The sequence below is a fragment of the Pongo abelii genome, chromosome Y, assembly GCF_028885655.2.
Source record: "Pongo abelii isolate AG06213 chromosome Y, NHGRI_mPonAbe1-v2.0_pri, whole genome shotgun sequence".
Classification (NCBI taxonomy): Eukaryota; Metazoa; Chordata; class Mammalia; order Primates; family Hominidae; genus Pongo; species Pongo abelii.
Genome location: NC_072009.2, coordinates 37261687 through 37333775, shown reverse-complemented (window position 1 = coordinate 37333775; position 72089 = coordinate 37261687). Strand labels below are relative to the sequence as shown.

At 42.0% G+C, this 72089-nt stretch overlaps 1 protein-coding gene and 2 pseudogenes across 1 annotated transcript; all 3 read right to left on the bottom strand.

Moving 5' to 3' along the window:
• Nucleotides 1–45455: 45455 nt before the first annotated feature.
• On the bottom strand, nucleotides 45456–45761 carry LOC129053226 (heat shock transcription factor, Y-linked-like). The gene has a single exon (XM_063721472.1). It carries the CDS (start codon nucleotides 45759–45761, stop codon nucleotides 45456–45458), a length of 306 nt encoding a protein of 101 aa, XP_063577542.1.
• A 405-nt stretch (nucleotides 45762–46166) lies between these two features.
• Nucleotides 46167–46764, bottom strand: LOC134759360 (heat shock transcription factor, Y-linked-like; annotated as a pseudogene).
• A 2480-nt stretch (nucleotides 46765–49244) lies between these two features.
• On the bottom strand, nucleotides 49245–50900 carry LOC129053443 (glutamate dehydrogenase 1, mitochondrial-like; annotated as a pseudogene).
• Between the last annotated feature and the right edge of the window lie 21189 nt (nucleotides 50901–72089).

The window sequence follows — 72089 nt, the reverse complement described above, 5'->3', positions numbered from 1 at the left end:
CTCTACTAAAAATACAAAATTAGCCAGGCGTGGTGGCACATGCCTGGTGGCTACTTGAGAGGCCAACGCAGGAGAATAGCTTCAACCTAGGAGGCAGAAATTTCAGTGAGCTGAGATCGGGCCATTGCTCCGCATTTTGGGCAACAAGAGTGAAACTCTTACTCAAAAGAAAAAAAAAGATCTACTTTTTTTACTGTTACAATGAAAATAATAGAGGCTTTTCTCTCGAGGAGCTCTATACACATAGGCTGGGTGTGGTGGCTCACGCCTGTAATCCCAAAACTTGGGACGCTAAGGCAGGCAGATCGCTTGAGGTCAGGAGTTCAAAACCAGCCTGGCCAACATGGTGAAGCCCCGTTTCTACTAAAAATACAAAAATTAGCCCAGCGTGGTGGCATGTGCTCTTGCTGGGTTCAAGCGATTTTCCCACTTAAGCCTCCTGGGTAACTGGGATTACAGGCACCTGCCATCATGCCCGGCTAATTTTTGTATTTTTATAGAGACGGTTTCACTATGTTGGCCAAGCTGATCTTGAACTCCTGATCTCAGATGATCGGCCCTCCTCAACCTCTCAAATTGCTGGGATTACAGGCATGAGCCACCGCCCCTGGAGAGTTCTCTTTTCTTTGCGAAGGGCAAGACAAACTGGAATGGATTCATCGCAGAGACGTGCGCATGCCCTGGAAAGCATTATAGTTAGACCCATGGGAGACAGGTTAGTTTTACTGTCTGTGTTCCCCATGTGTTGTTGCCCATGTGTTGCTCCCATGGTAATCCTGCTCAGTAGGAGAGAAATCACAGGTTCGGACATTTGGTGTATGTCCTTGCCTGAGGAGCCAATCGGGTAAAGCTACCATACGCGGGATTAGTACTGAAGGACTCTAAGTCAGAATCCCACCCAGGAGGACCGATACGGCAGCACCTCGGAACCTTTGTTGGCCTCTGGTAGGCGGTCTTCTGCAGTCCCCTCCAGGGGGCTGCTCCGCCCCGTGCTGGGCAAGTCCTGCAGTGCTCTAGGAACCGGAATCCGGTGCAGAGAGCCCCTCATCCTGGGAAACAGGCTGCTGCCAGAAAAGCGGTCACCCCGTGACCCATCACATAACGTGTTTGTGGGGAACCTGACGCTAAACTATTTGTAGACGTCTTGCTTCTGGGTCAGGGTTTTCTATAGAGCAGAGCAGCTCCCTGGATGCTATCTATTGTAAGTCAGACCTCCACACAAGGTCCTGAGCACCCGTGTGCGGGGGAACTGGTGATGTGGCGTGTCCTGTGTAATTCAGCCCTTGACATATGCCTTCCTTCCTTTCTCCTGTTCCCGAGAACCTCCTTCCCTGGCGCGCTCATGCTCAGCCACCCCGGAGCCCTGGAGCACGCAGTGGGTGTCTCTCGCGAGAGCTCATCGGCTCCCGCAGTACATTCGGGAGGCGCCCGTCCCCACCCTCGGGCTTTCCAAGGTGCCGCACCAGGGGTTGCTGAGGTAGGGGTGGCGCCCCTGCTCGTCTTTCCAACTCTCCGATTCCACCTCCTCCCCGCACCCCGCTGGGAACTCCTCCAGGGCCTGAGACTGGATTCATTGAGCCTGGTGAGAATGACTGAGGAGTGGTTGTCGGAGGGTGTGCCCCTGCGGTTCCTGTCCCACTAGTGTTCACGCGTGCCCAGTGGTGGACGTTGGGGTCACGGCCTCTCTCTCTACCCCAGGAGCTCGGGGATGGGATATGAACCAGTCACTCTTGTGCTTTCCTCCTCTCTCCACTCTCCTGGTCAACCAGCGGACAGTGGGGAACTGCAGGCAGGTCGGCGGAGTTAAATGGCATCAAAGGTGGGCCGCTTGCTGTGATAAGGTTCCAACTGGGTCCCTCCGCGAGCCCTGGGTCCGTAAGATGTCGTCGGGGAGCGTTGGACTTGACCATCAACTTGGGATTTCTAAGGTAGAACGGATAACTCTGGTCAGCAGCACTACCACCTGCATCTACTAGATGTCGCTCTTTCACTACGTCATTTCTTCCTCTTCAATTGTTTCCACAGTATTTTCAGTTGTTCTTCAGTTTGTTTTCTTTTTCCTTTTACTTTTCTTACTCCTTTTTCTACACACTGAAGTTGCTGTGGTTTTACATTTACTTCTTCTTTTTTTTTTTTTTTTTTGAAAAGTTGGAGTGTGAGAATGCAATCTCGGCTCATCACAGCCTCAATGTTCCTAGTCTCCCTCAAGTGATCGTTCCATCTCAGCCTTCCAAGTGGCTGAGATTGCAGGAATAGCTTGATTCTGGGACGTCGAATCTGCAGTGAGCCATGATCACGCCACTGACCTGCAGCCTGAGTGACAGAGAAAGACCCTGTTTCAGAAAGTAAGAGAGACAGGTTAAAGAAATAACTTCTTGAAATCACTACAATTAATTGTGATCTAAATTACCTTTTACATTTTTATATTTTTCACTCTCTCACTAGTTTGTTTATTATTATTGCTGTTCTTATTATTTCTTTGTATTATTGTTTGTTATTATTGTTATTGTTTTTATTATTTAGTTATTTAGAGATGGAGTCTTGCTCTATCACCCAGACTGCAGTTCAGTGGCATGACCTTGGCTCACTGTAGCCTCAAATTCCCGGGTTCAAGTTCAAGACCAACCTGGGTAATATGGCATAACATCCATGTCTACTAAAATCTGTCACTGATATCCCCAGGGCCATTGAATATGGCAAGTGAAATTTCAGAGGCTGAGGCAGGCACTTGGCTAGAGTTCGGGAGTTCGAGCCCAGCCTGGACAACAGGCTGCAGTGCATTTGACTGACCAAGGCCCAACACAGCCTCCACCTCCGGAGCCCAGGTGATGCTCCCACCTCAGGCTCCAAAGGAGATGAAACTACATGCTCCTGCCATCACACCCTGCTAACATTTTATTATTTTTTTTAAAGTAGAGACATGGTCTCACTGTATGGCCAGGGCTGGTCTCAAACTGCTGGGCTCAAACAATTCTTCCACCTCAATCTCCCAAAGGGTTGGGATTTTTGTTGTTAAGCCGTGATGCACTTCCCTCTTTCTTATTTCCTTCATTTTTCTTTTTTCTTCCTCTTTCTTTCTTTCCTTTTCTTTCTTTTCTTTTTCTTTCTTCTCTCTCTTTTTCTTCCTCCCTTCTTTCTATCATTTCTTATTCTCTTTTTCGGTTTCTCTGTCTTTCCATTTTCTTTATCTTTCTTCCCTTTACATCTGTCTGTTTTTCTTTACATTTATTTTTCTTCATCTTTTTTGCTGTCTCTCTTTTCTCAATTCGTTTCCTGCCATCCCTCCATCTGTCTGTCTTTGTTTGGATTCTGGAAGGGTCTCCTAATTCTGTATCCCCCTGTGTATCACAAGCCTCTGAGACTTTCGCTTTGTGTTTTTCCTCCTTGTTCCATAAAATGCATTCACTCTTCTTTTATTTACGTACTCTATGGATGGTCAAGGGCTGGAAAGAAAGAGATGGACCATAAATATGATTGGTTTCACAAGAGACATGGGAGACTGAAGAATGCACGATGAGTACTTTTCTAAATACCCTGTTTATTCTCCCAACTGGGCTCATAAAAATCTGGATGCATTCAGTGGGTTGAGGGATCTCTGTGTAGTCATGACCCTGCAATTTTACTTGACAAGAGTGGCGTTGACAGACGGGTGCCACAGAAAGCTACCCTTCTTTGGCACCAATTGAGCATGGTGACAACAGATTCAAAATGGCCTGTGTATGAACTTGATGGTCCTGTTTTTCTGCTCTGGTCTTTTGGAATGAGTGGAGCCTTCCTGTGTCCCACCATTTCCTTGCATTTTTTTTTTTTTTACATACATTCATTCACTTATTTATTTATTTATTTATTTATTTATTTATTTATTTTAAATATAGTCGTGTTCTCTAGCCCAGGCTGTGGTGTTTTATTGGCTAGCTGCAATCACCGCCTCCCTGGTTCCAGCGATTCCCCTGCCTCAGCCTCCTGAGTAGCTGGGATTACAGGCATATGCCAACCTACTCACCTAAATTTTGATTTTTATTAGAGACTGTGTTTCACCATGTGACCCAGGCTGGTCTTGAACTCCTGACCTTCAGAGATCTGCCTGCCTCAGCCTCCCAAAGTGGTGGGATAAAAGGTGTGAGTCACTGAACCCAGCCTAAATTGCAATTTTTCAAAATTAATTTGTGTTTTGTTTTGTTTTTCAAATAAATAGGTCGTCATCTAATGGCCACTGTTATTGAAAGGCCACTGTTATTGAAAGTGGCCACTGTTATTGAAAGGTGGCCGTGAGGGAGGCCTGGCCAGCTTCACAGAGCCTCAGGCAACTGCTTTCTCTCCTTCTCTTCTGGAGGCCCCTCCTTCTCTCCCTCACTGCCTAGGGAAACTCCATCCTTGTGGGGACCCTGTTGTTCTTTTCTCCCTGTAGGTAAATTGTGTCTTGTTCTCTTGCCAAGGTGGTGGCATAGTATCAGCTGGCTGCAGTCTCCATCTCCTTGCTTCCAGTGATTCTCCTGCCTCAGCCTCCCAAGTAGCAGAAGTTACAGGTGCATGCCACCGTATCCAGCTAATTTTTGTTTTTTTAGTAGAGACAGGGTTTCACCATATTGACCAGGCTGATCTCACAATCCTGAATTTGTGCTCCACCAGCGTTGGCCTCCCAAAGTGCTGGGATGACAGTCATGAGCCACTGGGTCTGGCCACCATCACTGGTTTTAACTGGAGATTCAAGACTCAAGGCATATCTCATTCTATGCCACAGAATGACTTCTTTATCCTGCCAACCCAAGAAAGCTGGGCCCCTTGTGATTCATTTCAAATGGAGAGTCACTTCATGTTTGGAAAACAGATCTGCTCCCAAGTTCAGTGGGTGGATGTGGCATGTAGGAGGACGGACTGTTCCTTCTGACTTAGTCTGCACAGTGTGGCCTAGTGCTGGAGCTCAGTGCAGATAGATGGCTCCCTCTACCTTGGGTTCCATTGTCCCCACCCTGGAACACCAGCCTTGGCAGATCCTGGCGTTTCCTGGCCATTAAGATCTGTCAGAAACCACATCCCAAGCTTGGATGCCCCGAATGACTGTGGCTCACACCTCTCTGGAAACATTTGAAATCTATCCTCTATGCATGGCCACCTAAAACCACAGGAGCACAGGACACTCGACTACCATCCACTTCACTGGTTTGTGGAGAGAATGCTGAAAGTCTCTTGCTGACTCTCTCTTAACTCGAGTTCTTCAAGGGCATGTGGTCAGGACATAGTGAGACCAGATATATTAAGTCAGGCTGGGTGTGGTGACTCATGCCTGCAAACCCAACACTTTGGGAGGCTGAGGTGGCAGGATTGCTTGAGCCCAGGATCTTGAGACCAGCCTTGGACAACACAGCCAAAACCCGATGTGCATGCCTGTGGTCTCAGCTACTCAGGAGGCTGAAGTGGGAGAATCACCTAACCCTAGGGTGGCTGAGGCTGCAGTGATCCATGATGGTGTCACTGCACTCCAACCTGGGCTACAGACACAGAGAGACCCTGTCACAAATGGAAAGACAGACAGACAACACCTATATTATGTCCTTCTCAGGGTAGGCTGAAAAACTAACAGAATACAACACTTACGAATTTTTTACATTTTAAATTTAAAACTATTTATTTATTCATTTGTGAAGATTGTGAAGCCAGCTAATTTTTGTAATTTTGTAGAGATGAGGTTTCACCATGTTGCCAAGGCTAGTCGTGATTGCCTGGAATCAAGGAATCCACCCTCTCTCCGGCTCCCAAAGTGCAGGGATTAAAGGTGTGAGCTACTGCTCCTGACAACATTGGTTTTTTTTTTTTTTTCTTTTTTTTTCTTTCTTTTCTTAATTGTTTGTCTTTCCAGGAGTTTTATGGCAGGGTGTTTAGCTGGCTTGTTTAAATTAATTCTAAATAAGAACTGAGGATGTCAGCTTCTGGCCTCATGGACTCTGGGCTGAGAAGTCCCCAGGTCTGTCTATCATGGTACTGTACACGTAAGAAGCAAACAACTCATAATGTTTAAAATAAATAATTTTGTTGTACAGAAATATACGGATGCACCCCAAACACAGAAATGATTCTTTAAAAAGTTGTCTTAGTCCTGGTGAGTGTGGAAATTATTATTTTAGGTTTGGAGCTTGACTGAGAGAATTTCCAGTCGGTCTCTGGACGGAAGTTCCACATGATCCAATAGGTGTGGACTTAGGCTGTGTCCCCCCAGGGACCCTGGTTGATTAGTTATGGGGACTGCCTTCGAGGGTTTCGTGACCCACTGTACTGTGGGGGCCTCCATCCTTCCCTTCCTTTACCCCCTCCGGGTGATGACAATTCATTGAGGGCTGACACTCTCATTGGCAGAAGTTGGGCATCACCTGGCAGCCATTGTTACTCTGAAAATGGAGGCCTCAACGAGGAAGAAATCTCGTGGCTCCCAGGCACACCCCAGGGCAACTGTGTCTTCTCCAATGCCCCCACCCCCACCTCTAAGTTTCTCCCTCTCTTGTTGCCTAGGGAATTACCACCCTGATGAGTGGGTCTGATTGTTCTTTGATCAGTTAAAAAAATAGATAAACATGCCGGGCATGGTGGCTTACACCTGTAATCCCAGCACTTTGGGAGGCAGAGGCAGGTGGATCACCAGGTCAGGAGTTCAAGTCCAACCTGGCCAGTATGGTGAAAACTTGTCTCTACTAAAAACACACAAAAAAAATAGCCAGGCATGGTGGTGTGTGCCTGTAATCCCAGCTACTCGGGAGACTGAGGAAGGAGAATTGCTTGAACCTGGGAGGTGAAGGTTGCAGTGAGCCGAGATAGCACCACTGCACTCCAGCCTGGGCAACAGAGTGAGAGTCCATCTCAAAAAAAAAAAAAAAAAGAAAGAAAAATAAAGAGTCCAGGCACAGTGGCTGACGCCTGTAACTCTAGCATTTTCAGAGGCTGATGCGGGTGAATCACCTGAAATTGGGAGTTTGAGACCAGCCTGACCAACATGGAGAAACTCTGTCTCTACTAAAAATATCAAGTTAGCTGGGCTTCGTGGCACTTGCCTGTAATCTCAGCCACCTGGGAGGCTAAGGAAAGAGAATTACTTGAACTGGGGAGACAGAAGTTGCAGTGAGCAAAGATTGTACCATTACTCTCCAGGCTGGACAACAAGTGCGAAACTCCATATCCAAAATAATATTAATAATAATAATATAAAAATAAGTGTGTTACCAGGAAAAAAAGAAAAAAAAAAAACAGTGACATAAACAAACTCCTCTGTCCTTTCAAGGCAGCAATGATGCTATAAAGTGATCCATCTCTCTCAGCTTCCCAAAGTGCTGAGATTACATGTGTAAGACACTGCACTCAGCTATGTGTAATTTCTATGTGTACTTTGTTTTTTTAATTTAATTTAATTTAATTTAATTTTTGTTTGTTTTGAGACAAAGTCTCACTGTGTCATCCAGGCTGGAGCACAGTGGTGCACCCGTGACTTGCTGCAACAGCCACCTACCAGGTTCAAGCAGTTTTCCTGCTTTAGCCTCCTGAGTTGCTGAGACTATTGGAAGGTGCCACTGCACCTGACTAATTTTTGTATTTTTCATAGAGACAGGGTTTTGCCATGGTCGCCAGCTGGTCTCGAACTCTTGGTCTCAAGTGATCCACCCATCTCAGCCTCTCAAAGTGTGAGAAAGAGTTTCTGGGGTGCCAGATGGGTTAGTCTCCCTTGTGTGAGGCATTCATTTGGAGCCATGGGTGCCTCTGAGGAGAAATGTCTCCTTATTGCCTTCATGTCTTTATGCCCTGAAAGCATAGCAGCTCAGAGGCATTCCACAGGTTCATAAGGGAGATACCACTCCCTTGAAGCAGTGGCGTATAGTCAAACATATTGGCTCCTCCTGAAACCCACTCCCACCCATTTCGGTCCTGATAAGTTAAAGATCTTGAGTAGTTACACACACGCCTTTGCTCAAGGAAATTCACAAAAATCTCTGCTGCTATACATCTTATTGAATGACACTGATTAATCCTTTTCCTCATCCCTTTCTACCCCTCCCATCTGCTTAAGAACAAACGGCTTGTAAATCAACGAATTCAGCAGAGCTCCAGAGCTCTGGGCTGTGAGCAAGCCTCCGGAGCTCCGGTCCCCTGGACCCGCCATTTAAACATTTATTTTGTCTCTTTCCAATTCCGCTGTCTCTGCCGGACTCGGGGTACCCACCAGCTGTTGTGGGGCTGGTTTCCCCAACACAAAGTGCTGACGTTACAGGCATGAGCCACTGTGTCCGGCTATGCGTAATATCTTAACTCAGCTCATTTCTTGACTGGGTACCATGGGCATTTCGGCCACTTTCTCATGGAACTTACTTGTGCCTCAGGATCTGTTCGCACCCAGTCAGGTCCACAACACTTCCGTGTCATGCTGGAGTTCTGCTGTGCACACCCACTTACGCCCAGTGTGTGATGAGCGGCTCAGATCACTAACTTTGTGGCTCCATGGTTGGGCATTTGGTTTCTACTAAAAGCCAGAGGCTAGCTGAGAGAGCCTGTAGCTAGAAAGAATGGTTATCTGCAGATAATGGCAGGGCCTTGCTCCGAAATCCTCAAGAACTCCATTGTGATTTGGAATAGCCTCTGTCTCAAATGGTTGGTCCTGTTTTTCTGCTCTAGTCTTTATGAATGAGTGGAGCCTTCCCGTGCTCTGCCATCTCCTTGCATTTTTTTACATTCGTCTATTCATTTATTCATGTATTTTTCAGAAACGTGGCCTTCCTGTGTCTCTGAGGCTGGAGTGCAGTGGTAGGATCATAGCTCACTGTGACCTTGAGCTGCTGGGCTCAAAGTGATCTTCCTCTGCCTCAGCCTCTGGAGCACCTGGGCCTACAGGCATGGAGCGAGCCATAACACAGCACAATACCCCGCTAATTATCTTCAATTTTTTTTTAAATTGTTTTCTTCTTTTCTGAGACAAAGTCTCCCTCTGTCACCCGGGCTGGAGTGCAATTGTTCCCGGACCAAACTGAAGGTGGGGCTGCTTATTCTCACGACCTGATAATAAGATACGGATGAACTAAAAAACAGGGAGTTTTCATTTCTGTTACCACTTACAGGGAGAAAGCCTGGAAATATCACCAGACCGACTCAAAATTACAAAGGTGTATAAAGCTTATATACCTTCTAAGCTATCTGCGTAATCTTAAGAGTGCATGCATCCAAAGGTGGAATCAATTTATTTTATTTTATTTATTTATTTATTTATTTATTTATTTATTTATTTATTTTGAGACGGAGTCTTCCTCTGTTGCCCTGGCTGGAGTGCAGTTGTGAGATCTCAGCTCACTGCAACCTCCACTTCCCGAGTTCAAGTGATTATCTTGCCTCAGCCTCCTGAGGAGCTGGGATTACAGGTGCCCACCACCATGCTGAGCTAATTTTTGCATTTTTTTTAATGACGGGGTTTCGCCATGTTGACCAGGCGGGTTTGGAACTCCTGACCTCAGGTGGTCTGCGGGCCTCGGCTTCCCGAAGTGCTGCGGTGACTGGCTTGGGCCATCACGCCCAGCCTGCCTGTTTTGCACTAGAAATGGGCTCTCTCCTTATCACGGTATAAACGCGTCTATATTGTGGAATATGGCGTGCGTGTGTACGTGCGTAGGCGCATGTGTTTCTCCATGTTTTCCAGAGCCATGGTGATTCTTCCCCCGCAGGGGCTCTGGTCGATTAGTTGTTGGGAGCTCCTGGGAGGGCACCGGGCTGATACTTCCATCTGTTGTCATCTGGCGTCATCTAGATGTCACCGTTTTTGAAGTCTAGGAGGCGCACAGGACGCTGTGGCCGCCCGCCCATGGTAAGGAGACAGTGTGGCTTCTCTCAGCTCCTTCCAGTCCTACCCTGACCCTCCGAGGCCCGCCCTACCCCCGTCCCTTCATCCCCTCCCTCCTTGCCCAGAAAACCTGTGGAGATTCTGGCTGGACCAGATTGTTGATCTTTTTCATCAGTTGCTTCCTTTTCTTTCTTTGTGTGTTTGACCCTCGTGGACTCTTCTGCCTGAGTTTTACAGACGGCAGCTCCACCCTAGGCATTTTCATTAGTGGGGACTTTTCTGATTCTCCCCAGATGTTGTGAAAGCAGGTAGATGTCAAGCATGTTGTACTGAATGACATTTCTCAGAAATAACCGAATGAGTGTGGAGGAAGAAGCATACACTGCATAACTTTCAAATCAGCGATGGCAGCACTATGAATTCGGTGTCTTTTCTGGAATCAGCTTGTTTCCTGGGTTGCTCTCCGCGTCCCCCCACCCACCCCAGGCTAGGAAATTTTCCAGAGTGAACTACTGTGCCTCCTTCCCTTCCCCCTCCTGTTTTGTCCCCTCCCCCTCACCTTGGTTCCTCTCCTTGGAGACTGGCAGCTTTCCTCTTCCTCTCTCCCTCCCTCCTTAGGGAAACTCAACCACCTTGGCTTAGTCACTTGGCTTAGTCACTTGGCTAAGTCACTTTTTGCCGTTACGTTATGTTTAATATTTTTTTTCCCCAGCCAGCATATTGATAAAGTGGAAAGTGCATCATAGCCCCTCTCTGGGCCTTACTATTTTTTTAGAGTTTCTTTTTCTTTTCATCTTTCTTTCTCCTTTCATTTCTGTCTTAAAATTTATTTCTCCATTTCTTTCTTTCTTTTTCTTTCTTTCTCTTTCTTTTTTTCTTCTTTCTTTCTTCTTTCTTCCTTCCTTCCCTTTCTTTCTTTCTTTTTTCCTTTGTATTTCATTCTCTCTTCCCATATTTCTCTCTTTCTGCTTCTTTTTTCATTTTCTGTCTTTTTTGACTTTTCTGAGATGGAGTCTCGCTCTGTCACACAGGCTGGAGTGCAGTAGCGCTATCTCAACTCACGGCAACCTCCACCTCCGGGTTCAAGCGATTCTTCTGCCTCCCCCGCCCCCCTCCCTTGGGTAGCTGGGACTACAGGCGCGCACCATCATGGCTGGCTAATTTTTGTATTTTCAGTAGAGACAGGGTTTCGCCATATTGGCCATGCTGGTCTCGAACACCACAGACTCCCACATTGCTGGGATTACAGCCAAGAGCCACTGCACTCCCTCATTGTTTCTTTTAAAGGTATTGTTCCTTTCGAAATGTGACCTCCTTCTGGGTTTCCTTTATATCTTTTTCTTGCAGGACTCGCAATCTTTATTCGTTCAAGTTTTTCAGATGGAGTCTTGGTCTGTTACCGGAGCAACAGTGCATTGGCCTGACCACGGCTCACCACACAGCCTTGACCTCTCAATCCCAAGAGATGGTCTTATTTCAGCCTTTCGAGGAGTTGTGACTACAGACGCATGTCCTTGTGTCCTGCAAACTTCCCCCCCCTTCCCCCTTTTCTTTCTCTTTAAGTAGAGACAGGGTCTTGCTATGTTGCCAGAGCTGGTATCAAACTCCCAGGCTCAGGCGATTCTCCCACCTAACCTCACAAAGTGTTGGGGTTATAGAATTGAGTCACCATGCCCTGCCCTTTTTGTTACTTTCTCTTTTTTTCTTTCTTTCTTTTTTTCTTTCTTTCTTCTCTGTCTTTTATTCTTTCACATTTTCTCTTCCTTTTTTCTTTCCTCTCTTTTTTTCCTCCCAGCTTTCCATCATTTATTTCCTCATTCTTTATCTATTTCATTTTTGTTCCCTTTCTATGTCTCTTTCTCTCTCTCTGTTTCTTTTTTTTTTTTTTTTTTTTTTTGACAGATTCTCTCTCTGTTATCCAGGCTGGAGTGCAGTGGCACGCGTGGCACCATCTCCACTCACTGCAAGCTCCGCCTCCAGGGTTCACACCATTCTCCTGCCTCAGCCTCACGGGTAGCTGGGAATACAGGCGCCTGACACCGCGCCCCGCTAATTTTTTGTATTTTTAGTAGAGACGGGGTTTCACCGTGTTAGCCAGGATGGTCTCGATCTCCTGACCTCGTGATCCACCCGCGTCCACCTCCCAAAGTGCTGAGATTACAGGCTTGAGCCACCGCGCCTGGCCTCTCTATTTCTTTATATTTCTTTGTCTAGATTTTAAAAATTCTGTCTCTCTCTGTTTCTCATTTCCTTCTTCCCTCCCTCACTCGCTGTTCCCTTCCCTCCCTCCTTGTTTTCCTCCCTCTGTCTCTTTTCTCCATTCCCTTTCTCCCTCTCTCCCTCCCTTCCTCTGACTGTCTTTGTCTGGATTGTAGAAGACTCTCCTCATTCTGTATCTTCCTGTGTCCTAACCGATCTGTAACCAAGTTCCGTTTCTTCTTTCTCATTCCAAGATGCATCTTCATAGTCCCATGCACCACGGGTTGTCTTTTGACTCTGTCGTAGTCTATGCAGAGACATGTTTGGGGAAAGGTTTCTGTGAAGTTGAGGAGGAGGGGCTGTGTTTTCCGCCTCTTTGAAAAGACTTTGACTCATGGTTTGGGTTTCCCAGTCATGGGCTTCCTTGCCATCTGGAGCTCACTTGTGAGTCAGAGCTTGGGCGTTGCAGGGCTTTGTTGGGGGAGACTGTCGCCGTGCTTCCATGCCCAAGGGCAGTGTGGGGCTGCCCTCGCTGGTAGAACAGCATGCCACAACTCCTGAGTCTTGGCCCGAGATCCACGCGGACGTATTGGGCATGGCACTGGTGGCTGTGGACACCCTTCCCAGCCCGGTGGCCGGCCAGCGCAGGTCCTGACCGTCTGCTGCTCCTGCTCGGCCCTAGTCCCTCTGCCCTGATCTTTTTTTGAAGTCTCCGTGTACAGTCAGAGAGCAGTCCCTGAGCATGCATGTTGTCTGAGAGGTGGCACCTGGCTGAGCTTTGGTCCCTCATGTGATCAGTCATGCTAGGTGCCAGCTGAAAATGACTCCGTCTTGCTCTGGAAAAATGGGCCAGCCCTTGCATTGCACGGGTGACTGGGAGGGTGTCCCTGGCCCTCTGCTTCTCCTGTGTGTGTCCTGGGGTTGACCAGAGGGCCCTGAGTGTTCTGTGTCACGCTGCCATGGTGGCAGTTTTTGGGAAAGATGTCCAGGTCATGCTTTTCTGGGCTGGTGGTGTGGTCGCTGACTCGACACCCCGCCACCAGGCAAGGTATATCTTTCACTCCGAATTGGCATTTTGGGCCACCAGGTTGTTGCTGACATGCAGTCTGGCAATTAGATTGGGCCTCTAGAGGCCTGTGAAGCTCTGGTATACCGGTAACCCAGCTAACCGGCCCTGTTCCAGTTTTAGCTGATTGCTGTGACCTGTGTGCCTGCCCTCACGCATCCTAGTGTCACAAATGTCCGTGGCACCCCAGGTCTCTGGGCCTTTGACCCTGGCAGGGAAGGCAGCTTGAGCTCCCCTGACCCGTGTGCTCCCCGCTGTGGGCACACGGTGGTCAGAACAACCCCGTCCTATTGGCTCTGTGCTGTGCATGTCACGCATTCCCCTCCTTAAATTATCTGCTGTCTCCATCCCGGAGTGAGGCTGGCTGGGCTGTTATGCTCATCAGTTTCCTCAAGACTGACCCCAGCTCAACCACCGCCTGCTATGGGGCTTTTCACGATTGATGTGGTGACTTCACGCTCTCCCAGGCTGTCCAGGAAAAGACTTCCCACGGAGGACACAGCCTTCCCAGCAGCCTCTGTGCCAGAACCAGGGAAGTCGTGGAGTCCCTGGCTTGCACTCAGCGTGTGTTTCTCATCCACGGGGGTGACCGCCAAGCGGCAAGAAGGCCATAGGAGGAAGGAAACAAGACGCCAAGCTTGAAAGAGGACGTTCAGACAGCATGAGGAAAAAAGCGGCGAGCCGGTGACGTCACATGGATGGCAGTGCCTTTCTGGCAGCCCCTGCACCGGGACGGTGTGTGGAGCGGGGGGGGTCGTGGAGTCCCTGGCTTGCACCCAGGGTGCGTGTCTCGCCTATGGGTAGCACCGCAAAGCTGCAAGAAGGCCCTCGGGGAAGGGGACAGCACATCAGACATGAAGGGGGAGGTTGAGGCAGCTCGGCGGAAAAAAGCAGCGAGGCTGGGGTTGTCCCACAGATGACAGTGCCTTCCCGGAAGCCCCTGTTGCGCGCCTGCGTTTGTCGCGGAGTCCCTGGCTTCGCCGCTTTTTTCCCCGTTGATCTCTCCTTACAAGCCTGGCATCCGACTTCCTTCCCCCGGAGGCCTTCTTAGCCGCTTTGGGGTACCCCCAGTTGGCGCGACACGCACTCTGGATGCAAGCCAGGGACTCCACGACTTCCCTGGGTGCAGCGTAGAGGCTGGAGTCTTCCCATGGACAACAACGCCTTCCGGGCAGCGCCTGTACCGGGACCAGGAAAATAGTGGTGTCCCTGGCTTGCACCCAGGGCGCGTGTCTTGCTCACCTGGGGCTCCCTAAAGCGGCAAGAAGGCTCCCTGGAGGGGGGACAGGAGGGACACCACGTGAAGCTTGAAGGGGTACGTTGAGTTAGCCCGAGGAAAGAAGCGGCGAGGCTGGGGTCTTACCATGAAAGATAGTGCCCTAACATTAGCCCCTGAGCCGGGACCAGGTGGTCGTGGAGCCCCTGGCTTGCACCCAGGGTGGGTGTCTCGCCGACGAGGGACACCCCAAAATGGCAAGAAGGCCCACAGGGGAAGGAAACAGGACGCCAGGCTTGTAAGGCGACGTTGAGGCACGCCGGAGAAAAACTTCCCGCCCACGACAATGCCTTCTCAGCAGCCCCTCCACCGCACCCGGGGAAGTCTTGAAGTCCCTGGCTTTCACCCAGGGTGCGTGTCGCATCTAGTGGGGACAAGCCAAAGCGGCAAGTAGGGCTGCGGGAAAACGAAACAGTACGCCAGGCTTGAAAGGAGACGTTGAGTAGGAAAAAAGCAGCAGGACTGCTTACTCCCACAGACAACTGTGCGTTCCCCCAGCCCATGTGCCTGGCCCGGGACGGTCGTGGAGTCCCCAGCTTGCACCCAGGATGCGTGTCGCACCCACAGGGGAATCCCAAAGTGGCAAGAATTATTCTGGGGGAAAGGAACATGATGCCAGGCTTGAAAGGGAACATTGAGATAACACAGGGAACAAAGCGGTGGGCCGTAGTCCTCCCACGGACGACAGTGCCTTCCCAGCAGACCCTGCGCGGTTCTTAGGGTGGTCGTGGAGTCCCTGGCTTGCACCTAGTGTGCGTGTTGCGCCCCCGCGGGGCACCCCAAAGCGGCAAGAAAGCCTCCGGGGTAAGGAGAGGGGATGTTGAGGCAGTACTGGGAAAAATTTTCCACGGAGGGCTGTGCCTTCACGGCAGCCTCTGCATCATTCCCAGAGAAGTCGTGTAGTCCCTGGCTTGCACCCAGAGTGTGTGTCGTGCCCACGGGGTGTGGGGGCACCCAAAGGGGCAAGAAAACCTCCAAAGGAAGGGAACAGGATGCCAGGCTTGAAACGGGACGTCGAGGCAGCACGGGGAAAAAACCGGCGGGTCAGAGTCACAGCACGGGTGACACTGCCTTCCCGGTCTCCACTATGCCGAAACGTGGGGGTGGTAGTGGAGTCCCTAGGTCGCACCCAGGTTGCGCGTCGCGCCCACGGGGGGCACCTTAAAGCGGCAAGAAGGCCCCCGAGGGAAGCGGACAGCATGTCAGGTTTGAAGGGGTACGTTCACGCAGCCTGGGGAAAACAGCGGCGAGGCTACGGTGGTCCGGCGGACAAAAGCGTCTTCCGAGCAGCCCCTGGGCCGAACTCGTGTGTTTTGCTGAGTCCCTGGCTTTCACCTAGGGTGAATTTCTCTTCCACGGGAGGCACCCCAAAGAGGCAAGAAGACCTTTAGGGGAAGGAAACATGACGCCAGGTTTGAAATGGAAAGTTGAGGCAGCACCGAGAAAAACGCGGGTGGTCGGGGTCCTCCCACGGACGACAGTGCCTTCCCGACAGCCCCTACGCCGGGCCTGGGGGAGTCGTGGACTCCCTGTCTTGTACACAGGGTACACTTCTCGCCCATGGGGGGCACCCCAAAGCGGAAAGAAGGCCCCTGGGGAAAGGGAACAGGAAGCTAGGTTTTAAATGAGACATTGAGGCTGCCCCAGGGGAAAAGCAGCCGGCCGGGGTCATCCCATGGATGATATTGCCTTCCCGGCAGCCCCTGCGCCTGGCCCTGGGGAATCGTGGATCGCTCGCTTGCACCCAGCGTGCGTGTCGCACTTAGACATGGGGTGCCCCCAGGGATGCGACCAGCACCCTCGGTGCAAGCCACGGACTCCACGACCACCCCGGGGCCGACTCACGGGCTGCCGGCAAGGCACTGTAGTCCATGGGACGACCCTAGTCGGTGGCGTTTTTCCCCAGACTGCCTCAATTATCCCTTTCAACCCTGGCGTCCCATACCCTTCCCTCGGTGGCCTTCTTGCCACTTTGTGGTGCCCCCCTGTGGGCGAGACATGCACCTTGCCTGCAAGCCGAGGACTCCACGATGTTCCCAGACCCACCGCAGAGGTTGCCTGGAAGACGGCGTTATCCATAGCAGAACCCCAGCATCCCCTGTTTATTCCCAGGGCTGCCTCAACGTCCCTGTTCAAGCCTGACGTTCTGCCTCCTTCCCCTGGGAACCTACTTGCTGCTTTGGGGTGCAACCGTGTGCCCCTCGGTGTAATCCTGGGACTCAACAACCCCTCCGTGTCCGGCAAAGCGGTTGCACCCCAAAGTGGCAGGAAGGCCTCCAGAGGAACGGAACAGGAGGCCAGGCTTTAATGAGGACGCTGAGGGAGCACGGAGAGAAAAGAGGCCAGCCGGGTTCCTCCTGTGGATGACAGTGCCTTCCCGGCAGCCCCTGCGCGGGGCCCGGGGGGATCGTGGAGTCCCGGTCTTGCACCCAGGATGCGTGTGTTACCCACAGGAGGCACTCCAAAGCTTCAAATAGGCCCCCGGGTGAAGAGGACAGCACTTCAGACTTGAAGGGGGACGTTGAGGTAGCCTGGGATAAAAAACGGCGACGCTGGGTTCTCCCACGGACGGCAGTCCCTTCCTGGCAGCCCATTCGCTGGGCCGGGGTGGTCCTGGCGTCCCTGGCTTGCACCCAGGATGCGTGTCTCGCCCACAGGTGGCACCACAAAGCATCAAGAAGGCCCCGGGGGAAAAGTACAAGACGCCAGGGTTGAAAAGTATAGTTGAGGCAGTCCGAGAAAAAAGCGCCGGGCCTGTGTCCTCCCAAGGACAACAGTGTCTTCCCAGCAGCCCCTGCGCCGGGCCTGCGGTGGTCGTGGAGTCCCTGGCTTGCACCTAAGGTGCGTGTCGCGCCCACAATGAGCACCCCAAAGCGGTAAAAGTTCCCCGGTAGAAGGGAACAGGACGCCGGGCTTGAAAGGGGACATTGAGGCAGTCCCAGGAAAAAATTCCCATTGAGAACACTGCCTTCCCGGCAGCCTTTGCGCAGTACCCGAGTGGATGGTGGAGTCCCTGGCTTGCACCCAGGGTGCGTGTCTTGCTCACGGGGTGCACATGAAAGCAGCAACAAGGTCCCCTGGGGAAGAGGAAAGCACCTCAAGCTTGAAGGGGGAAGGGGGACATTGGGGCAGCCCCGGGAAAAAAGCGGCGAGGCTGCTGTCATCGCACAGACAACAGTTCCTTCCCGGCAGCCCCTGCGCTGGGCCCCGGCGTCGTTGTTTCTGGCTTGCACCCAGGGTGCATGTCTCCCTATGGTGTGCACCCCAAAGCGGCGAGAAAGCCTCCGGGGGAAGGGAACAGGACGCCAGGCTTGAAAGGGGGCGCTGAGGCAGCGCGGGGTAAAAAGCAGTGGGCAGGAATCCTCCCACAGACGACAGTGCCTTCCCTTCAGCACCAGCGCTGGTCCCGTGGGGTGTCGTGAAGTCCCTGTCTTGCACCCAGGTGCGTGTCTCGCCCCAGGGGACACCCCAAAGCGGCAAGAAGGCGCCTGGGAAAAGGAGCGGGAGGCGAGGCTTGAAAGTGGACTTTGAGGCAGCCCAGGAAAAAAAGCTGTGAGCCTGGGATCCTCCCAGGGACGACAATGCCTTCCCTGCAGCCCCGGGGCCAGGCCTGTGGGCCTGGGGGAGTTCCTTCCTCTGGCCCGGGGCGGGGGGGTGTCGTGGAATTCCTGTCTTGCACACAGAGTGCGTGTCTCACTTAAGGGCGTACCCCAAAGCGGCAACAAGGGCCTGGGGGAAGGGGACAGGACGCCAGGCTTGAAAGGAGACTTTGAGGCAGTCCAGGGAAAAACTTTCCACGGAGGACAGTGACTTCCCGGCAGCCCCTGCGCCAGACCCCGGGCGTTTTGGAGTCCCTGGCTTGCACCCCGGGTGGGTGCCTTGCCAACGGGGTGACACCCTAAGCGGTAAGGGAGCCCTCGGTAGAAAAGAACAGGATGCCAGACTTGAAAGGGGACATTGAGGCAGCCCCGGAAAAAATGGGACGAGGCTGGGGTCCTTTCACGGGTGACAGTGCCTTCCCTGCAGCCCCTATGCCAGGCCCTGGAGGGGCGTGGAGTCCCTGTCTTGCACACAGTGTGAGTGTCTCGCCTAAGTGGGGCACCCAAAAGCGGCAAGAAGGCCACCGTGGGAAGGCAACAGGACGCCAGGCTTGAACGGGGACGTTTAGGTAGCCCAGAGAAAAAAGCAGCGAGGCTGGGGTGATCCCAGGGATGACAGTGCCTTCCCTGCAGCCCAGCGCTAGTCCCGGCGGCATCATAGAGTCCCTGGCTTGTACTCAGAGTGTGTGTCTCGCCCACAGGAGGCACCCTAAAGCGGCAAGAAGGTCCCCGGGAGAAGGGGACAGGATGTTAGGCTTAAAAGGGGACCTTGAGGCAATCCGGGGAAAAAAGCAGTGAGCCGGGGTCCTTCGAAGGACAGTGCCTTTGCGGCAGCCTCTCGCCCTGCCCGATGAGGTTGCGGAGTCTCTGGCTTGCACCCTGGTTGTGTGTCACTTCCACGGGGAGCACGCCAAAGCACCAGGAAGGCCTCCGTTGGAAGGGAAGGGGACGCCAGGCCTGAAACGGGACGTTGAAGTAGCACGAGGAAGAAAGCAGCAGGCGCAGACGTCCCACAGACTGCAATGCCTTTCCGGCAGTCCCTGCGCCAGGCCTGGGGTTGTCGTGGAGTCTCTGGCTTGCACCCAGGGTGCATGTCGCACTCACGGGTGTCACCTCAAAGCGTCAAGAAGGCCTCCGGGGGAAGGAAACAGGACCCCAGGCTTGAAAGGCGACGTTGGGGCAGTCCGGGGAAAAAAATTTCCCGTGGATGACAGTGCCCTTCCGGCAGCCCCGTTGCAGTGAATGGGAGTGGTTGTTGATTCCCTGGCTTGCACCCAGGATGAATGTCTCCCCTATGAGGGGCACCCCACAGCGGCAAGAATGTTCCCGGGGGAAGGGGACAGCACGTCAAGCTGGAAGGGGGACGTTCAGGCAGCCCCAGAGAAAAAAAGCGGGAATACTGAGGTCCTCTCATGGACGACACTGCCTTCCCGGCAGCCTCTGCGGTGGGCCCGGGAGCTTCATGGAGTCCCTGGCTTGCACCCAGCGTGCATGTCTCGCCCACGGGGGGCACCACAAAGATGCAAGAAGGCAACCAGGGGAAGGATACAGAACATCAGGGTTGAAAGGGATAGTTGAGGCAGTACGGAAAAAAAAGCGGAGGGACGGTGTCTTCCCATGGAAGACAGTGCCTACCCGGCAACCCCTGCTCCAGGACCGAAGTGATCGTGGAGTCCCTGGCTTGCACCCATGGTGCGTGTCGTGCCCACAAGGGCACCCCAAAGTGGGAAGAAGGCCTCCAAGGGAAGGGAACAGGACGCCAGCCTTTAAAGGGGATGCTGAGGCAGCACGGCGAAAAAAGCGGCGAGCAGGTTTCCTCCCGTGATGACAGTGCCTTCCCGGCAGCCCCTGTGCTATGCCCGGGGCGACGTGGATTTCCTGGCTTGCTCCCAGGGTGCGTGTGTCTCCCATGAGGTGTACCCAAGAGCGGCAAGTAGGTTCCTAGGGGAAGGGGAGAGCACCTCAGGCTTGAAGGGGGACATTGAGGCAGCCCGGGGAAAACAACCTGCAGGCTGGGGTTCTCCCATGGACGACAGTGCCTTTCTGGCAGCCCCTGCGCCGGGTCGAGGGTTTCATGGAGTCCCTGGCTTGCACCAGGGTGCAAGTCTCACCCACGGGGGCCACCCCAAAGCGGCATGAATACCTCCGGGGGAAGGGAACAGGACATCAGGCTTGAAAGGAGACGTTGAGACAGTCCGGGGAAAATACCCCATGGAGAACAGTGCCTTCCTGGCAGTCTCTGTGCCGGGCTTGGGGTGGTCGTAGAGGATCCCGACCACGGGATATCAAGCGGGGTATCACATTACTTTTCCCCGGGGGAATTATTGTTGCCGTGTGGTGCCCCCGAGGGCGAGACACACAACCTGTGTGCAAAACAGGGACTCCAGGAGACCCCCAGCACGCCGCAGGGGCTGCCCAGAAGGCACTGTCTTCCCTGGGAAGTTCTTCCACGGACTGCCTCAACGTCCCCTTTAAAGCCAGTTCCCATCCCCCAGTGCCTTCTTGGCGCTTTGGTGTGCCCCTGTGGGCGAGACACGCACCCTGGGTGCAAGCCAGGGAATCCTCGCCTGAGGCCTGGGTCTCTCTCCTGTCCTCGCGACGGGAGTTTACACGAAGTCGGTGGCCATGGGAATCCGGGTTCACAAGGACGTTTTCCTGGTAGCTGGCAAAGGCAATATCCTTCCCTGGAAAAAGCAGCAAGTGCGTTCTGGAGGAGGTCTTGGCTGGCGTCTGTGGGACACTCTGACCCTGCCCTCCCCTTCCCCAGGCTTGGACGTTTGTGGTGGCACCAGATGAGTAAATTAAATTATCTCTGCCTTCCTGGAGCATGAAGACAACCAAGAGGGCAGGGAACCTGGGCCTGCGCCTTTGAGGTCTGGAGATGTCCTGCCTTGCCCTGCCTAGGGCTGGGGACCTGGTGGAGCTGCAGCAAGGCAGAAGAGGTGGGATACTGCTGCCTGGCGGTGCACGAGGAGGTTCTGAGGTGAGGTGGGGATGCAGGCAGCTGGAAAAGGGGTAGCAAAGTCGGGGGGTGTTTTGGAAGCAGTGCGACAAAAGGGAGAAAGAGGGAGCTGGAAGCCAAAAGCCTGCAGCAGCTGGTATACCCAGGCGGCCTCATTTCCAAGTACTGAATCAGGCCGCACTCTGCTTAGCTGCACAAGCCAGAGGAGATCAGGTGTCTTCAGGGCGGGAAGGCCTTAGACACCCGCAGTGATACCTGGCTGACACAAGAGCCTGGCCCACCATGCCCGCCCGACTCCAGGCGTCACCTCCACTCCAAGGCAGGTGCTTGCTTTTTTTTTTTTTTTTTTTTTTTTTTTTTTTTTTTTTTTTTTTTTTTTTTTGAGATGGAGTCTTGCTCTCTTGCCCAGGCTGGAGTGCAATGGCGTGATCTCCGCTCACTGCAAGCTCCGCCTCCCAGGTTCACACCATTCTCCTGCCTCAGCCTCCCGAGTAGCGGGGACTACAGGCTCCCGCCACCACACCCGTCTAATTTTTTGTATTTTTAGTAAAAATGGGGTTTCATCTTGTTAGCCAGGACGGTCTCGATCGCCTGACTTCGTGATCTGCCCGCCTCGGCCTCCCAAAGTGCTGGGATTACAGGCATAAGCCACCGCGCCCGGCCGAAACTTTCTTGTATTTATTACTTTTGTTTGGTTTATTATTTAGTCTTCCTACTTAGAATGAGTAGTTTACACACCACAGCTATAGTGTTATAATATTCTGTTTTGTTTTGTACAGTTACTATTATCAATGAGGATTTTTTTTTTTTTTTTTTACTTGAAGGTTGATTATTTCTTTCTCATCAATGTCCTTTTCTTCCTGACTGAAGTACTCCCTTTAGCATTCCTTGGAGGATAGGCATGGTATTGATGAAATCCTTCAACTTTTGTCTGGAAAAGGCAGTATTTCATCTTTTTATTTGAAGGACATTTTTCACTGTGTATGCTATTCTAAGGTAAAGTTCTCTTCGTTTAGCGCTTTAAATATTTATTGCTTCTTTCTGCTGGCCGGTAGGCTTTCCTCTGTAAAGTCTGCTGCCAGACGTGTTGGAGCTCCCCTCTATATTATTTGTTTCTTTTGTCTTTCTTTTGTAGAACTTTTCTTTTTCTTTGACATTTTGAAGACTGGTTATTGAATGTTTTGAAGTAGTCTTTTTTAATCTGTTTAGTGTTCTATAACATTTTTGTAGTTGCACTTGGATATCTTTCTCTAGGTTTGGAAAGTTTTCTGTTATCATCCCTTTGAATAAATTTTCCTATCCCTGTCTCTTTCTATACATCTTTAAAACCAATAACTCTTAGGCCTGTCTTTGTAAGGCTATTTTCCAGATCCTGTAGGTATTATTTGTTGTTTTCATTCTTTTTCTTTTGTCTCTTCTAACTATATATTTTCAAATAGCCTGTCTTCAAGATCACCATTTCTTCTGCTTGATCCATTCTGCTATTAAATGGTTCGAATGCATTCTCCAGCATGCCAATCGCATTTTCCAGCTCCTGAATTTTTGTTTAATTTGTTGTAACTATTTCAATCTCTTTGTTGAGTTTAGCTGATAACATTTGGAATTTCTATACTTTGTTATCTTAAATTTCTGTGAGTTTTTAAAATACAGCTATTTTGAATTCTCTGTCTGAATGATTGCATATCACTTCTTCCCCAGGATTTGTCCCTGGTGACTTATTTAGTTCACTTTGTGAGATCACGTTTTCCTGGATGATGTTGATGTTAGCAGATGTTCTTCGGTGTCTGGACATTAAAACTTTGGCATGCAGCACCATAGAAGAGGTTAAAAAAAGAATTTTTTTTTTTTTTTAAAAGGTGAGAATTTATTGTAGTCTTCACTGTCTGGGGTTATTCATAGCCATCTTTCTTGGGAAGGATTTCCACATATTTGAAAAGGCTGGTGTTGTGATCTAAGGCATATCTGCTTTAGGGGACACCGTATACCCAAGAGTGCTGTAATTTTTGCTGACTCATAGATGTACCACTTTGACAGTCTTGGACAAGATCCAGGAGAATTTTCTAGATTAGTAGCCAGAGACTCTTGTTCTCTAACCTTATTTCCCACAAAGATACAGAGTCTTTCTCTCTATTCTAAGCCACCTAAAGTTGGGAGTAGAATGACACAAGCACCCCTGGCCATCACCACTATGACTATCCTGGGTCAGACCTGAAGCTAGCATAGCACCGGGTCTTGCTCAAGTCCTGATGCCTGCACTTCCTAACAACTGCCTATGTTCACTCAAGCCCTTTGATCTTTACAATTAGCAGGTGTCAAAGCCAGCCATATCTGTGTTCTTTCCTTCAGGACAGCGAGTTTCCTCAGTCCCTGGCTGGTTCCAGAAGTGCCATTCAGAAGTCAGGGAGTAAAACCAAAAATTTCAGAAGTCCACCAGACATTCTATTGAATTCCAGCTGAGCTGGCATTCAAACTGCAAGAAACAGTCCTTCCTATTCCTCCTTTCCTTTTCCAAAGGCAGAGTAGCCCCCAGCACCCCAGGCCACAAGGAGTACCATCTTTGTTCCTTTAAGGCCCAAATCCTCTTTTCAGGTTGTGATGAATGTGGCCTGGACTAGGACTTGCCATTTTCATGTCGGTGGGCTCCCCACTGGCCCTGGGCAGGTCCATACTTGCCAACCAAAAATCAAGTCCCAGAATCAGGGATCCCAAAAAGCTTTCTTGGTGCTCTACCCACCGCTGGCCTTGCTGGTACTTAAGTGGCAAGAAAAAGTCCCTTTTACTTTTTCTTCTGCTTTTCCCAAGCAAAAGGAGTTTTGCCCTTTAGCCACCAGAGCTTGTAATGTGCTGAGTCTCACCTAAATGTAGTAAGTCTATGAGGCTCATGCCTGGTTCTTGATGTAGTATCTGGGTATGGCTGCTGGTTATTCATGGCCCAACGGTTGTTAAGTTTGCAGATGATAAATGCCGCCAGCACTGGTTTCTTTCCTTCAAGGCAGCAGGTTTTCTTCTGGCCCAGGGTGTGTCTAGGTATATCTAGGAGCCAGAGCCTGGAAAGGAGGCCTCAGGACTCTGAGCAGTGCACTATCTTGCTGTGGCTGAGCTGGTATCTAGGATGGAAGACAAATTCCTCCTGACTCTTTTTCCTCCTCTCCTCAAGCAGAAGCATGGGGTCCCTTTTGGAGCTATAAGCTGTGCAGCTTTGTATTAAGAGAGTGATAATTCCAGAACACCTTTGGCTGCCCCAGCTGGTGTCTCAGTATGTTGCATGCCCTCCCTCCCCAGTTGAGTGTTCCTGGGCCCAGTTCAGCCCTAGGTCTCACGTTAGATTTGCAGTCTTGATGGCCTAGGCTGCCTTTCAAATTTTCTTAGATACACGGAGTTCTGGAGCCCTCACAACCCACATTTCCAAATGTTCAATTTCCAACCACTGGAATCTCATTCCCCTCTGGCCAGGGCTGGTTTAAATAATCCCTCTTTGGATGGGCTTTAACTCCATTTGGTCTGGTTTTCCTTTTTGGTCTAACAGGGCAGCACGGAGTGCAATGCCTTACAATTGCTGTGTTATCCATCCTGCAGAATCCAGTGTTGATCTCGGCACCAAACCATCACTGCTGGGGGTGAGGAAATGGTGCCTCTTTCAGCGATATGAAGCTAAAACCAGATACTTTGAGTACTCACCTGATTTTTGGTTCTTATGAATGTATTTTCTATGTAGATATTAATAGTTGTTCATCTGGTGTCCTTGCAGGAGGGAAGATCAGTGGAGCCTCCATTCTGCCATCTTGCTTTACCTTCACGCCCAGGAATCAGAATGCAGAACTTTCAATAAGAAAAGCTTTCAGAACTCAGGAAGGACATAGAAATGTCCTGTTTCTGTACATTTAACATTAGAATGTTTCTTCAACTTAGGTGCATAACAGTGACTAATCCGAGATTATCATAGCTAATTTGACTTGGACCATGGAATTCATTCAAATACTTTGTCTAGACAACATAAATACGGCTGATTTGGCACAAAATCTGACACACTATTTTCTTGGTATTCAATTGATTTTTACTCTGTTTTGGGTAGTAGTTTTATAAACCAGTCAGTCTCTTCATTAAAGTTCTGGGAATTCCTACTCAGTTCAAATGATATGATTCTAACGGTGCAAAAAATCTGTATTCAAGAATACTTCTCAGGACCTTTTCCATCCTTTCAAGAAACTCCTTAAAGATACAATATTTTATAAGTTTGCAATCTTGTAAAGTTTTCAGAAACTGCCTCAGAATTAAGCAATTTGCAGTGGAAATGATTTTAAATCATCATAGACACAACTGAGAAGAAAATTTTATTATTTACAGGAGTGAGCCACCGCACCCAGCCTCAGAAGTTAATTTAATAAAATTTTATAAATAAATTTATCAAATGTGTAATCTTTTAATCCCAGATTTTTGTGAACCTATGCTTTGGATTTTCTTGGATTTTCCCCCAACTTTCTCTAGTTATCTAGTTTTATCTATTTTTTACTTCTTCACTTTGAAATCTTTAAGTAACTTCAAAAAATTAAAACACATTTTTATGCCTTTCTAAGTTTTCTAATCAAAAGTTTATCTTCATTTATTGATTTGCCTGAAGATAAGCATATAAACAGAACCAAACACAAAAACCACATGATTATCTCAATAGATGCAGAAAAGGCCTTTGACAAAATTCAACAACCCTTCATGCTAAAAACTCTCAATAAATTAGGAATTGATGGGACGTATCTCAAAATAATAAGAGCTATTTATGACAAACCCACAGCCAACATCATACTGAATGGGCAAAAACTGGAAGCATTCCCTTTGAAAACTGGCACAAGACAGGGATGCCCTCTCTCACCACTTCTATTCAACATAGTGTTGGAAGCTCTGGCCAGGGCAATTAGTCAGGAGAAGGAAATCAAGGGTATTCAATTAGGAAAAGAGGAAGTCAAATTGTCCCTGTTTACAGATGACATGATAGTATATCTAGAAAACCCCATTGTCTCAGCCCAAAATCTCCTTAAACTGATAAGCAACTTCAGCAAAGTCTCAGGATACAAAATCAATGTGCAAAAATCACAAGCATTCTTATACATCAATAACAGACAAACAGAGAGCCAAATCAAGAGTGAACTCCCATTCACAATTGCTTCAAAGAGAATCAAATACCTAGGAATCCAACTTACAAGGGATGTGAAGGACCTCTTCAAGGAGAACTACAAACCACTGCTCAAGGAAATAAAAGAGGATACAAACAAATGGAAGAACATTCCATGCTCATGGGTAGGAAGAATCAATATCATGAAAATGGCCATCCTTCCCAAGGTAATTTACAGATTCAATGCCATCCCCATCAAGCTACCAATGACTTTCTTCACAGAATTGGAAAAAACTACTTTAAAGTTCATATGGAACCAAAAAAGAGCCCGCATCACCAAATCAATCCTAAGCCAAAAGAACAAAGGTGGAGGCATCACGCTACCTGACTTCAAGCTATACTACAAGGCTACAGTAACCAAAACAGCATGGTACTGGTACCAAAACAGAGATATAGATCAATGGAACAGAACAGAGCCCTTAGAAATAATGCCACATATCTACAAGTATCTGATCTTTGACAAACCTGACAAAAACAAGAAATGGGGAAAGGATTCCCTATTTAATAAATGGTGCTGGGAAAACTGGCTAGCCATATGTAGAAAGCTGAAACTGGATCCCTTCCTTACACCTTATACAAAAATCAATTCAAGATGGATTAAAGACTTAAATGTTAGACCTAAAACCATAAAAACCCTAGAAGAAAACCTAGGCATTACCATTCAGGACATAGGCATGGGCAAGGACTTCATGTCTAAAACACCAAAAGCAATGGCAACAAAAGCCAAAATTGACAAATGGGATCTAATTAAACTAAAGAGCTTCTGCACAGCAAAAGAAACTACCATCAGAGTGAACAGGCAACCTACAAAATGGGAGAAAATTTTCGCAACCTACTCATCTGACAAAGGGCTAATATCCAGAATCTACAGTGAACTCCAACAAATTTACAAGAAAAAAACAAACAACCCCATCAAAAAGTGGGCGAAGGACATGAACAGACACTTCTCAAAAGAAGACATTTATGCAGCCAGAAAACACATGAAAAAATGCTCACCATCACTGGCCATCAGAGAAATGCAAATCAAAACCACAATGAGATACCATCTCACACCAGTTAGAACGGCAATCATTAAAAAGTCAGGAAACAACAGGTGCTGGAGAGGATGTGGAGAAATAGGAACACTTTTACACTGTTGGTGGGACTGTAAACTAGTTCAACCCTTGTGGAAGTCAGTGTGGCGATTCCTCAGGGATCTAGAACTAGAAATTCCATTCGACCCAGCCATCCCATTACTGGTTATATACCCAAAGGACTATAAATCATGCTTCTATAAAGACACATGCACACGTATGTTTATTGCCACATTATTCACAATAGCAAAGACTTGGAACCAACCCAAATGTCCAACAATGATAGACTGGATTAAGAAAATATGGCACATATACACCATGGAATACTATGCAGACATAAAAAATGATGAGTTCACGTCCTTTGTAGGGAAATGGATGAAATTGGAAATCATCATTCTCAGTAAACGATCACAAGAACAAAAAACCAAACACCGCATATTCTCACTCATAGGTGGGAATTGAACAATGAGAACACATGGACACAGGAAGGGGAACATCACACTTCGGGGACTGTTGTGGGGTGGGGGGAGGGGTGAGGGATAGCACTGGGAGATATACCTAATGCTAGATGACGAGTTGGTGGGTGCAGCGCACCAGCATGGCACATGTATACATATGTAACTTACCTGCACATTGTGCACATGTACCATAAAACCTAAAGTATAATAATAATAATAATAAAAGAAAAAAAAAAAAGTTTATCTTCACAAGTCTGTAATCCCAGCAGTTTGGGAGGCCAAGGCAGGTGCATCACTTGAGGTCTGGGATTTCAGACCAGCCTGGCCAACATGGTGAGACCCCATCTCTACTAAAAATACAAAAATTAGCTGGGTGTGGTGGTGAGCCCCTGTAATACCAGCTACTTGGGAGGCTGAGGCAGGTGAATCACTTGAATCTGGGAGGCAGAGTTTGTAGTGAGCTGAAATCATGCCACTGCATGCCAGCCTGGGCAACAGAACAGGACTTGGTCTAAAATAATAATAATAATAATAATAATAAGAAGAAGAAGAAGAAGAAGAAGAAGAAGAAGCATATCTTGCTTTTTCATACAGTCTGATTGCAGACTTGTTTCTTTCATATCTAGTAGTTTAGTCTTAGTAACCCCAATTTTCAGTGAAAACCCTAAAAAGTGATTTTCAAATATCTTATATCAGTATATTGAGATAAAACCATTTTATACTTTTAAAGAAATATAGTTCTTCAAATTATTGTTTATTAACAGAACCAAAGATATTCAGGTTTTCTATACCATATACAAGTAATATGTCATAGCATATAGATCTAATTTTTAGTGGTGAATATTTCATTATTTTAGCTTACAAATGACTCAAGTCATTTTATAATTATCTATTACTTAATTTAATGTTACTTTAAGGTTTTAAATTATGGAACAGAATTTTGGAACTATGACACAGGCAGCATCAATAATGTCCTCCCCCAGTAATTCTAGGTCCCAAGTAACCCCATGGCACCTCGAAAAACTGTGAAGATCATGGTCTGCTTGAGTCCATTAGGACTAAAGACAGAGCTGTGAAGGCTATACCTGAGTATCCAATCCCTCCTAAAATAGCCAGGAAGCAAAATAGGAAAAGCATAGAAAGAAGAGTCAAATTGGGCTTGACTCCAGCTTATAACTGCTGGTCTAGACATGGAGAACATGTCTCCAGACTTCATGATGGACAACTATCATGACCCTCTGATTCCAGAAACTCTTAACAAAAGACATAAGCTCACAGTTAAATAAAGCAAGTACCTAATTATATTCAACTGATAATTGTAAAGCCATTTCTATTTTACTAATGATGTAAGAACTAGCTTTATTTAAAAAATATCACATATATGTAACACATATAGACATACAAACACAGAGGAACAGATCTTATAGCTTTCATGAAGGATTTATTTTTTTTTTATTTTGGGTTTGGGAGTACATGTGAAGGTTTGCTAAATAGATAAGCTCATATAACAGGGGCTTGTTATGCCGATTATTTCATAACCCAGATATTAAGCCTAGTACTCGATTGTTAGGTTTTCTGTTCCTCTTCCTCCTCCCACCCTCCTCCATCAAGTAGAATCCCGTGTGTATTGTTTCCTTCTTTCAGTTCATAAGCTCTCATTATTTAACTCCCACTTATAAGTGACAACACGTAGCTGTGCAGTATTCCATGGTGCATATGAGTGTTCTGTGTGGAACATGTGTAAGGAGAGAAGAAAAGAAACACACAATACTTTTAAGGGTAAACAGACTTTATCCCAAGTTTATGGCAATACAGGTATAATAAACAAATCATCTGATAAGCCAGTGATATAATAAACAAATTACAATGGGAAGGGGAGAAGGGAAAACACATATTATATATATTACATATATAATATTATGTATATATGTATTATATATAATATATACATATACATATGTGTGTGTGTGTGTGTGTGTGTGTGTGTGTGTGTGTGTGTGTGTGTGTGATGGGGGATTCATCACCAGAGAGGGAAGCAACTACCTGGCCTCCAGAATTGGCCACTAGTCCATGCACAGATGAAGAGAGGTCCCATGAAGCTTCAGCATGGTCTTGGAAACTAGCTCTTTTTCTTAAAATTTGTTTGACATGAGGCCCAGTCATGAGGGCCCTTCTTGACTGGGCTGAAGGAATACAAAAAGGTCATCAAAAGCATACCTTCAAAAGCCTGTAGTTCCAGCACTTTTGGAGGCCAAGGCAGATGCATCGCTTGAGGTCAGATGTTTGAGACCAGCCTGGTCAACATGGTAAAACCCCACTATACTAAAAATACAAAAATGAGCCCGGCGTGGTGGTGTAATTGTTGTTGAAATGTTTATTCTTTTTCAATAATTATTTCTCTGAAAGAGTGCTGAATGAATGTCTCAAGGGGCTCACACAACTCATTCCAAGTCTTAGTAACCATTGTTTGTGTCCGTGTTCAGTTGAGTTCAAATTTAATAATTAAATTTTGCTCCATAATGTCCCACATTATCTTTATTCAATCTATCATTGATGGGCATTTAGGTTGATTCCATATCTTTACTTTTCTGAATAGTGCTTCAATAAACATGTACGTACTTGTGTCTTTATGATAGAATAATTTATATACCTCTGGGTATATTCCCAGTAATGAGATTGCTGTGTCAAGTGATGGTTCTACTTTTAGCTCTTTTGAGGAATTACCATACTGCTTTCCAAAACGGTAGGACCAATGTACATTCCAACCAACAGTATATGTGTTATTTTTCTCCACAACCTTGCCAGGATCTGTTCTTTTTTGACTTCTTAATAATGGCCATTCAGACTGGTGTGAGATTGTGTCTCACTGTGACTTTAATTTGAATTTCTCTAATGATCAGTGATATTGAGCTCCATTCCTGAGTTACTTAACTTAAATTAATAGTCTTCAATCCCATCCAGGTTGCTGCAATAGCCATTGATTCATTTCTTTTTTCTGTCTGAGTAGTATTCCATCCTACATATATACCACAGTTTCTTTATCCACCAATTGACTGATAGGCATTTGGATTGGTTCTACATTTTTGCAATTTGAAATTGTGCTACTATAAATATGTGTGTGCAAGTATCTTTTTTGTATAATAACTTCTCTTTTTCCTCTGGGTACTGAGTACATAGCCAGTAGTGGGATTGAGGGGTCAAATGGTACTTCTACTTTTAGTTGTTTAAGGAATCTCCACACTATTTTCCATAGTGATTGTACTACTTTAAATTCCCACCAGCAGTGTAGAAGTGTTCCCTTTTCACCACATTCACACCAACATCTATTATGTTTTTATTTTTTTTATTATGACCATTCTCATGAGAGTAAGGTGATATTGAATTGTGGTTGTAATTTGCATTTCCCTGATTATGAGTGATGACGAGCATTTTTCATGTTTGTTGGCCATTTGTATGTCTTCTAAGAATTGTGCATGACCATACTGCCAAAGGCAATCTACAAATTCCACGCAATTGCCATCAAAATACCACCATCATTCTTCACAGAACTACAAAAAACAATTCTAGAAGTCATATGGAACCAAAATAGAGCCCGCATAGCCAAAGCAATACTAAGCAAAAAGAACAAATTAGAAGGCATCTCATTACCTGATTTCAAGCAATAGCATAAGATCATGGTCACAAAGACAGTATGGTTCTGGTATAAAAGTTGGCACATAGAAAAATGAAACATAATAGAGAACCCAGAAATTAACCCAAATATTTATAGCCATCTGAACTTTCAGAAAGCAAACAGAAACAAAGTGGGGAAAGAACACCCTACTCAACAAATGATGCTGGGATAATTGGGAAGGCACATGTAGGAGAATGAAACTGGATCCTCTTGTCTCACCATATACAAAAATCAACACGAGATGGATGAAGAATTTAAATCTAAGACCTGAAACTATAAAAATTCTAGAAGATGACATCAAAAAAACCTTCTAGACATTGGCTTAGGCAAGGATTTCATGACCAAGAACCCCAAAGCAAATGCAAGAAAAACAAAGATTAATAGGTGGGATTTAATTAAACTGAAGAGCTTTTTCACGACAAAAGGAAGAGTCAACAGAGTAAACAGACAATCCACAGACTGGGAGAAAATCTTCACAATCTGTATATCTGACAAAAGACTAATATCCAGAATCTACAACCAGCTCAAACAAATTAGCAAGAAAAAAATCAAATAAAAAAGTAAGCTAAGGACATAAGTAGACAATTCTTTGGCCACTCTTTAATAGGGTTGTTTCTTTTTCTCTTGTAAATTTATTTAAGTTCTCTATGTTGAATATTAGACATTTGTCAGATACATAGTTTGTAAATAGGTTTTCTTGTTCTGTAGGTTGTCACTTCACTCTATCGATAATTTCTTTTGCTGAGCAGAAGATTTTAAGTTTAATTATACCCCACTTGTCAATATTTGCTTTTGTTGTAATTGTTTTTGGTGTCTTTATCATTAAATCTTTGCCTGTTTTTATGTCCAGGACGGTATTGCCTAGGTTGCTTTCCAGGGCTTTTCTAGTTTTGGGTTTTACACTTAAGTCTTTAATCCATCTTGAGTTGATTTTTGTATGTAGAGTAAGGAAGAAGTCCAGCTTCAGTCTTCTACATATGGCTAGCCAGTTATCCCAGCAACACTTATTGAATAGGGAGACTTTTCCCCATTGCTTGTTTTTGCCAGCTTTGTCAAACATTAGATACTTGTAGGTGTGCAGTCTTATTTCTGGGCTGTCTACTCTGTTCCTTTGCTGTGTGTGTCTGTTTTTGTACCAGTACTCTGCTGTTTTGGTTACTGTAGTGCTGTAGTATGGTTTGAAGTCTGGTAATGTGATGCCTCAAGCTTTGCTCTTTTTACTTATGATTGCCTTGGCTACTTAAGTTCTTTCTCGGTTCTATATAAATTTTTAAATAGCTTTCTCTAGTTCCGTGAAGCATGTCATTGGCAGTTTAATAGGAATAGCTTTGGGCACTATGGTGATTTAAATGATATCATTTCTTTCTCTCCATTAACATGGAATAATTTTCTTCATTTCTTTGTGTCTTCTGTGACTTCTTTCTGTAGTGTTTTGTAATTTTCATTCTAAAAATCTTTCACCTCCCTTGTTAGCTGTATTTCTAGGTATTTTATTCTTTTTTGTGGAAATCATGAATAAAATTGCCTCTCTGATTTGTCTCTCAGTTTGGCTCTTCTTCATTTATAGGAATGCTAGCAAATTTTGTACATCGATTTTGTACACTTAAACCATGTGGAAGTTGTTTATCAGCTTAAGGAGCATTTTGGGTCACAAGAATAGGGTTTAGATTATTGTGTTGTCTGCAAACAGAGGTAGTTTGACTTCTCTTTCTATTTAAATACCTTTATTTCTTTTTTTAATACCCTTTATTTTTTTCTTTTGTCTGATTGCTCCAGCAAGGATTTCTAATACCATGTTGAATAGGAGCGGTGAGAGAGGGCATCCTTGTCTTGTATGGGTTTCAAGAAGAATGCTTCCAGATTTTGCCCATTTAGTACAATGTTAACTGTGAGTTTGTCATATGTGGCCTTTATTATTTTCAGGGATCTACCTTCAATACCTCATTTATTGAGAGTTTTTAACATGAAATATTGTTGAATTTTACTGAAAGTCTTTTCTGTATCTATTCAGACAATCATGTGGTTATTGTCTTTAGTTTTATTTATGTTATGAATCACATTTTATTGATTTGCCCATAACAGACCAAATTTCCATTCCAGAGAAGAAGCCTACTTCACTGTGGTAAATTGCCTTTTGATATGCTGCTGGATTCAGTTTGAGAGGATTTTTTTTTTTTTTTTTTTTTGGTAGATAATTGAATGGACATTCATCAAGGATACTGGCCTGAAGCTTTCCTTTTTTGTTGTGTCACTGCCAGGCTTTGGTATCAGGATGATGCTGGCCTCATAGAGGAAGCTGGGAAGAAGTCCCTCCTTCACTATTTCTTGAAATGGTTTTAGTAGGAATGGTACTAGCTTTTCTTTGTACATCTGTGAAAATTTGATGGTTAATTTATGAGGTCCTGGGCTTTTTTTTTTTTTTTCTTGGTTTGTAGGCTGCCTACTACTGATTCAATTTTTGGAGCTCATTATTGGGCAGTTCAGAGCCTGAATTTCTTCCTGGCTCAGTCTTTAGAAGGTGTATGTGTCCAGGAATTTATTTATCTCCTCTAGGGTTTTTTGTTTGAGTGTGTAGAGGTATTCGTAGTAGTTGTTGATTGTTATTTTTATTTCTGTGTGGTCAGTAATAACATTACCTTCATCATTTATAATTGTGTTTATTTGAATCTCCTCTTTTCTTCTTTTTTTTTTTTTTTTTTTTTACTTTTATTCAAATTTCTTTTTTTCTTTTTTTTTTAAGTTTTTTTTTTTTTTCTTTTATTATTATTATTATTATACTTTAGGTTTTATGGTACATGTGCACAATGTGCAGGTAAGTTACATATGTATACATGTGCCATGCTGGTGCGCTGCACCCACCAACTCGTCATCTAGCATTAGGTATATCTCCCAGTGCTATCCCTCCCCCCTCCCCCCACCCCACAACTGTCCCCAGAGTGTGATGTTCCCCTTCCTGTGTCCATGTGTTCTCATTGTTTAATTCCCACCTATGAGTGAGAATATGCGGTGTTTGGTTTTTTGTTCTTGCGATAGTTTACTGAGAATGATGATTTCCAATTTCATCCATGTCCCTACAAAGGACGTGAACTCATCATTTTTTATGGCTGCATAGTATTCCATGGTGTATATGTGCCACATTTTCTTAATCCAGTCTATCATTGTTGGACATTTGGGTTGGTTCCAAGTCTTTGCTATTGTGAATAATGCGGCAATAAACATACGTGTGCATGTGTCTTTATAGCAGCATGATTTATAGTCCTTTGGGTATATACCCAGTAATGGGATGGCTGGGTCGAATGGAATTTCTAGTTCTAGATCCCTGAGGAATCGCCACACTGACTTCCACGAGGGTTGAACTAGTTTACAGTCCCACCAACAGTGTAAAAGTGTTCCTATTTCTCCACATCCTCTCCAGCACCTGTTGTTTCCTGACTTTTGAATGATTGCCATTCTAACTGGTGTGAGATGGTATCTCATTGTGGTTTTGATTTGCATTTCTCTGATGGCCAGTGATGGTGAGCATTTTTTCATGTGTTTTGTGGCTGCATAAATGTCTTCTTTTGAGAAGTGTCTGTTCATGTCCTTCGCCCACTTTTTGATGGGGTTGTTTGTTTTTTTCTTGTAAATTTGTTGGAGTTCATTGTAGATTCTGGATATTAGCCCTTTGTCAGATGAGTAGGTTGCGAAAATTTTCTCCCATTTTGTAGGTTGCCTGTTCACTCTGATAGTAGTTTCTTTTGCTGTGCAGAAGCTCTTTAGTTTAATTAGATCCCATTTGTCAATTTTGGCTTTTGTTGCCATTGCTTTTGGTGTTTTAGACATGAAGTCCTTGCCCATGCCTATGTCCTGAATGGTAATGCCTAGGTTTTCTTCTAGGGTTTTTATGGTTTTAGGTCGAACATTTAAGTCTTTAATCCATCTTGAATTGATTTTTGTATAAGGTGTAAGGAAGGGATCCAGTTTCAGCTTTCTACATATGGCTAGCCAGTTTTCCCAGCACCATTTATTAAATAGGGAATCCTTTCCCCATTTCTTGTTTTTGTCAGGTTTGTCAAAGATCAGATACTTGTAGATATGTGGCATTATTTCTGACGGCTCTGTTCTGTTCCATTGATCTATATCTCTGTTTTGGTACCAGTACCATGCTGTTTTGGTTACTGTAGCCTTGTAGTATAGTTTGAAGTCAGGTAGTGTGATGCCTCCAGCTTTGTTCTTTTGGCTTAGGATTGACTTGGCGATGCGGGCTCTTTTTTGGTTCCATATGAACTTTAAAGTAGTTTTTTCCAATTCTGTGAAGAAAGTCATTGGTAGCTTGATGGGGATGGCATTGAATCTGTAAATTACCTTGGGAAGGATGGCCATTTTCACGATATTGATTCTTCCTACCCATGAGCATGGAGTGTTCTTCCATTTGTTTGTATCCTCTTTTATTTCCCTGAGCAGTGGTTTGTAGTTCTCCTTGAAGAGGTCTTTCACATCCCTTGTAAGTTGGATTCCTAGGTATTTGATTCTCTTTGAAGCAATTGTGAATGGGAGTTCACTCATGAATTGGCTCTCTGTTTGTCTGTTATTGATGTATAAGAATGCTTGTGATTTTTGCACATTGATTTTGTATCCTGAGACTTTGCTGAAGTTGCTTATCAGCTTAAGGAGATTTTGGGCTGAGACAATGGGGTTTTCTAGATATACTATCATGTCATCTGCAAACAGGGACAATTTGACTTCCTCTTTTCCTAATTGAATACCCTTGATTTCCTTCTCCTGCCTAATTGCCCTGGCCAGAACTTCCAACACTATGTTGAATAGAAGTGGTGAGAGAGGGCATCCCTGTCTTGTGCCAGTTTTCAAAGGGAATGCTTCCAGTTTTTGCCCATTCAGTATGATATTGGCTGTGGGTTTGTCATAAATAGCTCTTATTATTTTGAGATACGTCCCATCAATTCCTAATTTATTGAGAGTTTTTAGCGTGAAGGGTTGTTGAATTTTGTCAAAGGCCTTTTCTGCATCTATTGAGATAATCATGTGGTTTTTGTCTTTCGTTCTGTTTATATGCTGGATTACATTTATTGATTTGCGTATATTGAACCATCATTGCATCCCAGGGATGAAGCCCACTTGATCATGGTGGATAAGCTTTTTGATGTGCTGCTGGATTCTGTTTGCCAGTATTTTATTGAGGATTTTTGCATCAATGTTCATCAAGGATATTGGTCTAAAATTCTCTTTTTTTGTTGTGTCTCTGCCAGGCTTTGGTATCAGGATGATGCTGGCCTCATAAAATGAGTTAGGGAGGATTCCCTCTTTTTCTATTGATTGGAATAGTTTCAGAAGGAATGGTACCAGCTCCTCCTTGTACCTCTGGTAGAATTCGGCTGTGAATCCATCTGGTCCTGGACTTTTTTTGGTTGGTAAGCTATTGATTATTGCCACAATTTCAGATCCTGTTATTGGTCTATTCAGAGATTCAACTTCTTCCTGGTTTAGTCTTGGGAGGGTGTATGTGTTGAGGAATTTATCCATTTCTTCTAGATTTTCAAGTTTATTTGCATAGAGGTGTTTGTAATATTCTCTGATGGTAGTTTGTATTTCTGTGGGATCGGTGGTGATATCCCCTTTATCATTTTTTATTGCATCTATTTGATTCTTCTCTCTTTTTTTCTTTATTAATCTTGCTAGCGGTCTATCAATTTTGTTGATCCTTTCAAAAAACCAGCTCCTGGATTCATTTATTTTTTGAAGGGTTTTTTGTGTCTCTATTTCCTTCAGTTCTGCTCTGATTTTAGTTATTTCTTGCCTTCTGCTAGCTTTTGAATGTGTTTGCTCTTGCTTTTCTAGTTCTTTTAATTGTGATGTTAGGGTGTCAATTTTGGATCTTTCCTGCTTTCTCTTGTGGGCATTTAGTGCTATAAATTTCCCTCTACACACTGCTTTGAATGCATCCCAGAGATTCTGGTATGTTGTGTCTTGGTTCTCGTTGGTTTCAAAGAACATCTTTATTTCTGCCTTCATTTCGTTATGTATCCAGTAGTCATTCAGGAGCAGGTTGTTCAGTTTCCATGTAGTTGAGCGGTTTTGAGTGAGATTCTTAATCCTGAGTTCTAGCTTGATTGCACTGTGATCTGAGAGACAGTTTGTTACAATTTCTGTTCTTTTACATTTATTGAGGAGAGCTTTACTTCCAAGTATATGGTCAATTTTGGAATAGGTGTGGTGTGGTGCTGAAAAAAATGTATATTCTGTTGATTTGGGGTGGAGAGTTCTGTAGAGGTCTATTAGGTCCGCTTGGTGCAGAGCTGAGTTCAATTCCTGGGTATCCTTGTTGACTTTCTGTCTCGTTGATCTGTCTAATGTTGATAGTGGGGTGTTAAAGTCTCCCATTATTAATGTGTGGGAGTCTAAGTCTCTTTGTAGGTCACTCAGGACTTGCTTTATGAATCTGGGTGCTCCTGTATTGGGTGCATATATATTTAGGATAGTTAGCTCTTCTTGTTGAATTAATCCCTTTACCATTATGTAATGGCCTTCTTTGTCTCTTTTGATCTTTGTTGGTTTAAAGTCTGTTTTATCAGAGACTAGGATTGCAACCCCTGCCTTTTTTTGTTTTCCATTTGCTTGGTAGATCTTCCTCCATCCTTTTATTTTGAGCCTATGTGTGTCTCTGCACGTGAGATGGGTTTCCTGAATACAGCACACTGATGGGTCTTGAGTCTTTATCCAGTTTGCCAGTCTGTGTCTTTTAATTGGAGCATTTAGTCCATTTACATTTAAAGTTAATATTGTTATGTGTGAATTTGATCCTGTCATTATGATGTTAGCTGGATATTTTGCTCGTTAGTTGATGCAGTCTCTTCCTAGTCTCGATGTTCTTTACATTTCGGTATGATTTTGCAGTGGCTGGTACCGGTTGTGCCTTTCCATGTTTAGCGCTTCCTTCAGGAGCTCTTTTAGGGCAGGCCTGGTGGTGACAAAATCTCTCAGCATTTGCTTGTCTGTAAAGTATTTTATTTCTCCTTCACTTATGAAGCTTAGTTTGGCAGGATATGAAATTCTGGGTTGAAAATTCTTTTCTTTAAGAATGTTGAATATTGGCCCCCACTCTCTTCTGGCTTGTAGGGTTTCTGCCGAGAGATCCGCTGTTAGTCTGATGGGCTTCCCTTTGATGGTAACCCGACCTTTCTCTCTGGCTGCCCTTAATATTTTTTCCTTCATTTCAACTTTGGTGAATCTGACAATTATGTGTCTTGGAGTTGCTCTTCTCGAGGAGTATCTTTGTGGCGTTCTCTGTATTTCCTGAATCTGAATGTTGGCCTGCCTTGCTAGATTGGGGAAGTTCTCCTGGATAATATCCTGCAGAGTGTTTTCCAACTTGTTTCCATTCTCCCCGTCACTTTCAGGTACACCAATCAGACGTAGATTTGGTCTTTTCACATAGTCCCACATTTCTTGGAGGCTTTGCTCATTTCTTTTTATTCTTTTTTCTCTAAACTTCCCTTCTCGCTTCATTTCATTCATTTCATCTTCCAGGGCTGATACCCTTTCTTCCATTTGATCGCATCGGCTCCTGAGGCTTCTGCATTCTTCACGTAGTTCTCGAGCCTTGGTTTTCAGCTCCATCAGCTCCTTTAAGCACTTCTCTGTATTGGTTATTCTAGTTATACATTCTTCTAAATTTTTTTCAAAGTTTTCAACTTCTTTGCCTTTGGTTTGAATATCCGCCCGTAGCTCGGAGTAATTTGATCGTCTGAAGCCTTCTTCTCTCAGCTCGTCAAAGTCATTCTCCGTCCAGCTTTGTTCCGTTGCTGGTGAGGAACTGCGTTCCTTTGGAGGAGGAGAGGTACTCTGGTTTTTAGAGTTTCCAGTTTTTCTGCTCTGTTTTTTCCCCATCTTTGTGGTTTTATCTACTTTTGGTCTTTGATGATGGTGATGTACAGATGGGTTTTTGGTGTGGATGTCCTTTCTGTTAGTTTTCCTTCTAACAGACAGAACCCTCAGCTGCAGGTCTGTTGGAGTACCTGGCCGGCCGTGTGAGGTGTCAGTCTGCCCCTGCTTGGGGGTGCCTCCCAGTTAGGCTGCTCGGGGGTCAGGGGTCAGGGACCCACTTGAGGAGGCAGTCAGCCCATTCTCAGATCTCCAGCTGCGTGCTGGGAGAACCACTGCTCTCCTCACAGCTGTCAGACAGGGACATTTAAGTCTGCAGAGGTTACTGCTGTCTTTTTGTTTGTCTGTGTCCTGCCCCCAGAGGTGGAGCCTACAGAGGCAGGCAGGCCTCCTTGAGCTGTGGTGGGCTCCACCCAGTTCAAGCTTCCAGGCTGCTTTGTTTACCTAAGCGAGCCTGGGCAATGGCGGGCGCCCCTCCCCCAGCCTCGCTGCTGACTTGCTGTTTGATCTCAGACTTCTGTGCTAGCAATCAGCGAGACTCCGTGGGCGTAGGACCCTCTGAGCCAGGTGCAGGCTATACTCTCCTGGGGCACCGTTTCCTAAGCCCATCGGAAAAGCACAGTATTCGGGTGGGAGTGGCCCGATTTTCCAGGTGCCGTCTGTCACCCCTGGAAGGGGAACTCCCTGACCCCTTGTGCTTCCCGAGTGAGGCAATGCCTCGCCCCTGCTTCGGCTGGCGCACGGTGCGCTCACCCACTGACCTGCGCCCACTGTCTGGCACTCCCTAGTGAGATGAACACGGTACCTCAGATGGAAATGCAGAAATCACCCGTCTTCTGCGTCGCTCGCGCTGGGAGCTGTAGACCGGAGCTGTTCCTATTCGGCCATCTTGGCTCCTCCCCCTCTTTTCTTCTTTATTCATCTAGCTAGTGCCTATCTATCTTATTATTTCAAAAAACCTTGATTAAGTGATCATTTGAACAATTTTTTATGTCTCAATTTCTTCCAATTCAGCTCTGATTTTAGTTATTTCTTGTCCTCTGAAATCTTTGTGGTTGATTTTCTCTTGCTTTTCAAATTCTTTCAGTTGTGATGTTAGGTTTTTAATATGAGGTCTTTCTAAATTTTTGATGTGGACATCTTATGCCCTACACTAACTTTTCTCCTTCTCCTAGAAATCTCAGAACCATGCTTTCTAAACCATTTCAAGCTTTCTCAGTGAATCAACCTGATCACCCTGAGGCAAAGTTAGCAATTTTCCATTACACATGTTTCTTATTCTCTTTAATAATATCTGATGCAACAATTCAAGTGTTTCTTGCCTCGTGGATATTTGGAGAACTCATTTTTTTTCTGAGACCAAGACTTAAAACTTTGTTCTTTAAACATTAATGAAGATCTATTTAGAAAGTCTCCATTTTACAGCAAAGGTACACAAGTACCAATGAAAATAAATATAAAATTATATGACATACAATTATATTGTGGAAAGATTGAATAAACAAGTGAAATAAGCTCAAAGAAAAAAAGAAGATGATATAAAATGATACATAAATGAAAAATCTGGGCTAGTATAGCATTAATTTATGTCCAGTAAAGTGTGTACATTGTAGAAGTGGCAGGAAAACTGCATACAGAGTGAGACCTGACCAAAAATTTTAACGAAAGTTCAGATCTCTGTATGGAGATTGGTAGGGGAGACAAGGACAGGCCAGAAAAATATAAATTGTTTGATCTATACCCTTAAAAGTGATTAAAGTGGACTCAGGAAAACATGCTCCGCTTTAGGAGAAGGACACATGTTCAATGCTGTCCAAAGTTCAGAGTAACCCTACCTTCTCCAGGAGGAAAGGGGAGGCAAAGAGCAGGCAGACAGCAGTACAGCCAGGTCAGTACAGGGCTCCTAGGCCAAGCCAGTTGGGCTACATTGTACAAGTAGTGAGGAGCCACTGCAGGCTGGCCTTTACTCATTAGTTTGTTATGTTTTCTTTAGTAACAAGACATATGATCAAAGTTGATCTTTGTAAATATTGCTGCAGCTGAACACAGGATGGATAAAACCAGTGTTTAAAAAATTATGTTGTATAGAACACTAGCCTCAGTGAGATATTAGTGGAACACACAGGTGCGTGCACACACATAAACACACACACACGCACACGCTCACACTGAGCGCAGATTATTCTGGCAAATGCTGGGTTAAGCAAACTAAAAGAAACATCTTTAGTGCCGGACATCTCAGAACCTGGAATGTGGCTATATGACTCATAAAACAGCAATATTAAGACAGAGTGTGTGATTTTGTTTTCCAGAAATGTTGAAACATTTTCCTTTCCTTGGCTTCAGTGTCACCTTCTTTCTCCTCATTCTCCATCAACCTCTGTGGCTGCTCCTTCTTGGTTTCCTTGTTGGCAATCTGCTGCTGTTCACCCATTCATTCTCTTTTCATTCCCCATGAATTTCTCAAGTGTGTTTCTATTCCTGCAGATCTTTCCTTGTTTTTCCTGACACCTCTCCTTGTCTGACCCTCCCCCACTCTAAGGCACATGTTCCATCTGTGTGCACTTTTGGCATCCTGGGATGCTCCCAGAGTGTTCCCTGCCATACTCCAACAGGTTTTCTCCCCCAGACTCTGTGAGGGCAGTAGCATTGTCTCCACTGTTGCTTCAATACTCAATACACAACACAGAAGCTGATTCCAAAACATTTACTGGGCCAACTGAGACTAAATATATGTTCCTCCAGATCTTAAAAAGTTACAATAATAAACATAGCACAATAGTCCAAAAAAGTCTCTTCAGTCATGAATTCTCTATATATGCACAAGAGTTTTAAATCATTATGAGGAAAATTTAAACAGAAACTGTCACAAAGTTCCCTAAGATAAATTATTTTTCTTTATGCTTCAATTCATCAGATGAGACTCAAGACCATGTGTTATTGTAAATATTTCTAGCTTACAGCATAACAACCTGATGTGTATTGTTTGAATTAACACAATATAAATCTGTTAATTAAAAATTGCATAATCATTTCAAATAAAATTCTGCCTAAATTTTATGTTATTCATATGTTCAAATGATAATGAGCTCATAGGCTTTTCCAGTACCTCAGTCAAAACATTGCAGTGATTCCAGCTGTGGGAACAGCATCTGAGAGTTATGTTACAGATGGGGAAAATGTACTTATGTGACATTGGCCTTTGCACTACAGTGCCCTTTTGATTCAGGAAAATGCTGTTTCCTTAAAATTCTAAAATCTGTTCTGCCAGGTCTGAATTGTATGTGGGAAACACAGTTTTTAAAATTTTAACCACAGATGTTTTATTCCTTGATGAAAGCAGTGAATAGATAAAGGCCACCAGAAGAGCCTCTGATGTTGCTTCAGAAGCAGTGTGACAGAGAGCATCATCCTGAAACACTCCCTTATGTCTGCCTAAAATCATGTTAGGTAGGAAAGTCAAAACTTAGGAGGCTGTGGAGATCCAAGGGGATCATTGAGCTCTGAGGCTTATGAGAGGAGAGAAGAGAGAGAGGTCTAAGACTTTCTGGGTATAAATTTATTGGTTACAAGTGCAATTTTCTGTAAGCATGGATTGTGTAATTGTGAAGTCAGGGCTTTTAGGGTATCTATTACCTGAATAATAGACATCGTACCCATTAAGTAATTTCTCACTATACACCCCTCCCATCCTGTCACCCTGCTAAGTCTCCATTATCATTCCATTCTCTATATCAGTACCTAGACATCTTTAAGCACCCACTTATGAGTGAGAATATACGATGTTTACTCTCTGTCTGGTTGTTTCACTTACAATAATGACCTCCAGTTCCATCCATGTGTCTCCAGCAGTTATGATTTTATTCTTTTTTGTGCCTGAATAGTATTTCATTGTGTATATTTTCTACATTTTCTTTCTCCAAACATCTGTTGATGGACATTAGGTTGATTTATATCTGTGCTACCGTGAATAGCATTGCAGGAAACATACAAGTACGGGTATTTATTCATTTTCCTTTGTGTAGCTACCCAGTGGTGGAGTTGCTGGATCAGACAGAGCCAACTGATGATCAGTAATGGTGGCCAATAATCAGCTAGAAACAAAGTACTTACCAGGGCCTAAAAATGCCAAAACTCTGAGACCACTTACCTTGAAAAACTTCAACAGCCCTGAGTTAAACATCCAGACACATTTATCCACCATTTAAATACCCTTTATTGCCTGTCCCCTGTGCATCTCAGAAGTCTCTTTTTACCACACTGTATATACAGCATTAGCCATTTATATGAAACTCCAAGGCATGTTATACTAAATAGTCAATCATGTATCCATAGTACCTAGCACAGTCCTGGCATATAGTTTCCTACTAAACATTTGAAGAATGAAATAATTATCTTCTATGCAGGTTCCAAGTTTTAAGGGGATTTCTCAGTAAAAATAAAGCATTACAGTTCACAAATAATCCACTTCCTTTTTTGCAAGTGGGATATATTTTAGTCGTATCCCCTAATAACATTATTTTCATTTACTTCCATCTAAATATACTGTCCTAGGAAAGCAGTAAGAAAAAGAGTTAAAGCTGGAGCTTGAAGAATTGTACATTGTCCACACTGTGCCCTGGCATTCATCACTCCCCTGAGCTTCATCTGTTACGTATGTCAGGGAAGATAAAAAATGTGAAAGTGGCCTCAACAAAGGACCCCAGATCTCTGGCTTCCCCATCTGGAAAGTACACCTCTGTGAACAAAGTCTTCAGAGCCTGATGACAAGAATGTCCCAAGCAGTCCACCAGGGAAAACTGGGCCATGTGTACATCAATGCAGAGCATCAAGCAGCAAGTAACGTGTAACTGAAGGAGACAGCAGGAGCAACAAGGAGGGACAACCATGACCTACGAAGGCACCATTCCAGAGATGCCTGGACCCCACAATAGGCTCAGTGCCCATTAAGCTCTTGGGAACCAGTGCTTTCCCTTGCCATCACTTGGCATATTTGGCAATTTTGCTACTTAAAATAATGGTTTTAGTGTTCACCTTTCCTAGGAGACAGGCAGATCCTGTGACACTACAGCTTCTGGCACACAGTAGGTACATCACAAACACCTGCTGAGTTCACACACTCTTGCCTTCTCAAAGCTTCTTGTCAAATCTTCAGTGAAGAGGAATTGCCGATTGAGAAAGAATTAAACTTCTAGAGACTCCTGGATCCACTGAAGTTTGAGGCAAGGTGAGATTTGTTTACTGCCATATTCCTAGCTCATAACATACTGTAGTCACTTAATAAATGTTTCTTAAACAAGTGAGTGAATTGACTCATACATCTTACTTAGCAAAATGTTTTCTGTGTAAAGTTGATATATGTAATAGTTTACTTCTGGTACAATTTTACATTACTTATTCAACGAATCTGACAATTCAACTAGGTGCCAGGCACACCACTGCTGAAGAAAAAGAGGTATAAGATACAATTTCTGTCTACAAGAAATCCACAGTCTAAAAAGTAGAAACCTATGAACGAATTTTTACAATAAATTGGCTAAATTCAAAACAGGAAGGGTTTGTTTCTATTTTAAAAAGCCCTAATCAGGAAATGTTAAAAAGTTCTAAGTACAAAATATTTCAACACACCATCTAAGCATGAAGCAGAAACCAACCATAAATGAGTTTGCTACCACCAACCTCAACAGTAAGAATTCCAATCCTGCTGCTGCAAATTAAGTGCCACTCTGATTTTATTATCTGATTTTGCTATCTGGAGAACAAATTAGTTATTTTGTGAGTGAGTTTGATGAAGGATGAGTTTGGTCCCGATTTTCTGTTCATCTCATGCCCTTCACCGTATAAGGTCAACCTGCCATGTTGTAACATAGAAAGAAGATCTCATGAGGTGCAGCCCCTTGGACTTCCCCACCTCCAGAACCATGAGCAAAATAAGCCTTTTTACAAATTACCCAGGCAGTGGAACCATGTTGTTTCAGCAGCAAGTGGACCCAAAGACTTTATTATTTTTTCTTTTTTAAAGAACTAAATTACTTAACTTACAAAGGAGCACATCAAATTTCCTTACAAATAATCAAAAAGCCCACATATATTTTTATAGGAAGTAGTACAACAGTCTGACACTGAAAGAAAACATCATTTTACTTTTAACTATACTTTGAGAAATAAAGAAAAAGCAAACATATAAGTTGTCATGCAGTTTTATTTTTCAGTAAGATAATTGGAGATATTTTTAGGGTTTTTTTGGTCTATGTAAATGTTAGTCTCTGTTGTCATGCATAATCTGATACTGTTTTAATGGAAGATCATTTGTAATTAGGGTGATATTTGTCCAGTTGTGATGGTTGAAGATCTGGTCTGGAATGAGGGACAGCTGATGTATCAGGTATCGTAGGCATTTGCAACCATGGTTTGCCTATTGGTAGCAGGTTAGGATGTGGAGCCTCGTAGACTAATACCACAGGATATCTTGTTGGAAGAGCGGATGGTTCCACTATCAGCCCCAGAAAACAGTTTTGCAAGGGAATTATGTTGCGGTATTGAGAAGTTGTAGTTGTAATGAAATTCACAATGTGGCCACTTGCTTGGATGCAGGTGCTATGAGAGTGCATATGAATAGAGGTCAACTGATTTAAAATAGCATTCTGATCTGTTGCAATTTGTTGAGACAAGTGACAATAACAAACACTTAAAATATCAGATTTCTGTTTCATCACACAAACTTAATATCATCAAAAAATTCATGAACATGGTTTACTATTTTCAAGAATGTGCTTTTGGGAAAAGAGCACTAAAGTTTTTAAGCCCTCAAGTGAAAACATGTTATATATTAATAGTAACATTGCATTAAGTGGCTTTGGTACATTTATTTTGATTTCACTGGTAAGATTCAAAGTTGTTAGCAAAATTTCTTAAAATGCTGGAAGATTAATTCTCAAGCTGAACTCAATAATTTCAAAAAAATTAAAAAAATTTTACCTTAGTATTTTATATAATTTTCAAAATCTGGTCTTACTTCATGTATTAACATATTTACTGATGTACAAAGTAAAATTACATATATACTCTATGTAAAGTGGTAACTGAAATATATTAAATATCTTGCTTAAGACAATGGATTCATTCTCTCCTGCCAGAAAGGTGGCTACAAAGGCAGATCTTTGAAAATTCTGTCAAATTTTACTAAATCCATAAAGGCTGAGATGTCAAACAAAACTTTTGATACTGTCAGCTTGAAATATTCTGTAAGGAGACTTTCTATCCAAAATTTCTTTCTTGACAAGTCCTTCATTAATCACTATGCAAGTTCCATTCCCATCCTATAGAATAGACTTGAATTGGTCACTCTCAAATATTTTCTGATATTTCCTGGGGAAGGTCAGAGAAAAAAAAATCATTATCTTTATCTGGCTCAGAAACACACACTGTGTCACATGGCCATTTTAACAAGGATTCTTGTGAAAAAACCTGAACAGCATTTTCTTCAATCATTGACCTTAAGTCTGAGTCCCCGGGGAATGTGAGTTTACACAGTGGTGATCTAGCGGAGGCTTCTGAATCAGTTAATTCATCTCTGGGAGAAACAACTTGAGTTTCTGAAGAAACATGTGCCATCTCAAATAAATATTTCTTTAGATACTCTTCCAGCCTGTATGGTTTTCAAGACTGAAGCTTCAAACGCAGCTTCAGAAGGCTTATGCAGGTAAGGCAATCTAAAGCATCACTCTAGTATATGTCAAGCTGAGTAGCAAAGACATCACAAGAGGACTTTAGTCTCCTAGCAATCAATAAAAATCTGGCCAAAAGTATTTCCTTCCCAGTCTGAGAAATGTAGCCAGTGAAAATAAAACATAGACTGCTCACTTACACATTGTAGGCTGCAAAATCACATCCCTGTAGCAGCATTTAAATAAATAAGAAAATAATGTCCTCAATCCCTGAAATAAATGTAATTCTCTCCCTGACACAGACACTCTTACTAGACTGGTGAGAGGAGCATAGGTCCTGGTAATTGCAAAATGAAAAAAAAAAAAAAAAAGAAAAAGGAAAAGGAAAACAAAAGTGAACGATTTTAAAACCTCTATGACTTTGGCATGTTGGATTGAAAACTGTTGCAGTGCAAAACCAATGTGGTAAAAAGATATAGCCATAGAGAAAAAAAGTAGGTTACTGGTTATGAGAGGCTGAGAAATAAAAAGAACTGTTTAGTAGATATGGAGTTTCCTGCTGCGCAATAGAAATGTTTAGGAACTAAAGATAGATGATGATTGTACGACATCATAAACATATTAAATTCCATTGAATTGTACACTCAAATGTAATTTTTCATTATGTGAAACTTACCTTGATAAATCAAGGGGAGAACAATTGTGAATAAAACTAACTAATTACATTTCAGAATAAAAAGTTATTTATATGCATATCTCTTCAAAACCTTTTTCAGTCATATCAGAAAAATAAATAATGATTTTATTTGGTCTGTCTGTAAATATCTGACAAATGTTAATGATGAAGGAGATTTTAAAAGAAGGTGATTTACTTGTAAGGAGATCCCAAAGAGTAGGAGATGTAAATAAATAATAATAACAATAAAAATAATAACAACAAGAAAATGTTGTAAGAAAAGTAAGCATGTATGTTTGTCTAAGCAGTAAAATTTTTATTTGGCTCCAAGAACATAATCTCTATGAAAAAAGATTTTGTAAGGAATAATCTTTGTGTCCTGCAAATAATTGTTAACATTATTAAGCAGGATTTGAATTTATAAAGTAATGTTGCTATTGAATAAAATAGCAATGCTGCATTAACAGTAAGACTTTTTATATCTTCATGGTTGAAATTTGACATATTAAAATTTGAACTCTTTGACATTGATAAGTGTTGAATACATGTAGAAGAAAGAAATAAAATATTGATATTTCTCATATCGTAGGAGTTAGTTCTTTCATACTGGGAAGAGGTGTCATTGTTAGAAGATTGTCTTCGTCTAACATCCTTTAGGTTTTGGTTTTTTTTTTTTTTTTTGGAAAACGTAGACTTTAAATAACTGCTTTTATCAACAGGTTAATCCATGCAGTTACAAAGTAGTTAGAAATTTCTGAAAGGTGTTATAGTTAAAAAAAAAAAAAGCTGATTCTTACACATGTATTATCTAGCAATTCATGGGGACACTACTGTTCAAAAGGCACTGGCAAAATAACTCCCAAATGAAACACTCAACCCAAGGTTGTTTTCAGCTCTCTGTTAGTGAAGCTGGGTGCAGAATGGAAAGCCTCTAAAAGGAGAGGATACAAAGTCAGGTGAGTAGGGGCAATTGGCAATGCTCAGAGCCTGCCAGACTCCAAACAGGGAGCCAAAGTGGTTTTTTTCTGGGACATTCTACTTGAATTATAGTTTAGTCAACCATAGATCTTCAAAAGAGAACAATTAGTTAACATGATAAAAAGTTTCCTGCATTCTTTGGACTATGTGTCTTAATTATAGTAAGCAAATTCTGATGGTTTTAATGAAAATAGCCTCCAACATTTTGCATGTATGAAGAAAACTTAATTATCCACAGGGCTTTTAATGTTTGCTGGACAACAATACATGAATGATAAGCTATAAATAATACTGATTTATGATATAAAAATACTAGTTTTTTTCATTTATTATTTTTATAGGCATTCACTGTTTGAGTCAAGCTTAGGCTTGTTAAGTGATTAAAGACAATTTTATTACAGCAGCATGTACTTATTCTATTCTAAAATAATAAAATTTGTAAACACAAACAGCTTTTATATTTGTTTGCAACCTGCAAAATTGAGTTATTTTGCTGATATAAAATACTGAGAACTCACTTGAGGACCATGCCACCTTCTGAAAAGGCCACACACCTACTTCTTAAATGTGTTAAAGTTACAGCATATCCCAGACTCATCCAGAGCAAAATAAGTAAGCAACTGACTGCTCTTGACTGTCCCTTCCCCAGCACTAGCACTGATTGCATTGGGAAAAGCCACAGAGCAAGGCTGCACAGCCAGATGGAGGAGGCTTTTTATTTGAAGGCAAAATACCAAAATGGCTCTCTGGTGTAGGGGACTTCTACTTTCACACTCAGCTTGTACATGATCCTCTAACCTTAACTTATTTCTCCTTAATGGGCTGATTTGGACTGACTTGTTGAGAATGGTATCCATTATTAATGAGTCAGGAGAGAAAGGGATTTCTGTGGTTGCATGTAAACTTGTGATAGGTCTGCAGAAGTTACACGTGAAGAGGATAGTGAGGAAGTCAGCCATGATCCATCTATGTGAAGGTCAAACCAGCTTCATTGTACACTTTGAAGACTTTCTCAATGGTATTGACATAGGCAGCTGTTCTCAGGTCCAATCCCAGGTTAAACTTCCTGGCTGTGCACAGGATTTGCCTGGCAAAACACTCCATTGTGTATGCCAAGCCAGAGTGCATGATGTCTTTCTCAGATGCACCCGGCGTCCTGTCTTGGAACTCTGTCGTGGGTACAATGGGAATAGTTCCACCATGCTTTCCAAATTGTCTTTCTAACCTCTCTTGAACAGACAAAAGCAAGTGGTAGTTAGAATCCCTTTCATACTTGAAGGTCAAACGGCTACAGCTGACATGATTTAGATTCTTCAGCCACTCAAAGTAAGATACTCTCATTCCTCTAGCATTCAAATAGAGATCTGGAATAACAATTATGTTTCTCTCCAGGAAGATCTTGTCAGCTTCTGGAGTTGTTTGCCCCTTGGCACCTTCAGCAATGATCTTGGCTTTGACTCTGGATTCATTGGATTTGGTCAACTGATTCCCACGGGCAGCTGGGATCAGTATGTCACAGTTGACCTCCAAGATGCTTCCTTCATAGGGCTTTGCCTTGGGGAAGCCCAGAATGGACCCACGTTGCAATTTGAGGTCTTCCACTTCCTTTGGGTAAATACCACCTGGATTCCATATACTCCCTTCAGACTCACCAACAGCAATACATTTAGCACCAAAACGATGTAAATATCTCATAGAGTGTAGGCCCACATTACCAAATCCCTGAAGGACAAATGTTTTATCTCCAAACCCTGGTGTCATTCCTAAAATGCTCATGTAAGAAGCTTCATTGATGATGTTTTCAATCCCACGGAAGACACCATGGCCAGTAGCAGAGATGCGTCCATGGATTCCCCCTTGGCTGATGGGTTTACCAGTAACACGGGCTTGTGCATTAATGTCATAGTGCTCTATGGTACTGGCATAGGCATCAGCGATCCAGGACATCTCCCGCTCACCTGTGCTCATGTCTGGAGCAGGCACATCAATGCCACGACCAATAAAGCCTTTCTTTGCCAGCTCCTTGTGATCTTTTCCAATTCATTACTAGTATAGTTCTTGGGATTGTTCTTAACAACCCCAAATAGCACATCAACCACTGCACACTTGTATGTCATCAGAGAAGCCAAAGCTTTTACTTCATCTACACTCACATCAGTGCTGTAATGGACACTTCCCTTGCAGAGCTTGCGGTGCTGGCTGAGCTGGGCCGTGTAGCCTTAGATGACCTCCCAGGAGCCGTCGTCGTGCCCGATGCGGAAGGAGAGACTCAGCACATGGTTGCAGGGCTTGATGATCCACAGGATGCTGCGCAGCCTGTTCTCCTTCTGCTCCTCACTCTCCCAGGTCCTCAGGTCCTCCACCAGCTTGTCTTCCACCATGCAGGCGCCGCGATTGAAGAAGCCCTCCACCATCTTGAAGAAGTTGGGGTCGTCCTAGCGGTCGGCCACCACCTCGCTGTAGTGGCTCCATGTGGCCAATGCGAGCCCCGACTGCGGGGTGGGGGCGGATTGTCCCCGGGCCTGGCCCAGCAACGCGGCCTTCTGGGCGGCCGCTGAGCCCAGGGCAGCGGGCCCGGACCAGGAAAGCAGCAGGGCTTCACCCCAGGTTTTGCAGTTTTTTGTTCTTGTTTAATTCAGATTTTTTTCTACTAATATTATGTAACAAAAATGTTCACATCAGTAAATTCTTTGTGAAGATAAAACCCGTCTTCTACCAGATGCATGTGGTTCCTCAATTTTGACCTTTTTTAAAAATTAAAAAAAGTGCAAAATTAAAATATATATATTTTTAATTTTTTACTTTTCTGGAGAATTTTCATGTCGCTCTATCTGAATGGAGTATACGCTTCTTTTGTGATGGGAGGGGATGAATGATTACTGACAGTAGCAAAAGATGGGAGATGAGTGTGGAGAAAAGAGAGCGTTAATGGGAGGATCAGAAGACAAAATCACATTAAATGTAGGACAATCTAAGTCAAATTCTGGCTGAGCATTTTGGGTTGCTAAGATGGGTGACTGTGTAGGGAGGGAGTATGCCTTGTGTTTTCAGGGGGAGATGACTCAGCTAAAGCTGTCTTCTGACTCCAAACTACAAGTCTACCTATAGTCATAAAAAGGCAAGAAAAGAAGCATTTTTACGTGAAAAAAGGTAAACGTAAAGTAGGCTGTATCCACTTAGCTACGTAAAAGAATCAGGTACCTGTCTGATCTCCTTAGTGGCAGCCTGTGATACGCATGCTCTTGCAGCTTCAGCCTCCCAGTTAGCAGGTTCTCCAGGAAAAGGCCAGTAGGCTCAGATAACTATTCAGTTTCTTTAATTATTTTAATATTTTTTATAGACAGAGTCCTGCTATATTGTTCAGGCCAGCCTCAATTTATAAGCCTGAAGTGATCCACCCACCATGGACTTATAGATTGCTAAGGTTACTGGTGTGAGCTACCATATCTTCCTGATTTGTAAAAACTTTTGTAGAGATTGTGTTTCACTATTTTGCCAAACCAGGTTCAAAATTCTTGGCCTCAAGCGATCTTTTTGCCTTGGCCTTCCAAATTATTGGAATTATTATTATGAGCAAGAAAACCTCAGCTAAAATATGTTATTATCTTTTTAATTATCACTTAATATTTTATTTAGAAAAGGTAAAGATTCATACTTAATGATACACTGGAAAAAGGTGCAATACAAAGTTATTGGAGTAGGAACCAATTTTGAAATAATAAACACACACTTAGATTACACAATTTTAAGTTTATGAAGAATTCTCTCACAATTACTGCAAAAATGTTTATTGTATATTTAAAATTTGAAATAATATTTTTATGATTAGAAAAATGTAAAGAAGTATAATAGACAACCAAACCAATTATAAGTTCCCTATGAATAAAATCCAAAGCCATATACCCGTCACTGGCAGGAACACAAATTAGTATTTTAAAATGTAAAATACAGTGATAATGAGGAATGTAGCAGCAATCTGTGTACTAATCATAGTAATTTATTTTGATTCAGGCAGAAAAATAATTCTGCTCTTTAAATAAAAAGTACCTATACAGTCAAAGACAGTTGTATTTTCAAGCTGTTTCTTAACATAATTCTTATTAGTTAACAGTAGTTTTTACTGACGATCTTACCACTTCACTAACCCACATTTTAAACTAATGCTTGAGTAAAAAATAATAACTGGTGTAATAAATAAATGATTTTCATATATCCATACATTAAGGTCCACTATTCTAAGGTGCAGATATCTTAAATTTTTTACTTTAAAATAACTAAACCAGAAACGAAACACATTCACATAAATTAAGGCTAATGATTCTATGAAAAAAGCAAACAGAAGACTGAAGAAAAGTATTAAAAACATGTTGATGCCTTGTAAAGAATCATAGAAGCCAAGCACACATTATTTTTGTTACTAAGAAGCTAATCTAAAAGCTTAGCACAAGCAGGGTTTAAATAAACACCATTACAAGTAAGCAGTTCTTTCACAAACTGCAAATACTGAACTTTATTGCTTTCACTTAGGAATAAATGTCATTTTTTTTTTTTCCATACACTTTTCTCGAAGTCTGGTGACATGATGATATGATGTGGTCTTGCAACAGTTAGCCATAATATATGTCTTATCATCTCATCTTCTTCACTAATCATGTCCACTTGTTTATTATTTCAAAACTATGTAAGCATTTTATCCCCTCTTCTGCTGTCTATATGACATGCACTTCAGCATGTGATCAAATACATTCATGTACTCTCCATCAAAACACTAATTTTTAAAATTTCTTTTTTTATCATTACACTTAAAGTTCTAGAGTACATGTGCACAATGTACAGGTTTGTTAAATATGTATATATGTGCCATGTTGGTGTGCTGCACCCATTTACTCGTCATTTACATTAGGTATATCTCTTAATGTTATCACTCCCTCCTCCCCACTTCCCCCATTCCATGACAGGTCTCATTGTGTGATGTTCCCCATCCTGTGTCCAAGTGTTCTCATTGTTCAATTCCCACCTATGAGTGAGAACATGTGGTGTTTGGTTTTCTGTCCTTGGCTATAGTTTGCTCAGAATGATGGTTTCCAGCTTCATCCATGTCCCTACAAAGGACATGAACTCATCATTTTTTAATGGCTGCATAAGTATGCCGTGGTATATATGTGCCATGTTCTTAATCCAGTCTACCATTGATGGACATTTGGGTAGGTTCCAAGTCTTCACTATTGTGAATAGTGCCACAATAAACACACGTGTGCATGTGTCTTTATAGCAGCATGATTTATAATCCTTTGTGTATATACCCAGTAATGAGATGGCTGGGTCAAATGATATTTCCAGTTCTAGACTCTTGAGGAGTCACCACACTGTCTTCCACAATGGTTGAACTAGTTTACAGTCCCAGCAACAGTGTAAAAGATTTTCTATTTCTCCACATCCACTCCAACACCTGTTGTTTCCTGACTTTTTAATAATCACCATTCTAATTGGTGTGAGATGGTCTGTCATTGTGGTTTTGATTTGCATTTCTCTGATGGCCAGTGATAATGAGCATTTTTTGATGTGTCTTCTTGCTGCATAAACGTTTTCTTTTGAGAAGCATCTGTTTATATCCTTTGCCCACTTTTTGATGGGGTCGTTTGATTTTTTCTTGTAAATTTGTTTAATTTTTGTATATTCTGTATATTAGCCCTCTGTCAGATGGGTAGATTGCAAAAATTTTCTTCCATTCTATAGGTTGCCTGTTCACTCTGATGGTAATTTCTTTGTCTGTGCAGAAGCTCTTTAGTTTAATCAGAATCCATATGTCAATTTTGGCATTTGTTTCCACTGCTTTTGGTGTCTTAGACATGAAGTCCTTGTCCATGCCTATGTCTTTTATTGGCTAGGTTTTCTTCTAGGGTTTTTATTGGTTAGGTCTAACATTTAAGTATTTTCAGGGACTACTATAAACACCTCTACACCAATGAACTAGAAAATCTAGAAGAAATGGATAAATTCCTTGACACATACACACTCCCAAAACTAAACCAGGAAGAAGTTGAATTCCTGAATAGACCAATAACAGGCTCTGAAATTGAAGTAACAGTTAATAGCCTATCAACCAAAAAAAGTCCAGGACCAGATGGATTCATAGCTGAATTCTACCAGAGGCACAAAGAGGAGCTAGTACCATTCCTTCTGAAACTATTCCAATCAATAGAAAAAGAGAGAATCCTCCCCAACTCATTTTATGAAGCCAGCACCATCCTGATACCAAATCCTAGCAGAGACATATGTACAAAAAAGAAAATTTTAGACCAATATCCATGATGAATAGCGATGCAAAAAAATCCTGAATAAAATACTAGCAAACTGAATCCAGCAGCATATCAAAAAGCTTACCCACCATGATCAAGTGGGCTTCATCCCTGGGATGCAAAGCTGGTTCAATACACGCAAATCAATAAATGCAAACCATCATATAAACAGAACCAAAGACAAAAACCACATGATTATCTCAATAGATGCCGAAAAGGCCTTCAATAAAATTTCTCATCATCATCAATTTTAAATCCTGTTAAATCTTCACCATCAAATTTATACCAGGAATCTCACTCATCATCCTACCATTTTTTGAATAATATAAGAATATTTATGCCCACTGCTTGCTTGACCACAGAATACAGGCACACTTAAAAGTCTGCATTTTGTGATCTTTGTAGTTTTATTTTCAGGTTACTCTTTCTGTTAAATCAACTGATTTTCTGACTGGACAATATTCTCTTCCAGCTTTGCAATGCTTGCTTCTGTGTAAGGTCGCGTATCCAACTCCCAAGGAAATTCAAAGTAATCACTGAATGTAAATGCACATTTTTATTCATACTCAAATCCTTTATGTTGGCCAAAAAAAAAAAAAAAAGAAAAAAAATTATTTAAACAGCAAGTGCTTAATTATGTTAACATATCATAGACAGACAACATGTAAAATGTTCACATTCCCTGAGCAAACATTAAAACAATTTAATAATAATATTAGGGCTTATAATCTTTTAAATTTATTTATAAAAGTATAAGTAAATAATAATTAACATCATTAGGGTGATTATGCCATCGCTAACATGAGCAATATTTTCTTACCAAAGCTTAAAATATTTACATAGAGCAATCCTTTGATAGTTATAGGGGATTGGCTCCAGAAGCCTCTTAAATACTATAATTTGTGTCTGCTTAAGCTTCTGATTTACAATGATGGAGTATGTAAGTATAATTCACATCCTTCCTCTTGTATAGTTTACTTTTTCCCTACATAAATATTTAATAAAATGTAAATGCTCCATAGGCAGATAATATACTCTAACAGCCTTAAATTTGTTACATTTTACGGTCGTATTGGTTTGTTTTTGTTTTTGTTTTCAAACATCTTAATATACGTTTGCAGAAATCTGGTTGCAGAATCTGTGTATGTAAAAGTCTCTTATTTGTTGTAAATCAGAAAACATTACTGACACAGACACTGATGGCTATGTGCTCTGAGATAAATAACTTATGAGGAATAAGATAGTTTGTTCTCCTAGAATTCAGAGTTCTCTTGTGAGTATAATGTATTTTTACAGATTTCATGATATCATTTATGTGACATATTTGGAATTATTACCACACAACAAATATGGCTGTTAAACTAGTTGTGGAAGGAATGAGAACATACACAGGAGCTCCAAATGTCATAATTTCCTTGTAGCTACAGAGAAAAATAACGTTATCTAACACATATCTATCATGTTTCTATATGTTTTTCTCTACACCTGAGGTTATTGATACAAAAAGAAACAATATCCAGTTTATGCACTGATGAAGTTCATGGCATAGAAAAATTAGCTAGGCAGACATGCACGCCACAGTGAAGTGCTAAGAAAACATAAAGCACAAGCAACCAAGAGCAAAGATGGAGACTTTATTAGAATTTTATATTCTGTCTGCCTCATTCACTTTTTGTCAGTATAATTATCCATCTTTATCTGTTTTAAATTCAACACCCTAGGGGTAAAACCAACTACAATATCAGGACTTGAATTTTACATTTTTGTTATTGTTGTTTGTTAGTGGCTGTTAATCAAGTGTTAGTGAACATCCCATATGGAGATTCTAATAAAAGAAACACTGCCAAGGTTGCAATGACTGCATGGTGTGATGTATCAGATCTAGAAAGGCAGAGGAAAGTTTGTGTTTTAATCTCCATTGAAGATAAGTGCTGAGATGCTATTTGAAAACCAAACAATTTCTGATCACTGAGGAAGACAAACAGAAATTTAAGAATTATTTACTACAGTTAAAATATTCTAATTTATTTAGTTTCTGTCAATATCTATGCAAAAAAGTAAAGGAATCATAAATTACTTGAGTACCAACATTTCCAAAATTAAAGTATTCTGGGTTCACTTACTTCATAGCTGTATCTTAAATATGCAAACTGCCACTAAAACCTAACATTTTTTTCGGCTTTATTTCAAACCAGATACTTTTTATTTTCAACCAGATGCTTTTATACTCTTAGCAGCCTGATTTTAATAGTTATATCATGTTGCTAATGGGTCCATGTAGCATTATCTCAAAAACAATATTTTTCCTTAGCAGAAAAACCTTAATTTGAGAAAAATATTCAGAGAATCCTAAAAATAAGTACAGCTTATATGACACAGACAGAACAACAGTAAAAAAAAAAAAAAGAAAAAGAAAAATGCCTGCTTTAAAAAACAAAATGTGAATATAATTATTAAAAATTAAAGGCCCGGCATGGTGGCTCATGCCTGTAATCCCAGTGCTTTGGGAGGCTGAGATGGGTGGATCAAGAGGTCAGGGGACCACCTTGGATAACAGCGAAACCCCATCCCTACTAAAAATAGAAAAAGAAAATAGCCGGGTTTGATGGTGGGCTCCTGTAGTCCCAGCTACTTGGGAGGCTGAGGCAGGAAAATGGCGTGAAGCCAGGAGGCAGGGCTTGCAGTGAGCTGAGATTGCATCAATGCACTCCAGCCTGGGTGACAGAACGAGACTTCGTCTCAAAAAAAAAAAAAAACTTCTCATTATTCAAAGGCTGAATTTCATTTACCAGGTCATAGAAATGTGACTACATCTAGCATGGTTTGAAAACAAACAAACAAAAGTGATAATTATTATTAACTAAAATTTCAGGGGAGGAGCCAAGATGGCCTAATAGGAAGAGCTCCGGTCTAAAGCTCCCAGCGTGAGTGACGCAGAAGATGGGTGATTTCTGCATTTCCATCTGAGGTACCCTGTTCATCTCACTAGGGAGTGCCAGACAGTGGGCACAGGTCAGTGGGTGATCGCACCGTGCATGAGCCAAAGAAGGGTGAAGCATTACCTCACTCAGGAAGCACAAGGGTTCAGGGAGTGCCCTCTCCAGGGGTGACAGACAGCACCTGGAAAATTGGGCCACTCCCACCCGAATACTGTGCTTTTCCGATGGGCTTAGGAAATGGTGCACCAGGAGATTATAGCCTGCCCCAGGCTCAGAGGGTCCGACGCCCACGGAGTCTCGCTGATTGCTAGCACAGCAGTCTGAGATCAAACTGCAAGGCAGCAGCGAGTCTGGGGGAGGGGTGACAGCCATTGCCCAGGCTCGCCTAGGTAAACAAAGCAGCCTGGAAACTTGAACTGGGTGGAGCCCACCACAGCTCAAGGAGGCCTGCCTGCCTCTGTAGGCTCCAAGTCTTGGGACAGGGCACAGACAAACAAAAAGACAGCAGTAACCACTGCAGACTTAAATGTCCTTGTCTGACCACATTGAGGAGAGCAGTGGTTCTCCCAGGACACAGCTGGAGATCTGAGAATGGGCAGACTGCCTCCTCAAGTGGGTTCCTGACCCCTGAACCCTGAGCAGCCTAACTGGGAGGCACCCCACAGCAGGGGCAGACTGACACCCCACACAGACGGCCGGGTACTCCAACAGACCTGCAGCTGAGGGTCCTGTCTGTTAGAAGGAAAACTAACAGAAAGGACATCCACACCAAAAACCCATCTGTACATCACCATCATCAAAGACCAAAAGTAGGTAAAACCACAAAGATGGGGAAAAAACAGAGCAGAAAAAACAGAAACTCTAAAAAGCGGAGTGCCTCTCCTCCTCCAAAGGAACGCAGTTCCTCACCAGCAACGGAACAAAGCTGGACGGAGAATGACTTTGACGAGCTCAGAGAAGAAGGCTTCAGATGATCAAATTACTCTGAGCTATGGGAGGATATTCAAACCAAAGGCAAAGAAGTTGAAAACTTTGAAAAAAATTTAGAAGAATGTATAGCTAGAATTACCAATACAGAGAACTGCTTAAAGGAGCTGATGAAGCTGAAAACCCAGGCATGAGAACTAAGTGAAGAATGGAGAAGCCTCAGGAGCCAATGCAATCAAATGGAAGAAAGGATATCAGCCATGGAAGATGAAATGAATGAAATGAAGCGAGAAGGGAAGTTTAGAGAAAAAGGAATAAAAAGAAAAGAACAAAGCCTCCAAGAAATGTGGGACTATGTGAAAAGACCAAATCTACGTCTGATTGGTGTACCTGAAAGTGACGGGGAGAATGGAACCAAATTGGAGAACACTCTGCAGGATATTATCCAGGAGAAATTCCCCAATCTAGCAAGGCAGGCCAACATTCAGATTCAGGAAACACAGAGAACACCACAAAGATACTCCTCGAGAAGATCAACTCCAAGACACATAACAGTCAGATTCACCAAAGATGAAATGAAGGAAAAAATGACAAGGGCAGCCAGAGAGAAAGGTCGGGTTACCTTCAAAGGGAAGCCCATCAGACTAACAGTGGATCTCTTGGCAAAAACACTACAAGCCAGAAGAGAGTGGAGTCCAATATTCCACATTCTTAAACAAAAGAATTTTCAACCCAGAATTTCATATCCAGCCAAAATAAGCATCATAAGTGAAGGAGAAATAAAATCCTTTACAGACAAGCAAATGTTCAGAGATTTTGTCGCCAGCAGGCCTGACCTAAAAGAGCTCCTGAAGGAAGCGCTACACATGGAAAGGCACAATCGGTACCAGCCACTGCAAAATCATGCCAAAATGTAAAGACCGTCAAGACTAGGAAGAGACTGCATCAACTAACGAGCAAAATAACCAGCTAACATCATAACGACCAGATCAAATTCACACAAAACCATATTAACTTTCAATGTAAATGGACTAAATTCTCCAATTAAAAGACACAGACTGGCAAATTGGATAAAGACTCAAGACCATCAGTGTGCTGTATTCAGGAAACTCATCTCATGTGCAGAGACACACATAGGCTCAAAATAAAAGGATGGAGGAAGATCTACCAAGCAAATGGAAAACAAAAAAAGGCAGGGGTTGCAATCCTAGTCTCTGAAAAAACAGACTTTAAACCAAAAAAAGATCAAAAGAGACAAAGAAGGCCATTACATAATGGTAAAGGGATCAATTCAACAAGAAGAGCAAACTATCCTAAATATATATGCACCAAATACAGGAGCACCCAGATTCATAAAGCAAGTCCTGAGTGGCCTACAAAGAGATTTGGACTCCCACACTTTAATAATGGGAGACTTTAACACCCCACTGTCAACATTAGACAGATCAACAAGAAAGAAAGTCAACAAGGATACCCAGGAATTGAACTCAGCTCTGCACCAAGGGGACCTAATAGACATCTACAGAACTCTCCACCCCAAATCAACAGAATATACATTTTTTTCAGCACCACACCACACGTATTCCAAAATTGACCACATAGTTGGAAGTGAAGCTCTCCTCAGTAAATGTAAAAGAACAGAAATTATAACAAACTATCTCTCAGATCACAGTGCAATCAAGCTAGAACTCAGGATTAAGAATCTCACTTAAAAACACTCAACTAAATGGAAACTGAACAACCTGCTCCTGAATGACTACTGGGTATATAACAAAATGAAGGCATAAATAAAGATGTTCTGTGAAAGCAATGAGAACCAAGACACAACATACCAGAATCTCTGGGATGCATTCAAAGCAGTGTGTAGAGGGAAATTTATAGCACTAAATGCCCATAAGAGAAAGCAGGAAAGATCCAAAATTGACACCCTAACATCACAATTAAAAGAACTAGAAAAGCAAGAGCAAACACATTCAAAAGCTGGCAGAAGGCAAGAAATAACTAAAATCAGAGCAGAACTGAAGGAAATAGAGACACAAAAAACCCTTCAAAAAATTAATGAATTCAGGAGGTGGTTTTTTGAAAGGAGCAACAAAATTGATAGACCACTAGCAAGATTAATAAAGAAAAAAAGAGAGAAGAATCAAATAGATGTAATAAAAAATGATAAAGGGGATATCACCACCGATCCCACAGAAATACAAACTACCATCAGAGAATACCACAAACACCTCCATGCAGATAATCTAGAAGAAATGGATAAATTCCTCAACACCTACAACATCCCAAGACTAATCCAGGAAGAAGTTGAATCCCTGAATAGACCAATAACAGGAGCTGAAATTGTGGCAATAATCAGTAGCTTACCAACCAAAAAAAGTCCAGGACCAGATGGATTCACAGCCGAATTCTACCAGAGGTACAAGGAGGAACTGGTACCATTCCTTCTGAAACTATTCCAATCAATAGAAAAAGAGGGAATCCTCCTTAACTCATTTTATGAGGCCAGCATCATCCTGATACCAAAGCCGGGCAGAGACACAACCAAAAAAGAGAATTTTAGACTGATATCCTTGATGAACATTGATGCAAAAATCCTCAATAAAATACTAGCAAACAGAATCCAGCAGCACATCAAAAAGCTTATCCACCATGATCAAGTGGGCTTCATCCCTGGGATGCAAGGCTGGTTCAATATACGCAAATCAATAAATGTAATCCAGCATATACACAGAACCAAAGACAAAAACCACAGGATTACCTCAATAGATGCAGAAAAGACCTTTGACGAAATTCAACAACGCTTCATGCTAAAAACTCTCAATAAATTAGGTATTGATGGGACGTAACTCAAAATAATAAGAGCTATCTATGACAAACCCACAGCCAATATCATACTGAATGGGCAAAAACTGGAAGCGTTCCGTTTGAAAACTGGCACAAGACAGGGTTGCCCTCTCTCACCAGTTCTATTCAACATAGTGTTGGAAGTTCTGGCAAAGGTTATTAGGCAGGAGAAGGAAATAAAGGGTATTCGATTAGGAAATGAGGAAGTCAAATAGTCCCTGTTTGCAGACGACGTGATCGTATATCTAGAAAACCCCATCATCTCAGCCCAAAATCTCAAGCTGATAAGCAACTTCTGCAAAGTCTCAGGATACAAAATCAGTGTACAAAAATCACAAGCATCCTTATACACCAACAGCAGACAAACAGAGAGCCAAATCATGAGTGAACTCCCATTCACAATTGCTTCAAAGGGAATAAAATACCTACGAATCCAACTTACAAGGGATGTGAAGGATCTCTTCAAGGAGAACTACAAACCACTGCTCAAGGAAATAAAAGAGGATACAAACAAATGGAAGAACATTCCATGCTCATGGGTAGGAAGAATCAATATTGTGAAAATGGCCATTCTGACCAAGGTAGTTTACAGATTCAATGCCATCCCCATCAAGCTACCAATGAATTTCTTCACAGAATTGGAAAAAACTACTTTAAAGTTCATATGGAACCAAAAAAGAGCCTGCATTGCCAAGTCAATCCTAAGCCAAAATAACTAAGCTGGAGGCATCACACTACCTGACTTCAAACTATACTACAAGGCTACAGTAACCAAAACAGCATGGTTCTGGTACCAAAACAGAGATATAGATCAATGGAAGAGAACAGAGCCATCAGAAATAGTGCCACATATCTACAACTATCTGATCTTTGACAAACCTGAGAAAAACAAGAAAAGGGGAAATGATTCCCTATTTAAAAAATGGTGCTAGGAAAACTGTCTAGCCATATGCAGAAAGCTGAAACTGGATCCCTTCCTTACACTTTATACATAAATCAATTCAAGATGGATTAAAGACTTAAATGTGAAACCCAAAACCATAAAAACCCTAGAAGAAAACCTAGGTATTACCTTTCAGGACATAGGCATGGGCAAGGACTTCATGTCTAAAACACCAAAAGCAATGGCAGCAAAAGCCAAAATTGACAATTGGGATCTAATTAAACTCAAGAGCTTCTGCACAGCAAAAGAAACTACCATCAGAGTGAACAGGCAACCTACAAAATGGGAGAAAATTTTTGCCGCCTTCTCATCTTACAAAGGGCTCATATCCAGAATCTACAATGGACTTCAACAAATTTACAAGAAAAAAACAAACAACCCTATCAAAAAGTGGGCAAAGGAGGTGAACAGACAATTCCCAAAAGAAGACATTTATGCAGCCAAAACACACATGAAAAAATGCTCACCATCACTGGCCATCAGAGAAATGCAAATCAAAACCACAATGAGATACCATCTCACACCAGTTAGAATGGCAATCATTAAAAAGTCAGGAAACAACAGGTGCTGGAGAGGATGTGGAGAAATAGGAACACTTTTACACTGTTGGTGGGACTGTAAACTAGTTCAACCCTTGTGGAAGTAAGTGTGGTGATTCCTCAGGGATCTAGAACTAGAAATTCCATTTGACCCAGCCATCCCATTACTGGGTATATACCCAAGGACTATAAATCATGCTGCTATAAAAACACATGCACATGTATGTTTATTGCGGCATTATTCACAATAGCAAAGACTTGGAACCAACCCAAATGTCCAGCAATGATAGACTGGATTAAGAAAATGTGGCACATATACACCACGGATTACTATGTAGACATAAAAAAGGATGAGTTCATGTCCTTTGTAGGGTCATGGATGAAATTGGAAATCATCATTCTCAGTAAACTATCGCAAGAACAAAAAACCAAACACCGCATATTCTCACTCATAGGTGGGAATTGAACAATAAGAACACATGGACACAGGAAGGGGAACATCACACTCTCGGGACATTTGTGGGGTGGGGGGAGGGGGGAGAGATAGCATTTGGAGGTATACCTAATGCTAGATGATGAGTTAGTGGGTGCAGCGCACCAGCATGGCACATGTATACATATGTAACTAACCTGCACATTGTTCACATGTACCATGAAACCTAAAGTATAATAATAATAAAATTTTTAAAAAATTCAAATTACTAGATAGTGAGCACAATAAATATGCCAATCATAGTATCTCACATATTCTAGCCATACCATCAAATTGCAGTCCTGATAAAAATCTCATGAAAGTACACTAATCTCAGGAAGAACAACAGTATCTACTATCAGAATATTAAAGAACAATAATTAAAAGATACATTACAATTTTGTTCTCATCTTTGAACAATCATCATCTTTATCACTGCCTTTTCAATTGTAGAAAAACTGTTTCTGATGACTAGGATTATGTATAGTTGCTGGATCACAGAATTTATGTGAAAAGTAGCAGCAGCTTCTCTGAGTTCCACCAATCTTTTTGGTGGGCAGGATCCAACAGGGGGCAGATAGTCCTACTCTTTGAGTGCTTCACAAGCTATGAAAAAATAACGCTTTTGCAACAAAAATAATGATTTTACCCATTGCTCTCTTAATTGGGTTGTGAAATTTATTCTGTAAGGTTAACACAGGCATTTTGAAAGAGTACTTTAAACCTTTATATCAGCAATGTGAGCCACTATAAAGACGATTAAATACAGAATTTTTAAGTCCACACTTTTTAATGGCATTGCTTTTGTAATAATTTTATTAGAAAGAGTCATACATGATGATATAATATTAAATTCTCATGTGTTAAACAGAGACTTAGCATTAATCATTATGACTTTACATATCAAAAAACTTTTGCACTTAAAATAAATCTATCCAATACACTTTCATCAGAACTTTATATAAGTAGAACATTAGGGTTTTCTCAGTTTTAACTGAACACTTCATTTAAATTATTGTTCCAACTCATAAAAACTATAACATTCACATAATTATCACTTTCTTCCTCAGCTAATAGTGATAATTTCTTTATATACGTTCACAGTTGTATTGTGAGAAGAATACAATTAGATGGTGTCTTTAAAATACCTGTGAAAATTTTAAATGTTACTTTTTGTAAAACTGAATACAACTTACACATCACTCCATCTCAGAGGTGGATGGCATAAATTAGAGCACATTGAACTGCAAGTTATGTAGCTACAAAAGAGAATTAAACAGATCTTCATGTATTGACAGGTGTGTGACTAAGTACAAAACAAAGTTTACCATAATGTATAGTGCATATGCTGATTTCTGTAAAAAAAAAAAAAATAGGTAAGGGTTTGGAGATGTGCATATACCTAAAAGAAAATCTCTGGACCAGAAATATATTATTGGTGACAAGTTCATAGTTTTTACCGCATGTCCTCTTATATATTTGAAAATATATACTAATCACAAGAAAACAGTGGCTAAATAGTTTAATAAAAATACTGTTTGGTTAAATATATATTTACTATTCCAATACAATAGTAAAACAAAATAACAAAAAAAAAGTGCTTTCAAAAAGGAAATTCTTCTGTCTACATAGATCCTACAGAACACATAAAGATCTGAACTTTCAATAAGTGAGTTTAGCTAGAAACTCCTACAATGTACTAAAAAATATACTCATACAGAAGAAACATAAACAAATATAATTTCATATTTCCAATTAAATATCTGTACAGAATGCTGTTGTTAATTATATTCTTAACCCTCAGGTTTCTCTTCAAATTAATGAAATTTCCTGTTCGTACTTGTTAACTTACTTACATTGACTCGCACTCTGAGTGTCAGTTTTGTGTAAGATTTCAATATTGCCACCCATTTTGCTTAACTAATATGGACATTTAAAAGTAACAAAATGCACTCAAATGTTCTCTTCTCACATTATGATTTTTTAAAAAGATACCTCTCAGAATATATTTAAAATACATTAAGCAACTGTAACGTTTCAGTTGTGAAAATCTTTTAAATGAATATATTTTAATATAAAATTTTGTAGCATTAAATTAGATTTCTTTTACTCTAAAGGATTAATATTTTTTTCACATATGACTAAATAAGACCCACTGTGGTAAAGTACCAAAACCAACTATAGGAGAGAAGTTAAGAAATACATGCTTATTAAAAAATTAATGTTCTCTTACTTAAATGGTTTTAATTATATACCTGGTGACTACAAAATGGTAAACTAGTTGACCCAAAACAAAGGAAACCCTGAGTTAATTTTTCTAAATGAAACAATAGAATTTTAAACAAAAGTATGATTAATGAACAAAACTGCTTTATAATTTAAAATACTCACAGTTTTTACTTTGTCTATGTAAAATGTTTCAGTCAAACAGTCTAGCATCACTGTGAGATTTTTTACACAGCCAATAGCTGGTGCTGCAGGTAGCTCAAAACCAGGGTTGATGGTAATGAGTGACTTACGGACTGGAACAACCTTCTCGGTTAACAGTTCTTTGCTTCTCATATATTGCAGTTGAACTCTAGGTGCAGGGAAAATGAAAAAAATAATTTCTAGTATGTTAGAAAAAAATAATCACATATTATTGGTAGAAAATATAGGTTATATAAACTTTCTTTTCAAAGACAATACCTTTAAGTTTATTTCACCTAATTGAACATCTCAATGTATCTTGAAGCAATTTTGAGTTTTCTTACAAAAGAAAATCCTGAGGAAAATAACCTGAGTACAATGAACTAATGTAATTAATTATCCAAATTAGTTTTTTAAAGAAATTTCTACAACCTCATAACTTTACACACAGCCAAAAAAAAAAATCATGCTAAATATACTTACTATTTTAATTACATATTAATAAAAATAAATTCATTTTCACTTACAAGAAAATACATTAAAATTATACCATTTTCTTTAATTATGAGACATATAAAGAAACACATCAAAAAGATAATATGGAAAATAAGATTTTGCAAGACAGACTTTTTTGAATTAGAAATTCAGTCAGGGGCCAGGTGTGGTGATTCACACATGTAATTCCTATACTTTTGGAGGCCAAGACAGGCAGGGTACTTGAGCTCTGGAGCTTGAGACAAGTATGGCCAATATGGTAAAAATCCATCAGGTGTGGTGGTGTGCATCTGTATTCTCAGCTATTCAAGAAGCTGATGAAGGATAAACACTTGAAGCTGGGAGGCAGGGGTTTGCAGTGGGCTAAGATTGCAGCACTGCACTCCAGCCAAAGAGACAGTGTGAGATTTCTTTCTAAAAATAAAAGAAAAGAAATTCAATCAGCTAAAAATTGAGATATGCTACTTATTTGCTTTTCAATGAAGTTTGTGACAATGCTGATTTGTAATTACAAAATGTTTGAAATAAAGTGTGGCACACATTTCAAAGCTACTGTAACCTCACATCCAGAAAAAAAAAATTATTTATGTTTAATTAATTTAGTATTGTTTTATATTAAGTTCCATGGTACATGCAGGACACCCTGGTATATTTCACAAATGACAGAATGTTAGAATAGCAGCAAGTTAGAGAAAATTTCAGGATGTTAGAATAGCCAAAAATTAGAGAAAAATGAGATCTCATATAAAATTTCTGCACTTTTTTTTTTTAAGACAGTGGTTTGCTCTTTTCCTACAGGCTGGACTGCAATGGTGTGATCTCAGCTCACTGCAACCTCCACCTCCCAGATTTAAGCGACTTTCCTGCCTCAGCCTCCCAAGTAGCTGGGATTACAGCTGTCCACCACCACGCCCAGCTGATTTTTCTATGTGTGTATGTTTGTAATTTTAGAGAAGACGAGGTTTCACCCTATTGACCAGGCTGGTCACAACTCCTAAACTCAGATGATCCTCCAGCCTCAGTCATCAAAGGTACTTGGACTACAGGTGTGAAGCACCACCCCCCGGCCTCTGCAAAATTTGAAAATGCGGTTTTTAATTTCTTCTTCAGAACTCTCTAGAATAGTAAATGTCAACAATTTATATTCCATGAGACAAAAACACATTAGGGTATTTCAACCACAGAAAATGGATGTTACTATTGCATTTAGCAGAAAACGTCAGACATGCTGCTCATCATATTATAATCCTGAGCAAAAGTGACTCTCAATCAGAAATTATATAAGTACAAAACATCAAAGTCCAGGAATTAGAAATGCTCTTTCATAAGTAAGCTTCATAATCTACTAGGAGAATGCTAATCTGGTCTTCAATGTCATGCTGGGCACCGTGGATGGTGCCTGTAATTTCAGCTCCACAGGAGGCAGAGGCAGGAGGTACAGTGAGCTGAGAAAATGCCATTGCACTCCAGCTTGGATGACAAAACTGAAACTCTGTTTTAAAAAAAATGCAGTGTACATAAGATGGATCAGGTGATTCAACACAAATAATCTTTCAAATTTGATTTTGTAAAAATTTTGAAATATAATCATTTGCAAAAGACGTTAAAAGATACCAAAATGTAGGACACTGAATAGTCATTATTTCAAGAACCAAAAGAAGTAAGTCATTTAAAAATAACCAGCTATGCTTTTTTTGCTATGGGATTTTAGGGGCATCAATTTGCCAGATGAAAACCTCTGTGGCCTGTGGTGTCTTTCCCTGAGCTTTAATCAGACCTGCTAAGTTGTTCTACACACACTATCTGACATGCTGCACTCATCTGGCATTAACCGCCAGGATTTATCACCTGCCAAGGGCAAACATGGATTAGTGGTGAGGGGTGTATGAGCAAGTATGGGCTCCAGCTGCTAAACAAGGTCAGTCATGCCAGCTGTATCAGGCCAGGAAGTTTTAGTTGCCAACAGAACTGCCAGATCATTGAAAAGCTGCAGCTGGAACAGTCCTACTGCAAGCAGCTTCCACAGCTGATACTGGGGAATGTACTGAAACCCAGAAGCTTGGAGATGCTGGAAAACACAAAGCCACAAAGGGTGTGACAGCCCACCCTGGCTTTGAGAGCTCCTAGGTCTGTGCACACTGAAGGGCCACAGCTGTTGTTTTATTTTTGTCTTACCATAATGTGATAAGACAGGGGAAACTTTTATCCCTGTTTGAGTTCCAGGTCATTCAGCCCTGCCATTCAGATAATCTCAAATTATGTTTCTGCATCCAGGAAGAATGAGATTCATACTGCCATCAGCATTTTCACCTGTTTCTGCAGAGATAATCACCATGCTGATTAGGCAACAGTGATGGCCTCTCCTAGAAGATGCTTGAGCTTTCATTTTACTCAACAGCTAGAATTCTCTAACCCTGGCTATAATCCTTGAAATCTCAGTTTCCATTTGGCTTGGTTATTGTAAAATCTCAGCAACTTTTATGTCATAAGAAACACTTAATATTAGTCTTATGACAATCATTATGCCCAGTCTGTATGCATAATGAAGTGCACAAATGCACATATACATATCTGTATTCTGTATGATTTCCAGTTGTATTCAAGATTAGTTCTATCCCAAAAGCCATTGAGTGTTGTCCGTGGTATCCCAAAAATACAGTGTGCCTAGAGTTTTATTTTCCTATATTAGTGTTTTACAGAAACATTTTAAAGTAACGTAAAAGAAAGGGGGAGAAAAAATGAAATAGTTTACTTTTTTTTTTTTTTCAGAGATGGAGTCTTGCTCTGTCACCCAGGCTGGAGTGCAGTGGCACCACCTCAGCTTACCACAAGCTCCACCTCCTGGGTCAACGCCATTCTCCTGCCTCAGCCTCCTGAGTACTTGGGACTACAGGCCCCCCTCACCATGCCCAGCTAATTTTATTTACTTTTTTTGTATTTTTAGTAGATACAAGGTTTCACCATGTTAGCCAGGATGATCTTGATGTCCTGACCTTGTGATCGGCCCACCTTGGCCTCCCAAAGTACTGGGATTATTGCCACTGCACCTAGTCTATAGTTTACTTTCTAATCATTGATTAACTGAACTGACTTCACTTTACTAACACTTACCCTAACTTGAATCAACTGAACTTTAAAAGAGCTTCTTAAAATCCTTCTGATTTACAGAAACCAAAGATTGAGTTAAGTAACTTTGAAAATATAAAATCAATGTTTCTTAAAAGTATGCTTCTTTTTTTTTTCCACAATTTTCTGGAGAGATGGTTCAATACCGTTAATTTCTCAAAGGTGCTGAGACTGGATTTTAAGGTATTCAACAGCATTTCTAGCCTCTTGGCACTAGATGCTAGTAACAACCTTACCACTTCCATTTCCAGTCATTAACTTGGCTTAAAGTGAAACTAAAATAAAATCTACTGACCTATGGAAACCCTAGATAATCACAATGACTGTGTGTTACCCCTATAATCTCATTGTCTACAATCATTTTCCTTCCAGAGTCTGGTCCATGCACAGTGATCTGGTTGTTTTTCAAACAATTTATTCAGGCTTCTGTCAGAGATCATCACACTTGTAGATCTTGCTGCATGCCTATATAATTATTCCATTATTGTTTTATTTAGATATGTACTTGAAAGTCACTTTGGAAACAAATAATTGTATAAATATTTTACATGAAACCAAGATGTAATTCATAATACAGAATATTGCCCTTGCCTTTTATATGAAATTGATAACATCAGTTAATTAAAAGCAAACAATAAACTTCATACCATAACCACCAAAACAAATACCTAACAATTAGAAACACAAATTAAAAGTGTAAAATTCAATTTAACTATTTTAAACAATATTTTCATAGGACAAATCATAGATCACCTAAATAAAAATAATCTCTGAGAGTATAAAATAATCAGTGCTTCCCAAGTAAAAATAAAGGCAAAACTGCAGGGTTGGCAGCTTCAAACCATTCAAAGAAACATCAAACTAATCAAAAACTCTCTGTACCCTGTAAATCAGTAGTTTGTATCAACAAAGCAAAGCGTCAAAAGAGACAATTTTAAAGTAGTAAATATTTTTTTGCATTGCCGTACTGCCTCCCAGGCACAAACGAAGCCTTCAAAATTGAAATCTGCATTTTCCATTTCAGGCCTTCATTCCTAATTCAGGGAGGAGTGAAGAAGCACTTGTGTGCTAATTTATTGTTTTTGTTGTAGTCTTTCTAGAAGGTAAATAAAGAATTGATGAAACATATTTTTATTTCTGTTTTGCTAAACTCAAAAGTCACTTTTGGTTGAAAAATGCCTGGAATTGGTCACAAACAAAATTTTAAGTTGTTGAAAGCAAGAATACAGTTATTTCATACAATAGACAATACAACAGATTTGTTAATACAGATCCAGTTTTATTAAATAATAGCTTTCATATTGCTCTTATTCATAATGTTAATGTCTTAATGGAATGCATTCTAAGCAATCAATAACTAAAAAAAAACACGTTGGAGAAATGAAGAAAATCTGTTTCTTGTAAAATTGATATTCAAGCAAAAAATGTCTAGATATAGAAAAGCAAAAATAATGTGTGATTAAACATTCCCTTAAAAAAATAAAAAATGCTATTGCAATCCTGGCAAATTTAGCTATTGCTATTACAGATTTCATAGGCAGCTATTACATAAAAAGTTACAAATTTACTATAATGGACACTCAGGGTGTACAGATATAATCTGAGACAAGTTATACTGAGAAAGATAGAAAAGTATAAGAGCAGCATATACTTATACTGTTGAACTTAAAATTTAGATTATTCAAAAAATTTAATATTATTCAAAGTCTATATTATTTTAGAATATAGTTAAAGTCCAAATATAATTAATTATCACATGAAAATACAGAAAAAAGTTTTAAAAAGTTAACTTTTTTTAATGGACAAAGGAGTAATTGAGGATCAAATAAGAAAAAGAACATATAAAAAAGGTAAGTAAATGTCACAGTATGTAATTTTTTTACCTGTAATAACAGTAAATGTGAGCTCTTGTGTAAAAACACACAGACTGGCACAAATGTATCTTGGGAAGAAAAATTCACAGATGTGATGTCTATGCATGTCTTACTTTATGTTCAAAGAAACAGAGATTGAAACTGAAATAATACAGGTTCTTAGGAAAGCATCAAAACTTATTTTCAAACTTAGAAAAAAATTCTGGGCCAGGTTCAGTGGCTCTCAGGAAAAAAAAAAAAATCTGGAGATGAAAATGAAACAACTGACATTAAAATTCACAGCTGGGCATGCTGGCTCACACCTGTAATCCCATCACTTTGAGAGACTGAGTTGGGTGAATCAAGAGGTCAGGAGATTGAAACCATCCTGACTAACATGGTGAAACTCCATCTCTACTAAACTACAAAAAATAAAAAAATAAATAAATTAGTAGAGGCATGAAATTGCAGCACTTCAGGAGGCCTAGGGGGCAGATCATAAGGTCAAGAATTCATGACAATGCTGGGAAATATGATGAAACCCCATCTGTACTAAAAATACACAAATTAGCTGAGTGTGGTGACAAATAACTGTAGTCCCAGATACTCAAGAGGCTGAGGCAGGAGAACCATTTGAACCCAGTACGCAGAGGTTGGAGTGAGCCAAGATTGTGCCACTGCACTCCCGCTTGGTGACAAAGAAAGATTCCATCTCAAATAAATAAATAATTACTATAGACATTTAAAAGGGAGTTGAGCATATAGAACA

Bases quoted from the DNA above. Each gene is read 5' to 3' on its own strand.
- LOC129053226 (XM_063721472.1), bottom strand. From the start codon at position 45,761: ATGCACTCTCATAGCACCTGCATCCAAGCAAGTGGCCACATTGTGAAT.